Source organism: Saccoglossus kowalevskii, chromosome 14, assembly GCF_978046115.1.
Source record: "Saccoglossus kowalevskii chromosome 14, keSacKowa6.1, whole genome shotgun sequence".
Classification (NCBI taxonomy): Eukaryota; Metazoa; Hemichordata; class Enteropneusta; family Harrimaniidae; genus Saccoglossus; species Saccoglossus kowalevskii.
In genome coordinates, this window is record NC_140654.1 from 13,812,515 (window position 1) to 13,884,603 (window position 72,089).

General features: G+C 34.8%; 2 protein-coding genes across 2 annotated transcripts; one reads left to right on the plus strand and one right to left on the minus strand.

Moving 5' to 3' along the window:
• Window positions 1-2,990: 2,990 nt before the first annotated feature.
• LOC100376395 (uncharacterized) lies at window positions 2,991-36,995 on the minus strand. The gene is made up of 7 exons (XM_002742353.4): window positions 36,714-36,995; window positions 36,069-36,124; window positions 18,368-18,480; window positions 12,109-12,263; window positions 5,430-5,607; window positions 4,318-4,589; window positions 2,991-3,406 (listed from the first exon to the last, which is right to left on the minus strand). The coding sequence occupies exons 1-7, from the start codon at window positions 36,787-36,789 to the stop codon at window positions 3,129-3,131; spliced, it is 1,128 nt and encodes a 375-aa protein (XP_002742399.2). The 5' UTR covers window positions 36,790-36,995; the 3' UTR covers window positions 2,991-3,128.
• A 309-nt stretch (window positions 36,996-37,304) lies between these two features.
• Window positions 37,305-56,874, plus strand: LOC100376548 (enoyl-CoA hydratase domain-containing protein 3, mitochondrial-like). The gene is made up of 9 exons (XM_006825962.3): window positions 37,305-37,384; window positions 39,296-39,447; window positions 40,754-40,889; window positions 41,973-42,078; window positions 50,541-50,625; window positions 52,431-52,540; window positions 53,417-53,475; window positions 54,651-54,757; window positions 55,507-56,874. The coding sequence occupies exons 1-9, from the start codon at window positions 37,334-37,336 to the stop codon at window positions 55,631-55,633; spliced, it is 933 nt and encodes a 310-aa protein (XP_006826025.1). The 5' UTR covers window positions 37,305-37,333; the 3' UTR covers window positions 55,634-56,874.
• The last annotated feature ends 15,215 nt before the right edge of the window (window positions 56,875-72,089 follow it).

A 72,089-nucleotide genomic window follows, 5' to 3' on the forward strand; every position in this document is an offset into this window, starting at 1 on the left:
AATTATAATCCAATTATAATTATCATTATTTAAAAAACAAAATTTATTTAAAATTTTTAAAGATTTTATGGAAAATAACAAATTTACAGAAATGGTCAATGAAATATGAATGTCATGTATTTTATTTAAATCTATGTGCAGTATTTATATTATATTTAATAAAATTATGAAAATAATTTTCTTTTCATGTGCCATCAACACAGAAATTTTATGATCTGGGTAAAGGGCGGATGACGACAAGGGGTTAACGAGTTAGGTGACATATTAGGATTTCATTGAAATCATTTGTTATTAAAATAACAGCTTCTATAAGCTGGAAATAGACCATTTTCCGTACACTGCGAGAATCATGCGTTATGCGTGAAATCGAATGTAAAAACAGGACAAACAAAGGTCATAGCGTCGTAGTGGCATCAAACATCGCGTGGGATTCGATAAACGCGAAAATATTTTGGGGACATTTCCATGCTTAATAATGTGCTGTATACATTTGATGATAGGCAATTTCGGTTAAGTAAGGGTATTCGGAATCAATATTCCTCTGTCGAAGATCGGCCTGTCGATGTGAGCTACGAAATAAAGAAATTCGAGATGAAAATCAAATCGTTCGATTTTTGCGGCAGACGTTTGACGCGCGTCTTTCATGCATCTCGCGAGATCTCGCAATTGAATGGAAAATAACAATTATTTTTAGTTTTATGCAAATAACAATACAATCTATGTCACTATGACTACCACCATTACATAAAGTAACTATATAGTCACTTTAAATTTTCCCCGCCAAAATTTGAATGGAACATTCTACAAAATTTAATATATTTTCTATAATTTATTTCCTAATTTTGGGCCAAACCACATAATTTTCTATTTACCAGACGCCTTGATAACATTTTTTGAGAAAAAAAAAATTGAGACTTTATTTTTGTAAAAAGTAAATGAAGTGAACCTTGGTGTTTATACCTGTACCATTTCAACCATGTGTCATCCATGGTGGTAAATAGTTTAAAATTGTAATGTTTATGCAAATGAAATTGCTATATATTTTAGTGACCATTTGATGAACAAGGATGTAAAGTAAAATACAAATAAAAACATTCTTCTAAATTTAACAAATTAGCTATAAAAGGTTACAATTATTCGTTTTTTTCAACACATTTTTAATATATACAAAAAACCATATTACAAAACGTACCCTGTTAGTAAAATGAGTTTCCATTTTGAATAATCTACTACTTATTTGGCACAAATAAAATAATTAACTGAATTTACATAATCACAGCAGAATATGTACTTTTTACATTTGTTTGCGAAATGTCAATAAAAATTAAAACATGCTAAAATAATATTTTTAGACTTTTTTTTCTGATAATATATTAAATTACACTGTTGAATAAGTAAAGTGATCACTGTGTAAACATTTCTTAAAATTGGTATAAAATATCTCTGGAAAGTACGTGTTCAGGCATTTCTTTTCAGATATTAACCCTTTCACCCCCAGTTCCCTCTTTTCATCACAAATTCACAAAATATTCCTGTTTTTAGTCTGCAGTTTCTTTCAGAAGATTTTAACAAAAGTAGCCAAATTTTTTGAGTAAAAACCAAAAATTTACTCAAATTTTGTCTGTTGGCTTCAAAATTAGGGTTTATTTCCAGAAATATTAAAGAATATAAGTAAAACGTTTTTTTTTGGTGTTGAAAAAATTAAAATGTGAAATAATGATCTTCCTTTCACTGTAGTGTAAACCTATTACAAAAAACTGTAAACTAATTTAAATTTTCTCTGGAATTTTGCGAAAATCGCAAGTAGTGAAAATGTTTCTGAAATCATATTGTTTGGTAGTTTGTTAGGGCCCCTAACCAATAACTCCCCTCGTTTTAATAAATTGTATATGTCCCTCTTCAGAACATGTATAGTTAACTGGAGGGGCATATACAATTACATTGGGGGGAAGTTTTAGGTATGGGGAGGGGGGGGGGAGGGGTGTTCTTAAGTAACTTTTTAAGTGATTTAGAGTATATCATATTAAATAGCTTTAACAAAGTTAAAATGAGTTTATTCACAAGAGAATATCTTGGCTTGTTAAAACCCAGTAAATAAATATCAATTATTTCACAATATCAGCATTAGAGATAATGTGACGCTGTTTACTGATTTAGATCAGAATGCCATGTATTTTACAGAATAATTTATATTAAAAAGAATCAATGCAATGTTAAATTTGTTAAACTCGTACCAACCCTGGAAGTAGTGATATTATTGTTAAACATTAAGAAGTGACTTTTCCTACTCATCTCTAAGTGTACATATACCAACAAATTGCATTACTGTAAAATGACTAATTTTCACTGGGTTTAAATTTTGCTGATTTACCAATACAGGCATATTCAGTGGGTTTTAAATTCACGATTTTATCATTTAGATAATGTGTTCTATGCTAAATTTTACATATTCACTGGGTTTTAATTTAGCGCATTTTCTAGTCAGCGAAATAAGCAAAATTAAAACCCAGTGAATAATTAATCCTTTTACAGTAGTTATACACTGAATTATGCATGTGCATTATACGTCTAATTTACTAATAAAACAAATACAGTATGCATATTCTATTCTATTCTATTTCTGAACTTAAACTTCATGTTAAATTATAAATAAATTTCAGCCATGGTGGTCCCTTGTTTAAAATATTTGTCAAATTCACAAACATTCACACCCCTCCTCCATATATTCGTTATCTGCGTATTTACAAATTATTACAAAATAATTACAATGAATTAATTACTTCCTAGTATTGCAATATAATTTATGTCTAAAACATCTTTATGTGTTACTATGGCAATGCATTCACATTATTTGTGGTTGAAATACTATAAAGGATTATAACTATTTACAATTTCAGTAAAAAATGTTATTACTGTTAAATTTTTCTGTATTTTTGATCATCTGTCTGTCTGTCCGTCCGCCCGTCCGTCCGTCTGTCTGTCTGTCTGTCTGTTTGTTTGTCTAATCGTGATTTAACTCCTAATTACACCCTAGACAAAAGTAGTCCCTCATAGTTGTGCAACACTTGGTCCTTGTAATTATTTCACAGTCATAGAAATTAAAGGTATTTTATCACATTTGAAGAAATTTAAATTTCCGTTGTATGGCGCTTGATTGGTTCATCCATAGGAGGTAAGTGACTGGGTGGTTTAAAATCTGTGTCATTTTCTGAACTCCCGTCTCTGTGTCTTCGATGCTTCCTTTTCTTCTTATGGTGTCTCCTACTACGACCGGTATCTTCCATGCTGTCATAAGCATCATCATATTTTTGGCTTGATCGTTTTGACTCGGATCTATCCCACTTGTCCTCCTCGTCGTACCGTTTACTACCATGGTAGCCATCGAGATTCTCATCATAGTTTTTATCTAGAAAATAACATTTGAGATGATTCTTTTAATTTCACCATCATTGACGGCAATTTTTTTTTAGTTTATTGATATTCATATAGACTGTAGGAGACTGTAAACCAATTTTCGCGAATTCAGCTAGTCGTAAAAATCACAAATTTTGTAGTAGTGAAAATTCCTCTGACATAGAGCGTCAGTGATTTTTTGTGAAATTTCGCGATCACGAAAATCACCAGAAAATCTTGAAGTTGCGAAAATTTATAGCAGCGAAAATTAAACAGTTAACAATATACTGTTCCAGATTTAAATAAACCCAATATTAATTTATTGCAGTCTACAAGTTTTGGCAATAGAGTGACAAATAATCAGTGAATGAAGACCAAAATGGATGGAAAAAGATGACATGTTTAGTGTTTTACAAGAGTCTTTACCCGAAACAAATTCGAAACAAATAAGCAGATTGTTCTTTATGACAAATCTTTAAATATCTCTTAATCTGGGAGAATTCATCTTGTACTTTAATTTACAAACTAATTACTCAACCTCTGTAGAAAGACAACCTGTCTAGAAATGACAATTTTTTTTAGTACCTTTTATGGTCACTTTACATTGTTTATATACTTACACTATTGGTAGGTATGCTAAATAAGTACACACCTTTACAGATGTGTGATTCAAATGTGAATCCCATTAGTGACCCCTCCCCCTCCCATCAATTTTATCACTATTCGAAATGAAGTCGAATTCGCCAAACGTTGGATTGTACATCAACCAACAGGTAATGTGAGCTGCGATTAGATCATCATATTGAGAGAACATGCTGAAAATCTGTTTACAAATAGTCATCATATATTATCCAATCAAATGACCATTTGGTTTTATGGTTTTAATTAATTAATTAATTAACCAACAGGATTAATTATTCTTACCACTCTTCATGGTCGACTGGTCATTGGGTTTAATGTTGTAGTCGTTTGGTGTCGCCGCATATCCCTTGTTGTCATCACCGCTTCTCTCATCATTTCTCTTCTTTTTCTTTTTCTTCTCGCTTTTCGTTTTCTCATGATATGCTGACTGTTCACCGTTGGTTGCCGCGGCAACTGTTTTCATTGGGTAACCATCTTCAGTATTCTCAGGGGTTGGACTGATCTTGCTTCGCCTAGCTTTTCTGGCTTTATGTAATTCTTTATCTCTACGCTTTCTATTGGAAGAAAAACAAGTTTAAAAATTCAAATAATAACATTATTCATTTCAAAGTGAATTACCACAGTATTTCTTTTCAATAAATCATTGATATGCATTTGATTTCATTCTAAACTGCCCTGATTTCACATGAAACAAATATTCATGAATTTCAGCAGCTACGAAAATTAAATTAACTTTGTAGGAGCTAGTTTCTGTAATCATTATATAATTTTTAAGATGGTGAATCACAGCGTCTTTTCACAAAATAAAATTGAGAAAAACCATTTACTGTAATTATTTCAGACCCAGATCTGTATTATTTCTAGCTTTCCACACTTTTTTACCAATTGTGTAGGTCTAACAAGATCCAAGTTTATTGTGACCTTCCCCCATACATTTAAATACAGTGCTCATACTCTTTTTCTGAGTGCGCCCTCAATGGCAAACCTATAAAATGGCTTTGTTATCTTTCTCCTTAAGGACTTTCTTCTGTTCATAGAAGCACATCTTAAACAAAGCAGAGAAACCAAAAATGTTTGTTTCTGTGGGAATGACACTTTCCCAAACAAAGTTTTGGCTTTTTTTCAAAATAATAAAACAGCAATAAATGATTTTTTTTCAGTTTCAAAAAAAGTTACATTTGCAGTAAACATCAGAAATATAAACTGACATAGTTTTCAAGTCCATCTTCACTAATAAAATTTGTATTTTGTCTGAAAAAGCAAAATATCATCAAAGTTTTTTTTAAACAGCTTTCTTCAGAATGACTTAGAGGGCATGCTAGCTTACCCTTTGACCCTTGTTGCTCAGTTTAAATACAGCCCCTCAAAGGCAAACAAAAATAGAGTGAACTTACTCATGCAGCTGTAGACCGATAGCGACAACAATGACGATAACCAGGAGTGCAAATGATATGGGTATCATTATAACATTCATGGTATGGTCTATGGGTGGTAGTACTAATGTGTCTCCAATATACATAACTGTATAACCTATTTGCTGTTCAATCATTTCCTCGTTTGACATTATTATACCTGCAAAACATAACATTTTTTAAAACTAGCGCCGAAGGCGCATATTAGTTTTTATGTTTATATAAGAGATTGCATACTTACCTTTGGTTAATGAAATTTTAATTTCATAAACAAATGGGATAATTGCCAATTATCATATAATACTGGTTAAATAAAATCGAAATAACAGTGGATAGCTCCCGTAGGGGGCGTCCTTCCCCTGTCATCTGATTTGCATACTTCCAGATCTTTTTGACCACGATATTGATTCGTAGCTATTTATCTGGGGTGGTTTTGGGTGGGAAGGTAAGTATGCAATCTCTTATATAAACATAAAAACTAATATGCGCCTTCGGCGCTAGTTTTAAAAGTTTATTACAGAGTATTGCATACTAACCCCTTTGGTTAATGAAATTTTAATTTCATAAACAAATGGGACAGATTACCAGAGAATATCTCTTGGCAGATAAATACTACCCCACCTGATTATGGAATTGAAAAAATTCCATCCCCCCAACTGTATAACTCCCGCTAACTGAATAATTCTTGCAGTTGCGGAAAGTTACATGCCCTATTGTTTCGTTACAACTTGGCCTGTCACTAGGTAGCCTAACGAGTGTAGGCCCTGTGACTCGGCCGCTAGGTCTTTCAGGTAATAAGAGAGAAAAGTGTTGCTAGTTTTCCAGGACCCGGCTGCTAGCACCTGGGCTAAAGAAGCTCCGCTAGCAAATGCCAGTGTATTACCTATGCCTCTTAAGTCATGCATCTTGGCAGTGACTTTGCCTGCCTCTGTGCTCAAATACTTATCACTATAAGCGTGGTAAACTGTCTCTTTTACCCATCTCGCTAACGTGAATTTCGACGCCGCTGAGCTTTGTTTACCTTTTTGGTAACAAACGAACATCGACCTTTGACCCCTTCTGACCCCGGAAGTACGTTTCTTATAATAAGCTAGCGCACGTACCGGACAAAGAATTCTGTCTTGTTTTTCATTGGAAATATTGCTCAGTGCCGGGATAACGATCGGAGTCGCCGTCTCGTGCAGTTTCTGATTTTTTCCTCTGAATTTTACTGATGTCATTAAAATCGCTTTATCGGGATAAAACACCGTAAAATTGTCTTCAAATGACAGAGCGTGTATTTCGCTAACTCGCCTCCCTGAAGCGAGTGCTAGTAGAAAAACAGTCTTTTTCGTCCAGTCCTGTAGTGACGCCAATTCCTTCGGTTCGTATGGGAATTGTCGTAGCGCTTCAAGGACTACTGACAAGCTCCATGCAGGTGCTTTGTACCTCTCAATGGGGCCCGCCTGTGTAATAAAGCCCTTGAACAGATCGGAGATTGTCGGGTCATCCGAAATGTTTTTGTCTAGGCTTAGTTTGAGTACAGAGTTGATCGCCGATTTATAGTTTTCTACTGTCCCCGGTTTCAACTTTTTTTCGTTGATCAAATAAGAAAAAAACTCCGCTACTTGGGGCAAAGAGGGATAGAGTGGATGTATATCCCCTGCAAGACACCAATTACGAAATTTTTCCCAGTGGTATTGATACAATCCATTTGAGGAATCCCTAAGCCCGGCCGTCGTTGTTTGCGACACTTGGCTTGAAAACCCTTGCGCAATTCTAAATTGCTGGATAGTTTCCACACGTGAAGTTGGTACAGCTCCGGGTTGGTTGGTGTATAACCGCCGGGTTGTGTCAACGTGATTTCTTGTGGCAGGCTTCTCGGATGGTCCGTTAGCAGAGACAGCAGTAACGGAAACCAAGTCTGAGACGGCCAGTTCAGTGCCACTAGAATCAAGTGCGAGTTCTCCGATTGTTCCAGTTTTTGTAACGTTCGGTGGATCAATGGAAATGGTGGGAATGCGTAACTGAACATTCCGCCCCACTCCATCTGAAGTGCGTCCCACGTCAGTGACTGTTTGTCCGGATAACGCGTCACAAAAACGGGACGTTTTTTGTTTTCCGGTGTTGCAAACAGATCTACCTGGGGTTCCCCCCACATGTCGAACACTAGGTTTACTGCCGTCTGTGACAGCTCCCATTCTGTGTCGTCGTAGGGTTTCCCCCGGGATAGCGAGTCCGCTACACCGTTTTGGACTCCCGGTATATGTTTGCACATCAGCTCGACTTTGTTTTGTGCACACCACTTTAGCACTGCTACAGCATGGTCGTTTAACGACTGTGATTTCGTTCCCCCTTCCTTGTTGAGGTAAGCTACTACAGTCTGATTGTCGGATCTTATTAACACGGCCCGGTTTGTTACCGCTTTTTTGAAGGATTGCAGGGAGAACTGCACCGCTAGCATTTCCAGTCGGTTTATGTGAAATTTCCTTTGTTTTTCGTTCCACTGACCGTGTGCAATCCCGTCCATGCAGTGCCCTCCCCAGCCCGTCATGGATGCGTCCGTCACCAACGTTACTGTCGGTTTCGCCTTGTCCATGGGAATCCCCGCCGTGAGGTTCTTGAGGTTGCCCCACCACGGAAGTGATTCCAGAAAGGCCGGTGTGAACAGTACCGGTTTTTCGTATTTTATCCCGTCCTTTGATAGTCGCATTTTTAACTGTGCGTCTAACACTAGGCGTTGGATCGGTCTGGACTGTAGCGCCGCTCTCGGTACTAAGCCCCTCATCGAAGTTAACATCCCCACTAGTCGCATTACCTGGCGTAGTGTGGCTTGTTTTTGTTTTAGAAATGATTGTATCATTTTTTGTACATTGTCGATTCTGTGCTGGGCTGGTCGGATCATGCCTTTCTCCGCATCCAGTTCCATGCCCAGAAAGACTATTTTCTGCGTCGGTATTAATTCTGATTTTTCCATATTTATCAGAAAACCTAGCTTTAACAGTAGACTGACAGTCCGCTCGGTTGATTGACAAATCAGGTTCCGATTTTGACTTTTTATCAGCCAGTCGTCTAAGTAGGGGTTGACGTCTGCTGCGTTCTTGTGCAGTAACGCCACCACTGTGCGTAGAACTTTTGTAAACAGAAGTGGGGCTGACGTCAGGCCGAAAGGTAGGACGGTGTACTGATACGTTACACCGTTCACCACGAATCGTAACAAGCGCCTGCTTTCTGTGTGTATTGGTATGTGCAGGTAAGCGTCGGTCAAGTCGAGGGACGTCATCCAGTCCCCTTTTTGAATTGACGCTCTCACTAGTGCCGGAGTTAACATTTTGAACGTTTCTTTCTTCACAAATTTGTTCAACTCCTTTAAATCCAGCACCAGCCTGTACCCACCGTTGGATTTCTTGACGGGAAATAACCTCGAGATGAAAGAATTTTTCGGGTTTTGTACCCGCTGAATTACCTTTTTTTCGAGTAGTATTTCCACGCTTTCTTTCAGTATTGTTGACCGAGTAGAGCCCGGTTTCCCCGAAATACATGTTCTTTTTTTTTTTTTGCATTTCGGTTCTTTTATCAACGGTATTCGATACCCGTGTGTTATTATCGATATCACATACGGATCGTTTATAGTTTCTTTCCACCGGGGAATACATTTCTGCAGACGCAGTGCCACCGGCGTCGAGGGACTCACCAACCCTCGGTCGCTTGTGGCGGTATACATTGACATCGCCGATTTCTCCATTTCCCCCTGGAGTGAATGCGGCGTTATATCCCCGTTTAACGTCCTTCCCCCCTTTTTTTCCAACCTGGAGGGGAGTAGGGACTCTGCCTTACGGGTTTCTGTTTTTTCACCGGTCGATGCGTCATTCTCCCTAGGTCCACGCATTCGGCCGGTTGTTTGTTTATACGATCGCCCACCGACCTGAGGTGCGGCCGACCGTGTTTTTGTTGTGCACGATTGAGTTCCCGCCATCCTGGGCACTGAACAAAATCGCTTAATGCACGATGTTTTGCACGACTTGGTTCCCGCCGACCTGGGCACTGAACCGAATCGTTTAATGCAAGTGGTATATGTGTAAGGGGATCTGTGGTTTGATTTGTTTGACAAAAATACTCCGAGACTTGAGTAATATTTGACATGTTTAATCGCACCTTGTTTTGATACATTACCATATTTGCTGACGTATAGTCAGGAAGACTTTTTAGTGTTACCCAGTCTGTTTCGAGAATTGTTTATTCTGTCGCTGCTGGTTTTCACTTTTTCCTTTTGCCTGATTCGGGTTTGCCTTTGCGTTTGCGTTTCCCTTGGGCTGACCCGTAGTAGCTTGGTTAACTGGCTTCGCCTTGGTCGCGATGCTCTGTTTGTTATTAGCGGCTTGCTTGGCTTTAAAGGCGCCTTCGATCATCACACGGTTAACTTTTGCCGCTGCTTTCTCATTCAACTTAGAATTCACAGCGCTGAGTTTTCCGTCGAATAATTTGGTCCCTCTGAAATCGATCGTCGCCAATTCGTTCTTGATTTCAGCGTTGGCGGCTGTCTTTAGCATAGCGGACCAAACTGCTGCACGGCGAGAGTGTTGAATAGTCGCTCGTAACTGGAGGTGACTCTGTATTATGTCAGCGTCGACGACGTTAGTCGCGACCAACAGCGGCTCTAATGTGCTAAACAGTTCATCCTTGGTGATGTTGCCTGTTTTGAATTTCGCTAAGTGAATTTGTGTAGTAGTAGTGAAAAATTCTCTATGGCTTAATGCAAGAGAAGTGTCCCAAACGTTGTTTTCCAATCTACATAGCGTTGACTGGGACAGGCAATACGGGATGTAAACTTGTGGTTTGCCGAGTGGATGTTTCGTTATACTTCCTTCGGCGACCATTTCCCGGACGCATGGCTCCAGTTCTGGTGGTTGTACGCCGAGAGGTCGTTCGTGCAGGCTGGCGTCGGTACCGACCGGTGTTTTCCACTCATCAGCGGGCGGTATGACTTTTTGGTAGCGTCTGCTCCAATCGTCCCGGTTAGTCCCCAAGAAGTCGTCCTTGGTGGCTGTAGCGGTTTTCTCGGTAACTTCACGATCCCATTTGCCTCCTCCGATCACGCGTTGTGTTATAGCAGCGCCCTGTGTCAGTCGGGGAGACCATGGTAGCATTGCTGAAGTCGTAAAAGTGTCCTTTTTCGGCAGTGTAGACAAACCGATCGAGAAACGTGGGGCGTCCGCCATCGGTGGAATCGGTAGAGGTAAGATTTTCTTGACCATAACCGCACCTTTCGTGATAGCATCGGAGCGGATTTTGAATTCGGGGTCCTCCTTGTCGGTACCACTCGCTGTTGTGGTTTTCGACGAGCCGGCCTCCCCCGCGTTGCTTGTAGCATCTTCAGTAGAAAAAATCACGCCTGCCTCAGCCAGTGCGTCTTCAACATTTTCTCGCACCACTGTTGTGTAGGATTTTTTCTTTTCCGCCTGGAGAGCGCTGACACTCCATGCTTTTGGTGGTACCTCTTCGTCTACTGGGTTTTCCAAAACTTTAATTTTTCTGGTCAGTAGATCCACCTTGTTCTGTAAATGAGCTATAACACTTTGCTCATTGTCAGTCTCCTTTGGACGTTTTTGGCTGGGTTCGTCTGCCAATAGTTCGTCCTCAGCGTTGGTAGGTACCGATGAAACCGAAGACTCCTTCAAATGACGTTTTTTGGATTTCTTCTTTCCTGATTTTCCCGTTGACTTGCGTAGGCGGGAATCCCAGTTCCAAGTTTCTATCGGCCAGGCGAGGCAAACACCGCAGTTGATGTGCCCATTACATTTTCTGCCACATGGAATGCAAATACGGTGATCATCGTAAGTGAGCATCGATATATGGCACTCTTCACACTTTCGTCCGAAAGTGTTTGAATCCGAAGTGCTGGGATGAACGGTGTTCAACTCTCCGGTATCCATATTTTCCGCCATCTTGAAACTGAAGGCGGGCTTTTGAGTTTCGTTACTAAAACTACAATTTTTTACTCAAGGTGACTAAGTACGAAGTTCTTGATGTCCACAAGAGCTTCCTGACACACTAATAGTTCGGTGGCTGTGTTGATGGGTGGTAACAATGTATTTCCACCGCAAAAACAATGATATTTTGGCAAGCCCAAATTTCAACCGTGAATCAATCTCGTGGTTAAAAATGGAAGTATGCAAATCAGATGACAGGGGAAGGACGCCCCCTACGGGAGCTATCCACTGTTATTTCGATTTTATTTAACCAGTATTATATGATAATTGGCAATTATCCCATTTGTTTATGAAATTAAAATTTCATTAACCAAAGGGGTTAGTATGCAATACTCTGTAATAAACTAAGGTCAAATACAACATCATCAGTAGGCAATGTACCAAGTGCAAATTTTAAAGAACTACTGAACTAATATTTCACCACCAGATTTTCTTGCCCAAATTATTCTACATTTTTTTTCTTGTATTTTTCAATATTTCAGGAAATGAATCCTAATTATAAAGCCAACAGACAATATTCGAATCAATTTGTGCCTCATTTTTCCCAATCTCCTGAAGGAAAATGCAGACTATAAACATGACTATTTTGTGAATTTGTGATGAAAACAGGGAACTTGAAAATCAAATACACATGTGTTTAATTACATTTTTGGAAATAAATTAGAGTTGACAAAATAGATTGAAAAACTTACTTTTTAATGTATCATATGCAATAACATTGTCTGTACTGGCCACTGTGATGTCAGAGCCACTTGGAATTATCACATAAAACTTGACTTCAAGGTCATTCCCTTTGATATCTCTGGGAAATCCAGCAGTAATCATCACATCATGAACTGTAAATGAACTGAAAGATGAAAATCATTTTAACAATTTAGTTTTTTTGACAAGATACAGCCACTGCAATGTAAGATAATGTTCATGTACAATGGGTGGGCTATTTAAAGTGCCTCTGAAATGGCTGTTATTTTCACACCTAAAATTATCCATTAATACATAAATATTATTATTTTTTCATGTTTCTAAGCATGGATTATTTTTTTAAGTGAAAAAATGTGTTTTAAACTCAATCTACGGCAACTTTATTTTTGTGTATTTTAAAACGAGGCTCCTCATTAGCTTCTTATTTGCATACAGAAATTCCCCTTGTGACATCAGAAGGGGAAGTCGCATGGCAGCTTGCATTGCCGATACGTATAAATAAGGCAAATTTCTTCTGCAGTTTTCTCGTCTTTGACTAAATTTTCACTTATGTACTTGTTCGTCGAGGAGGAATGGACCATAATGAACACATAGTATCAATTATTGTTGCATGGGGTTGAGTTAGGTGCGAAATATGTTCGTTCTGGTATAGCTGGTCACCGTGATCGTCAGCGGCGCACGTTTGTACACTGTCGCTGGACAAAATAGAATTTGACGTCGGAATTATCTCGTTATTTAGCAGGTTACTAGGCACGTCACTACACTGTTTTATTTCATCGATGGTCTGAGTAAAACTTTCAAAATTAAAATAAAAGAGAACATATTTTAACATTCTAAACATTAGACTACAGTGATCACTATAAAATAATTAAAAAAACGACAAATCACAGTTACTTAATAAATGACAGCCGCATGGAAATAAATTGACATTTTGTTGAAATAGGTGAACGCGTCGGGTCACGGCGAGGGCAAGTGCGTTAAAAGCAGCGTTTAATTGGATAACAAAAATAATCGAATTCGACACACATACAGATAAATTCAGAGTGGATTCGAGTTAGCGTGATCCATGGCGTGATTGTCATAATTATAACATCGTATTAAAACTTTATTTGGTGGAAACACATTGACCAAGCCTGGATTCTTATTTCATAAATTATTACGCAGATCAAGCTGCAAGCATGGAGGTAAAAAAGGACAGAGGTGTGAATTCGACATTCAACACCAATCACCAAACAATTCAGAAACTTTTAGCCTTCGAAAATGAAAACAGTTAGCAGTGTGTAAGGACTGTGTAATTTCCTGTTTGTTCGACGCTTCGTTTTCGTGTCACTGTCAAAATTATTGCTACCTTTTACTTAAAAGGGCCTAAATGGCCTCTATAAAAAGGTAATCAGGATCGCAAAAAAAAGTCAACTGATTTGAAACACTTGCCGGACGTCCTTCTCTCTTCTGAAATCCGTCTCGGTGATCATGGGCTGGTCCGAAATCTATTTCTTTCAAAAGTGTTGCGCCAGGTTTACGTTGTCAGCGTTTCTCTTTAAACCTAGTCGTTTTTTTTTTCATGGACGAGGACAGTTCCCCCCCAAAAAGAATCTAAGGTTAAGTGATGTCGCACCTTCGGATCGATTAGAAACGTGTAAATACATACACTATGACTATACATTTCACTGCAACTGCCCACAACACAACATCTAATCAAAGAAAGCTTAGAAAGAACTCCCATGTGCTGAGAGTATTGGAGACACATTAAATATAATTCGAAATTACTTAGCTGAAAACTAATTATGCAAATCAGAAAATTAATATGACCAGATTTGAGTGTAAAACTAATGAGGTCTGCGCAATGTAACAGAAAATCTATGTCTCCAAGTTTAATTGAAATGTGATTAGAACCAAAAAATTATGAATTATTATGCTTATTAGGGAATTAATATGAACAGATTTTTACCCCAAACTAATTAGGTTTGTACATTGTCCTAGAGCATCTTTATACTAAGTTTCATTGAAATGGAATAATTAGTACCGTGAAAACTCCAAAATTTCGACCCCTCTAAAAATTCGTTCGCCTATTTATTTGCCGGGTTTCGGTGTTTTATTTACCTCCAAATTTTCGATTACACTAAAAATTGCCGACTCATTCTTATTCGAAAATTGCGACCAGTTTTAGTTTTCCCACAAACGAAAAAAAACACGATGTGAGCGTTCAAACGGGACCTTCCTCGAAGGCATGAATCCGGGTTTCTGATTGACTGAGAGATTTTATTTTATTGGTAACGAAAATATATTCTAAATAAACGAAGTTTGAAATAAAAACGAACACAAAAATCTCGGCATGCTGCGTTTCTGAATTGTTGATTATTACTGTACTCAGTAGTGATTATAATAATGTACACAAAATAAATTTGTTGAATGGTTATGAAATACAAATAAAAGTCAACTTAGTTTCATCGTAAGCGAATGATTCCGGTCTCGTATAAACGTTTGATGCTGTAGGATATCCGCCATGTTCTCTTAGGTCAAATAGGTCAAATCGCTAATTAACCAATCAAAAAGCTGGATGATGCCAACGTGTTCAAATTACCATAGCTTATTTAAATATGTTAATGTTATTGAACGCAATGCGGAAGAGATTGGTGTTGTAGTACGATGTTTTGGCTTGGATTTTGATGCGAAAACGGCATGATTTTTTTTAAATAAAAAAATTAGTTGTTTTTAAAAAATAAAATGGTCATCTGAAGAATAATTTAACATTGTTCACAGTGATAACAGCTCATTCTCGAAAGGAAGCTTACCTGCTCACGCTAGTCACGATAAAAATCATACACGTGTACTCTTGAATAGACAAACGTCAATGACTACGGTAAAACTTAGACTCTATTTTAGCCGGCAGGATTGATTGAAATGTCCGAAAAATGACGCCAAAATACACCTTAAAAGTCCCATTTTATTTTCTTAAATCCCATTTTATTTTTTAATCCAAGGGCGAATTTACGGCAGAATTTGGTCCCTCAAATAAGGGACACGTGAGCTTTGATTCTAATCGGATACATTGCACTGGGTCGGGGAGATAGTTTGCTAAACTTCCATGCATCTTTTGTCCAATGGGTACCTGTACTTCGAACATTCGCAAGTTTTTCTAGGTAGTGCGAGACAGCTTTGTCTTTTGACCTATTAGTTTTGTGCTGACCTCTTCTCCGCGTCTTGATGTTTTGTTTTGCTTGTCATAATACTCACTGATTGATGACTTTGTTTAGATTTTGAGTTACAACTCGTCCACGACCTTTGCTTTTACCGTGAAACATGAGGAAGTTTACGTCAATTGACGGACATTGCATTTTTTAAAAACTAATGAAGCACACTGTCTATCATCCCCATTTTTTCATTTGCTGATTTCTATTCTGAAAAATTCGACCGTCCGAAAATGCACCTTAATTTTGACTCTAAAAACACGTCACATATCTAACACCAATTATTTAAAACCGGTCGAAATTTTGAAGTTTTTACGGTACTTTAGATATCAGTGTGAAAGCTTAAAATTGGTTAATTATGCAAATTAGGTAATTAATATGTACAGATTTTAACCCACGATTATTCAGGTCTGTCTATTGTCCTACAGCATCCATGTACATTCATTGATATGTGATGTATAGTACCTGAGATATCAGTGTGAAAGTTGGTTAATTATGCAAATTAGGTGATTAATATGCACAAATATTTACCGGAAACTAATTGGGTCTGCATAATTCTAGATTCATTGAAATGTGATGATTAGTACTTTAGATATCAGTAGAAAAGCTGAAAATTAATTACGCAAATTAGGTAATTAATATGCACAATTATTTACCCTAAAACTAATCAGGTCTCTGCATAGTCCTAAAGGATCTATGTACCAAGTTTCATTGAAATGCGATGATTAGTACTTGAGATACCCGTGGAAAAGCTGAAAATTAACTAATTATGCAAATTAGGTGATTAATATGCACAAATATTTATCGAAAACAATCAATCTCTGCATAGTCCTTGAGTATGTAAGTACCAAGTTTCATTGAAATGTAATGCTAACTACTTATATCAAATGCTGAAAATTAATTAATTATGCAAATTAGGTAATTAATATGTACTGATATTACCATAAAAACTATCAGGTCTGTGCAGTGTCGTATGACATCTATGTACCAAGTTTCATTGAAATGTGATGATTAGTACTTGAGATATCAGTGGAAAAACCGAAAATTGACTAATCATTATGCAAATTAGGTAATTAGTGTCCACAAATTATTACCAAAAACTAATCAAAACCTAGCATTAGTTCAGAGCATCTATGTACCAAGTTTCATCAAAATCCAATGAGTGGTTGTTTAGATATCAGTGGAACAGTCATGGAACCACTAAAAAATAGCTAATTATCATGCAAATTAGGTAATTAATATGCACGGATTTTTACCAAAAATTAATCAAATCTGCGCATATGTTCAGAGCATCTATGTACCAAGTTTCATCAAAATCCAATGAGTGGTTCTTTAGATATCAGTGGAACAGTCATAGAACAGCTAAAAATTAGCTAATTATCATGCAAATTAGGTAATTAACGAGCATGGATTTTTACCAAAACCTAATCAAATCTGCGCATTGGCCCAGAGCATCTATGCACCAAGTTTCATCAAAAACTGATGTATGGTTCTTGAGATAGCAGTGGAACAGTCGGACACACATACACACACACACACATACACACATACACACATACACACATACACACATACACACATACACACACACATACAGACACACTAACTGCAAAGACTCCCATTTTGTGCTTCGCACATGGGAGTCAAAAACTCTCTCTCTCTCAATAAAAAGAAAAAAAAAATAGACAAAAAAAAAAGAAAAAACGCTGACCAAAAAATGTATATCGTTTAAAAGTATACTGAACGACTAGTGTTATTACGACTCAGGGGTATGACTTCCTCTCACATTTTGTCATTTGGTGGCGTACTTTCGGAGAGAGTCGGAAATCCGGAAACAGTCGACCGTTTCACGATTGGTGGGCGTGGCTACAACACGAGAAATATCCCAAATTTACTTGGATACGAGTAATTATTTTCAGCAAAAAAATCAATAACTGCCCATTTCAGTGGGACACAGATCTAAAATGGGAAACGTGAGGGTGGGCATTGCACAGGCACTTTAAATATTATATGTATTGGTGCAATCTCTGGGATTACAAAGCTGCATTTTAAGTTACCGGTAAGTGCCACTATGAAAATAATATTTCTCTATAAGCAGCTTATCTTCTTACGTAAAAAACATAAGATTCACATTTTATAAATAAAATAAGTTTAAAAACAAAGAAAATCAGAGACTATAACATTTACAGTTGTGTCAAATAAGCCTATATTGTTGTATACAATTTTACTTTTTTTTGCTCAAAAAATTGTCTCCTCAGCAATCAATAAACTGACTCAACTCTAGGGAAGCATTTTGACTTACAATCTCTATTAAATCAGGCCTGTTTAGAGGACACACTGAGCAGCAGCATAACATATAAGCAGAGTGGGACATACAAAACTGTAAGGATTAAACCCCCTAAGGGACGACGTCAAAAGATCGATGTCGGATAAAGAACTTAATTCCTTTAGTTTTTTTCCAAACCCCCCTACCCCCCACTGAAACTTAATTGATAAATATTGGTCATGGCGTCAGACTACATTCACCATTAAATACAAATTGATAATCGGACAGTAGTATTGCGTAGCAGTTGGTTGCTGGGTGGGTGTAAAAAGATTTTACAAATGCACCTCATTTGATGCACAGATTCACACTCGAACCAAACCATTTTCTCGTCTTCGATGTTTTGTTTTTTTTCCTTTTCTGTTATTTCTGTCCATGATTGGATAGAAAAAAAAAGAACTACAAATATTCCAAGACTTTTTTGACTTCATTAAAAAATAAAATCGTTTTTGCAGGATGGAAAGTTTTTGAGGTCAAAACCCCCCACCCCCAAACTAAAGGAAATAAGTTTTTTATCCGACATCGATCTTTTGACGTCGTCCCTAATTCTAATCATTGAAGTCAACTTTTTTTCAACATTTTTTTTTCCATTTGTATTTTTTTCCATTTTTGATCAAGATCTGGAGACAATTATGCCTATTTTGGTCAAAATTAACCAAAAAATCTAGATAAATGCATAAAAATATTCAAAATTTTACATCAAAATTGTGGTTGGAAAAAAAATTTGCATTTACGTACTTGTTTGGATGGTAACTCTGTAGCGAGCAATCTGCTAAACGTAATTTGCAGTAAGTGTTGGTAATGTTGGCTACAACGGTACGGAACAAAGAACTGGAACCGTCTTCAGTCCACTGTAAGAAAAAAAAAAATTACATTTAGAAAAATCTAGTTAATGCGGTACTGTAAAACTATTTTCACTGACATTTAATTTCACTATTTTGATGTTTTGAGTAATTTCACTGGGTTTGAAGTTCACCAACTTGGCAAGGAAACAATGAGTTTTGTTGTTCTACATATAATAAGTGAATTTAATTTACTGTACTTTATTTTCGCTTGAAATTAATTTTCGCTATTTTCGCTGAAGGAATAATTCAGTGAAAATAAAATCCAGCAAATATACCTTTTTTCCTATATTTTACATTGAACTTGTCAAAAATCAGTGAAAATAGATTCCATACAAAATACCCAAAAAGTCTTCTCAGTGAAAATTAATTCCAGCTAAAATAAAGTATTCTACAGTAGCTTATCAATGAAAAACCAGGGAATAATTAGTGCATTCATAGTATGCACTATAAAATTCAATAACACTGGAAGTCAACAAATGTTACACAATATGGACAGCGTATAAACATATAGTGCTATGGTTGTCAATGTGTAAACGACGATGACAACAAACACAGTGACATTACTGTAAAAGGGTTAATTATTCACTGGGTTTTAATTTTGCTGACTGGAAAATGCACTAAATTAAAACCCAGTGAATATGTAAAATTGAGCATAGAACACATTATCTAAATGATAAAACCATGAATTTAAAACCCAGTGAATATCCCTGAAATGGTAAATCAGTGAAATTTAAACCCAGTGAATATGTAAAATTTAGCATAGAACACATTATCTAAATGATAAAACCGTGAATGTAAAACCCCCTGAATATGCCAGAAATGGTAAATCAGTGAAACTAAAACCCAGTGAATATGTAAAATTTAGCATAGAACACATTATCTAAATGATAAAACCGTGAATGTAAAACCCCCTGAATATGCCAGAAATGGTAAATCAGTGAAATTAAAACCCAGTGAATATGTAAAATTTAGCATAGAACACATTATCTAAATGATAAAACCGTGAATGTAAAACCCCCTGAATATGCCAGAAATGGTAAATCAGTGAAATTAAAACCCAGTGAATATGTAAAATTTAGCATAGAACACATTATCTAAATGATAAAACCGTGAATGTAAAACCCCCTGAATATGCCAGAAATGGTAAATCAGTGAAATTTAAACCCTGTGAAAATTAGTAATTTTACAGTACTTTCCATTAACATCAGTCAATTAAAATTGACAGGGTTTATCATACATACTATTATATTGTACCAATAGCATTATGTTTTTTCTACATTTTTAAATCTGATCTCACCCTACTTTCAACACAATTTCGAACCAATAACAAAAAAACATTTCATTACACATAGCTATTTTTATGTAAATAGTTCAGTTCGTGCATGTATATAATTTTTGAAACATTTTTATTCTAATAATGGTACGGTAATACAATTAATTTATCCCGAAATAAGTCGTTTTGTATTTAGAAGCAATGTCATATAACAATAGGGATTGTTTTTACAAACTCCATGTCACTGAATGAATATAAAATTCAAATAACATTTTCACAGTGAGCTGCAAAGTTTCTTTCATTCATGTAGCACAATTAGGTGTAAATTTATCAATTTCACCGTGATCCATTCAATATTTGAGGGCAGATTAATATATTCCGAGCACACTGAATAAAACAGAGTACAATATAGAAAATGCTGATAAAGTCCAAGTATATATATTACATCAGTGCTCAACAAGTGTTACCATGGCAATGCCAAAAGTATATATGTTACATCAGTGCTTATCAAGTGTTACCATGGCAACATCAAAATATTGTACACTGTGAAGAATATTATTTTATTAATCAAAATGTTTGTAATTTGATCACCTGAAAGAAAGGGGGGGGGAGTGAGTGGGTTTCAGAAAAGTTATGTAAGACGTTGAAAAAAACCCAAGTAATGTTCATCATTTCCTCTTCTGACACGCAGAATTAGCGAAACATTTTTTTTTTCTTTTGTAAAATTAAAAGGATGTACAAAACACAGTACAATAACATGTAATTGGGCAGGCATAATATATTGTAATTTTATAAACTGACACAAAAGGGTAGTTTGCTGTATTTGAGTTGGAATGATAAGGGTTTTTGTACTACACTAACAATTTTTTTATTTATTCTGAGCCATATACATGCAGGTTGGTAATATCTCAAATTACATAACAATAAACAAATACAGCTTGTTTCCATGGTGTCAGCAAATCCCTCATAGCACTCTGGCGGCCATTTTGATTTAGAAAAAAAAATGAAATCTCGACTGACTACTAAAAATAACTCTAGGAGTAAAAATATTTTTCTTCAGATTTTCTGAAGAAACAAAAATATGAAATAAATCAAATATACAAATAGTGTTCATTTTTCAAAATCTTATATTTATAGAAATATATCCTAAAATGAACAAAAACAAATTTGTAGAGTGTCTTTTATTGAAAAGGTTGAGGTTTCCATGGCAATTAACTAGTATCCATAGTGATGGAACAATATGACAATCTAACTGATGGTATATGATTATTGCTGAAAAAATCCAATGAATGCATAAATTAGACAACTCATTTTATAAATTCTTACTGATTTTTTTTTATTTTACAAAGAATAATGCCACCTAGTACAGTTGTACTTGTATCTATATTTTCACTATTGGTATAAAAAGAATAGAATCAACTTCAAGCAATTGACACTGAATTTGCTAAAAAGCTGGCATGTTAGTCTTGTGTGCATATTTATTAAATTTGCATTAACGCAGTGCTAGTAATATACAAAAATGCAAAAGTTTATTTACATGCACTTTTATTGGCGATGCACTTCTAATAGAGAAAATATGGTATTTGTTTTTAAGGAACAATCTTGCAAAAAATATGTTTTCAATAATTATATTATATCGCAGGTAGATGCATTATGAGGTAAACTATTTCATGATTTTATATTATTAATAATATCTTAGGCAATTGTTTGTTTTAATGAACATCTATTGGAGATGCACTTTTAATTGAGAAAATATGGTATTTGTTTTTTATTATTTCATACTATATTACTGTAAAATACATTATTTTTGCTTGGAATTAATTTTCGCTGAAGGAATGATTTTTCCTATATTTTTTATTCAACTCGTTAAAAAATCAGTGAAAATAAATTCCATTACAAAACACCCAAAAAGTCTTTTCAGCGAAAATTAATTCCAGCTTAAATAAAGTATTTTACAGTATGTAAATTAATTTCAGTGTGAGAATCTATGACTCATGTATGTCTTTAATGGTTGCTATGTAGTTGTGCAAATTAAATTTGCCTTCTTTATAGACGCTGAATGAAGGCATTGAGAATTCCTTTTAATGTAATATGATTTAGAAGGTATGTTGTACTTTTTTCATTAGCATATATGTATACATGATTACAGTATTCATCACAAAAATTCATAAACGTTGTTTGAAAAAACTGTAATTCTGAGGTTATCAAACAGCAACATCACAACCTGAAAAGAAAGACTGCTAAACCATAGACCTTGTTTTCTAAGGTCTATGGCTAAACACAACTGGTACTGTAAAAGGATTATTCACTTATATATTATTATATTATTCACTGGGTTTTATTTTGCTTATTTCGCTGACTAGAAAATGCGCTAAATTAAAATTTAGCATAGAACACATTATCTAAATGATAAAACCGTGAATATAAAACCCTATGAATATGCCTGAAATGGTAAATCTGCGAAATTTAAACCCAGTGAAAATTAGTCATTTTACAGTATTTAGTAATGGTCTGAGGAGTTGAGCAAGGGTTATCACCTGAGTTTCTTAATGCCCTCTTCCCCTTCACCCCCCCCCCCCAATTATTAATTAAAATGGTGGAAGGCACTGGAAATGGAAGGTTAATACCAGTATTAAAGTTATGGTGTGGGCCTTAAGGAACTCTTACCTACATTGTGAACCTGATTTTTTTTCAGCTGCACATTACTGTAGTGTCCCTTTCAAGGTATTTTTTTTTTGTAGAACCCAATTTTTTTTATTACATCACATTAAGTTGCTGTGGAAAAACTCACAATTAATTATTGATTTCCTATTGATCATAAGAAAGCTGTCCAATTTTATAAGTACTCAAATTGATTGATTCATTATGTACAAGTTTACATACCGTGTCAAACGTACACATAGACAATGAAAAATAAATCAACATCTCACTATTGATTTTTAGATAATGGAAGCAGATTACTGAGATATTGATTTATGTAGAAATACATGTACAAGATTTGTGGTCAATGGATTTACGATAATAAATTTCACTGTTCAAGCAGGATTATCAGGCTTACCTATAAAATATTTATTGTTATATCTGGGATTATTATTATGAAGCAGGTAATAACCATGTGTGTTAATAGTAGTGTTCACGCTACACGATTCAAGCTAATCTCATATGTTTGCATATTTGGATATGCATTGACGCACAGGAGGAAACAGTGGTAATTAAACTTATTAAAAATACAAATGTATACAAAATCGTTAGTTATTCTAACTATGATTGCTCAGTAAAGTAGCTAGGAAGGTATACATGTTAGTTCTAATAGTAAATCTTCCAAATGAGCATTGAATACATTGGCGTTTTGGGAGCTTAGCTTAGGTTCATGCATGCTTCTACAAGTATATTATTAAAACAGTTTGCGATAAAATCATGCATGCAAATTAATTTTCACTGCTAGAAGATTTTACGATTTCAGGAATTCACAAAGACAATAATGACACTTACTAAATTGAAGCAGTTTACAGTGTACTAAACTGTATTTGCATTTTATTGGCAGCACAACCCCAATACGTGTGCATGCTGAATTCCAGCATATTTTTACTATTTAGACACACCTCTGTCATTTATGTAAGCACATGCATTCCTAATATGGTATGTGCATAAGGCACTGTAAACCACTTTGATTTCGAGAGAGATAATTTTGTTGGGGAATTTCCGAGTAAGTGAAAATCGTACAATTTTCTTGCACTAGAAATTTATCTGGGATCTCACAATACAAAGTATCAGTGACTTTCACAAAACCTTCCCTTCACTATAAAATTTGGAAATCACAAAAATTTCTACCAGTGAAAATTACAGTTTACAGTTAGTTGCATGCTGGTTATTCACAGACATGAACTACCTTGTTATTTAATATAATGTGTGTGATTGGACACCCCCAGCTATATGTAGTACCAACTATATGTGAACGCATACTATATTATGCATTTTTCACTTTGTAGTACAACGATCAAATGATCAGATTCTTCAATTCATGAATACACTGTGATACATTGTATACTAATAAAGCACCTTTAATTTTGCATGAAAAATTTTTGTCAATTTCAGTGAAAATCGCAAAATTTAGTTGGAGGGATAATTTTTCAGGGGTCTAACAAAATGGAGTCTCAGTGACTTTTTGTGAAATTTTGTCTTCACAATTGCCATACAATCCGAAATTGCAAAAGTTTCTAGCAGTGAAATGTTCATATATATTATATATATCTATACATAACATAAGCTACTACAGTTTAACTGTAAATATACCCCAGTACATGAAATATACCAGGGTATGTGGAATATACCCAGTACATGGAATATACCCCAGTACATGGAATATACCCCAGTACATGGAATATACACCAGTACATGGAATAATACAACAGTACATAGAATATACACCAGCACATGGAATAATACACCAGTACATGGAATAATACACCAGCACATGGAATAATACACCAGTACATGGAATATACACCAGTGCATGGAATAATACACCAGTACATAGAATATACACCAGTACATGGAATAATACACCAGTACATATAATATACACCAGTACATGGAATAATACACCAGTACATGGAATAATACCCAGTACATAGAATATACCCAGTACATGGAATATACCCCAGTACATAGAATATACCCCAGTACATAGAATATACCCCAGTACATGAAATATACCCCAGTACATAGAATATACCCCAGTACATAGAATATACCCCAGTACATAGAATATACCCCAGTACATGAAATATACCCCAGTACATGAAATATACCCCAGTACATAGAATATACCAAGTACATGGAATATACCCCAGTACATGAGATATACCCCAGTATATAGAATATACCCCAGTACATAGAATATACCCCAGTACATAGAATATACCCCAGTACATAGAATATACCCCAGTACATGAAATATACCCCAGTACATGAAATATACCCCAGCACATGGAATAATACACCAGTACATGGAATATACACCAGTGCATGGAATAATACACCAGTACATAGAATATACACCAGTACATGGAATAATACACCAGTACATATAATATACACCAGTACATGGAATAATACACCAGTACATGGAATAATACCCAGTACATAGAATATACCCAGTACATGGAATATACCCCAGTACATAGAATATACCCCAGTACATGAAATATACCCCAGTACATAGAATATACCCCAGTACATAGAATATACCCCAGTACATAGAATATACCCCAGTACATGAAATATACCCCAGTACATGAAATATACCCCAGTACATAGAATATACCAAGTACATGGAATATACCCCAGTACATGAGATATACCCCAGTATATAGAATATACCCCAGTACATAGAATATACCCCAGTACATAGAATATACCCCAGTACATAGAATATACCCCAGTACATGAAATATACCCCAGTACATGAAATATACCCCAGTACATGAAATATACCCCAGTACATAGAATATACCAAGTACATGGAATATACCCCAGTACATGAGATATACCCCAGTATATAGAATATACCCCAGTACATGAAACATACCCCAGTACATGAAATATACCCCAATACATGAAATATACCCCAATACATGAAATATACCCCAGTACATAGAATATACCCCAGTACATGGAATACACCCCAGTACATGAAATATACCCCAATTCATGAAATATACCCCAATACATGAAATATACCCCAGTACATAGAATACACCCCAGTACATAGAATATACCCCAGTACATAGAATATACCAAGTACATGGAATATATCCCAGTTCATGAAATATACCCCAGTACATAGAATATACCAAGTACATGGAATATACCCTGGTACTAGGAATATACCCCAAATACATGGAATATTTAAAACTAAAGGAACAATTACCGGTGTGGGAGAAACTAGAAAAAATTAAAAGCACTACAACAACAAATTGAAAAATGATGCAAACAAATTGTGGCAAGAATTTCTATAAACAAAAATTGAACAGTGGGTGAATGTGAAGTGAATTTAAATGTAGATAGGGGCTGGAAAATGATACCCAGTTTAGACAGGTCTTGTACATTATTTATTAATTCTAGGTGTTTTAAAATATACATATTTTAAAGCATTTATTTATAGCCACACATAGAAATTCAGTTATTTAGCCAAATCTGTTACCATGGATACAAGTATCTTAATTGTCAACACGTATAGACACTCACCTACGTAGGGTACAAAATATTTCTACAATTTATAAATAAAATTCTGATATTAGAATATTTTAAATTAGTCTGTATAGAGAATTGCATGCAAGACACAACCAAATCGAACTTGACCGAGATTTTTATGGTTATATTTATGATACACATGCATTTGATTAAGTTGTTTTAAAAAATACTCAAGTTACTGCATCCACAACAAGTTATCAAAAGAAAGTAGACAAAGACAGCAATGACAACCATTATGCTTCGTCTTTACTTCCAATGCCGGAACGGTAAAAAAGGATGTAAATCTTAGAATCTAATTATTTTGCTAAAATACATTGCTAAAGTAGCACTTAACTTTCAGTATTATGTCACAACTAGAAATGTATTGTTGTCATGACAACACCCACGGGACAGAATTGACAAATTAGAATATACATTGTTAGGATATGCCGCGGTTTAATTCATGTGACTTTACAATACTACAACAAATTTGTTTCCTTTAAAACATTTGTTATTTTATTTTAACCTAAAGTATAAGTGTATGAACAGCTGTGACTAAATTTTGATTGCTGTAGATTGGAAAATGGATTTGTGACAGGCCAATATTAGCAATATAATGAAAAAATAATATTAAAAAAAACAAGAACCAAGGATATTATAGTGCAACATTTCGCCGATTTTTTTTGTAATTTCTTATTTTCTACAGGTCTTCATCAAAATATTTAAAAACAAGCAGCCTGTCAACTGAGATAGCTCCGCTGTTAGCAATGCACATTTCAATTATATATATATATATTTATTCAGTATCATTGGCCATAGACCATAATGTACACACTTAAATGTAACACAAATAAATAAATAGATCGTTTGACAAGAATAATCACTGCTACTGCTTGTCTGAATATTACAAACTTGTACTTCACCTATGAATACCAAATTAAATTTATATTTCAGTTAAATTTCCCTCCAACAAACTATGATGTTTTTGTAAAGAGTAGAATACATATTTTGCAAGATTTTGTATTGTATGTGTATTTTCAGATTGCTGTAGCAAAATAAATTTCCATTCAAGCGCTGGGCAATAGTAAAACTTGTCTATAAAACGAGTTCTAATTTCCTCAAATTTGGGACATTGTAATAGAAAGTGGAACTCGTTTTCAATGTGATTACAACCAAGAGGACACAATCTTTGGTCAAGTGGTATTCCCAATGCCCTACCCTTTTCAATCATGAGATCATGACAGATATCCTAAAACAAGTGAGAGATTTTCTAAAAACACTTATGGTGATAGAATCCAGATATTTTTCCCCGGCTAATAATTTTTTAAATTTAGAATAAGTGCATAATTTTGAACTATTACCAATCTGATCATGCCACTGATGCTGGGAAATATATAGACACCGTTGGTTAAACTGTAGCAGAAAACAATTTGGGTTATTCACATACTGGCTTTCCCATACATGTGCAAAACCAAAATTACATAACAAATCCTTAACATATGTTGCCCAACAATTAAATCCCCTTTCTACCCTGTCATATTGATAGCCATAACATTCTTTTACTAAAACATTTTAACCAATACTGAATTATTTCTTCGTTCACATGTGTTCTAATTAGATGTCTTCCCAACTCCCCCCTCACAGCAGAGTTTGTGGTCTTTGGGTGTACCCCTAAAACAAATTTACAAAATTTATGATGAACTGTTTCTATATCGTAAGATTTATGTGTTCCCCATATTGCACTGCCATAAAGCAGGATTGGGAGAATTTTGCAGTCAAAAACACAAAACGCAATAGCTGGTTTGAACCCATCATATTTGTAAAGAATACTTTTAATACTGTGCATGGCTTTCGTTGCTTGTTCAGCAATGTGTTTTTGGGCCTGATACCAGATACCTGAACTAGAAAAAAGAACCCCTAAATAGTTATATTTTGAGACTATTTTAATTTCATTCCCATTCCAAAACCACTTTTCAGATTTCCTCAGTCTACCCGATTTGCGAAAAACAACAATTTTTGATTTATTCAAATTTACTGTTAACCTCCATCTTTTACAGTAATTTGCTAATCTATTTAGAAGACGCTGTAGACCAATGGGAGATTTACTAAATAATGCGAGGTCATCAGCATATAATAAATACATTAATTTTAAAGTGTTTACATAGATTACAGTTTCAACACCTTGTGTAGGAGCTTCTTCTATATCATTTATATAAAAACAAAAAAGTAATGGGGAAATAACTGAACCTTGTTGCAGGCCTGTTCCAATTTTAAACAGATCAGTCACACCATGTGGGGTTTTAACTACTGCCTTAACATGTGTATACATTTAGAACAAAGTTGTTAATCGTCTGCCTCTCATTCCTGCCTTTGTTAATTCATAAAATAGTGAAATATGGTGGACCCTATCGAATGCTTTTTCATAATCTATAAAAGCACAATATAATCGACTATTGAGATGAAATACATATTTATCAATAATTGTGCTCAGAATAAACATATTATCTAATGTGCTTCGTTTCTTTCTAAAACCACTCTGATTTTCAACAATTCTACTATATTTATCAAATCATACTGTCAATCTTTCTGTCAGGATATTCATATATATTTTACTAATAACATTTAAAAGCATAATGCTCCGATAATTTTCAGGGTTATCCTTATGCCCTTTTTTATACACTGGTGTTATTAATCCAATTGCCCACTTTTCAGGAAAATAACCTTGTTCAAGTAATACATTAAATAAAATAAATAACATTTCAACAATTTTCTGTGGTGCATCTTTCCAAAATTCCGAAGAAATTCCATCTTGCCCAGGGGCTTTATTATTTTTTAGTTTCTTTATGCTCTTTTTAATTTCATCTTCTGTGATAGGGCATTCAAGGTCAGTATTATCAACCTCTGCGTTCTCAATGTCATCAAAATTTAACCTTGTTCCTTGTTACATAATCATTTACTGAATCAAAAAAATCCGCCATATCCTCATCCCCTATAAAATTGTTATTAAACAGATGTTTAAAATAATCATGCCACTCTTTCTGGGTAATTATTTTAGACACATTTTTGTTTCGTTGCCGAAATTTCTGCCAAAATTGCCGCGAGTTTGAATTAGCAGCTAAGTTTACAAGTTCATTTTGTCTCATTTCCAAATAATTTAACTTTTTCTCTTTAATCAATTTTCTATATTTCTTTTTTAATTTTAAGTAATATTCCAAACTTTTCCCATTTTGAGAATTTCTAAACTGATTTAGTGCATGTAATACTTCTTTTTTAGTTGCTGAACACTCTTTATCGAACCATAAATTTTCTTTCTTTTTAATATTATTTTTGGTCTCAGTTTTCATGTCAGTGGCACACAAAGAGACAATGTTCACCAAACCCGCTGCTGCTTCCTCGAGGTTTCCCATAATAATACTATCATTAAAAGTAAGAGTTAATTGTTCAATTGGTTCAGTTTGAAAGTTATCAAGATACTGCTGTTTTTTCTGTTGCTCCCACCTTAACCTAGATGTGTCATTCTTGTTAACAATACAATTGTTCGAACTATCCCTAGTTGGATTTACCCCCACCTCATTTTGGTAAGTTAAAACAAATTCTAAAGACATGTGGTCAGATTCAACTCTATTGCCCACTGTAAAATCAGTAAATTTAACTAGAACCTCCTCTGTTGTCAACACATAGTCAATTACACTCGTACCAAGTTCTGATATGAAAGTGAAATTGCCACTCCCTCTTTCCTGAAATAATCTCCCATTCACAATTTTTAATCCAGTCACTGAACAAAATTCAAGTAATTCCATCCCATAATTATTTACTACCACATCTTTTGAAATTCGTTTATCAGCCCCTTGTTCCATATTTTCAAACCCCTCCATTGGCAAGTATGTGCAATCCAGATCAATACCATCAGATTTGCAACCTGTTCTACCATTAAAATCTCCTGCAATTATAATATTACACTCGTATTTACTGGTATAAATTAACATTTCAGATTCTAAAGTATTGAAAAAATCTTTGTCAGCAAATTGTGAGCTTTCTGGTGCTCTATATACATTACCAAGTAACAAAATCGGGTGGTTTCTCTGTGTTATCAAAGCCCAATTTATATTTTGTGAGTTACTAGAAATAAACTTTATATCAAAATTATCTTCATTATTTTCTTGAAATAAAATTGAAATCCCACCTGATGCTCTACCATAATTCCGTTCCCTCCTACCAAGCATATGAAAATGTTTAAATCCCTCAAAATGCATATCAAAAGGCTTATAAAGCCATGTTTCAGTGAGACAGGCAAAATCAAAAGATTTTAAGTAATCACAAAAATCTGCATTTTCTATTTTTCCCAATAAACCGTTCACATTCCATAAAAGGAATCTCAAACTCTTATCTGTTTTAGAACATCCTGTGTCCAAGCATTCAAAACTTTGCCCATGGCCCAGGCAATGTCTCATCAGGTATTGTTTTGTTGTACTTCGCGGCTGTCACTCAGTGGTCTTATATCTTGGAGTTGGTCATCATACACATACAATATACCATCGATTTTGATTTTATTGTACATAAATTTTACATGTTTGCCCGCAGCTCTTGCCTCATCTGCAAACTTTCCCAGTTTCTTTCGAGTTTCTCTTACTTTCCAGGTATAGTCTTCTCCAATCCGATAGTCAGTACCTTTCAGTTTATTTGCTGCGCGGAGAATTTGCATATGTTGCTTGTACCTCAAAAAATTAGCTATAATTGGTTGTGGGTGACTATGAGCACCAGTCAGACGATGAACTCGCTGAAATTCCAGTTCACCAGCGTTTATATCCAAGTTGTCAGTAATAAACTTTGAAATCTCTCACAATTTTCTCGGTTGCATCCCAAGTTTCCATACCAGGCTGTTCAATATCATAAAATATCAGATTATTACGTTTCAACTGTGCATTTGTTTTATCTAATTCTACTTCCATCCTATTTGAACGTTCACGTAATTGTTTATTTTCTTCAACTAGTTTTGCCATTTTGCCTCGGTTTTCATCCACACTACTTTTTAGTACTTTTACCTCCTCTGCTAAAATCCTCACTCTGTTATCCACCACTTCGATACGATCCATAATATCTTTGCGCAAACCCCGCATTTCCATCATGACATCAGCCAACGTAAACTCATCAACACGTTGGACCAGTCTCTTGTAATCCAATGTGGCGACCCTCTTTGTCTACCCCGTCTTCTATTTGCGTTATTACTGGGTTTTTGTTAATGGCGAAACATGCTGACCACTGCTACTACGCAAAGTCATCAACTCAGATATTGTTCGCTGACCATCAAGCATCTTGCGTGGTGGCCCAGGGTTTACTTCAATATCGCCCGATAAAAGTAGCAAGATACTAATGATGAATAAACTCACGTGTATTCGGCTATGTTGATCGCACATGTGCTTTCGCTGAACCGGAACTTCGGGAATATTCTCTTGTTGAAAAAAACATTTTCGAGCAATACGATAGCGCAATAAACACCTGATGATAAGATATTTCTTCACTGAGCAGTCTATGTCACTTTTAAATGTTATTTCGGGTAAAATTCGTATAACTTTACAGAATTTATGAAGAGCACTGAAAACACCCTGTTGCTTGGACAAACGCCCTCAAACGACTTCAATTAAAGAACACAAGATATCTTACCAAAAATGACAAAAATATTCACCAAAATTAGAGAATTAAAGATATCATTACAAAATGAACAAATCTGAGAGCAGTCAACATGTAGTACCTATATATATGTAATATCAAAGCAATGGGACTTGCTGTTTTTAACAAGAAGTCGAAAATGTCACTTTTTACCAAAAATGACAAAAATATTCACCAAAATTAGAGAATTGAAGATATCAAGATGAAATGAACAAACCTAAGAGAGGTCTACCCAAAGTACATATACACCAAGTATCAAAGCATTCAGGCTCGTAGTTTTCAAGAAGAAGTCGAAAAAGTAAAACATTGACACGAACGACGACGGACAATCACTCATATGATAAGCTCCGCTCAACAAAGTCGACAGCGGAGCTAAAAATTTGAAAAAAATTATGTGGGTTTGATTTTTTGAAAGATGACAAAAGTTGTTAGGATTCAAAAGGTTGAAAGGTCGTGCTGTCATGTGACAGTGATAGATAAGAGTTTGTTCACTGACCTTTACTAGTATTGTCTGTCTTTAATATGACAAGATTTTCAAGGAAATCTTTACACATGAAAGTAAACATTATAAATTTGGTATATAATCAGGGCTTTGATATTCACAGTTGTTAATTCCTGAAAAACACTGGGTTTTCGATCATTATTTGGGACTCTTGTCACAGGCACTGACTGTTTTAAGATTTGGAAAGCGTTCTGATCACATTTGTTTTAGATTCATTATATACTGTGGAATACTTTATTTTAGCTGGAATTAATTTTCGCTGAAAAGGCATTTTGGGTGTTTTGTATGGAATTTATTTTCACTGATTTTTGATGAGTTGAATGTGAAATATAGGAAAAAAAGTATATTCGCTGGATTTTATTTTCACAGAATCATCCCTTCAGCGAAAATAAAGTATTCTACAGTAGTTAGAATACAGGTGTAAAGACAATCTTACGCTCATAAAAATCAAACAGCAATTGTCACAGGCACTGACTATTTTAAAATTTGGAGAGCGTTATGATCACATTTGTTTTAGATTCATTATATACTGTGGAATACTTTATTTTAGCTGGAATTAATTTTCGCTGAAAAGGCATTTTGGGTGTTTTGTATGGAATTTATTTTCACTGATTTTTGATGAGTTGAATGTGAAATATAGGAAAAAAAGTATATTCGCTGGATTTTATTTTCACAGAATCATCCCTTCAGCGAAAATAAAGTATTCTACAGTAGTTAGAATACAGGTGTAAAGACAATCTTACGCTCATAAAAATCAAACAGCAATTGTCACAGGCACTGACTATTTTAAAATTTGGAGAGCGTTATGATCACATTTGTTCTAGATTCATTATATACAATGTAGTTAGAATACAGGTGTAAAGACCATCTTATGCTCATACAAACATTTTTTTCAAAGCAGTTTCAAAGTTTGTTGTCTCTCCAAATACTTTATTTACTCTATCTACCTATCTACTTATTAGTAGCACATGTGCTGAAGTTACCAGTACTAACAGAGATGTGTATGCTCAAAATAAAACAACTTTTGGTTACTGTACATTACCCGTAGTCATTCTAATAGTGTGTTTTCAAGAGAGAATATCCGGGTATTTTTACCACCTGACAACCAGGACCAGTGAAAACAACAGTTGAAAACTCTCAAGAAACTGTACTTTGGGCTAGTTGTTGAGATTCTCCTGAACAGTGTAACAAGGTTACCCCTACATGCACTACATACATAAATTTGGTTGTTCAGGATTGTCTCATAGTGGATTTTGTGCTGTTTCCTCGCCTTTAGCAGTTTTCCTCAGCTCTTTACCCAGCATTCCACAGCAGCTCATACAGCATAGGAATATACAAACACATGGTACAATGGTTCAGGTCTTAGCAACATAGAACGTCCTGTGATGTAGCTTCGTCCCCTAGAATACTGATTTGTAAACAATCGTGAAACTAAAATTCATTGAAAGGAAAAACCAGTGAGGAAGTCAGATCATGTTAACATCATCACAATTTGCATAAACTTAATCGCATACTTTTAATACCAATCAGTTTTGAAAAATTGTTAACCAAAAACTAATACCAAGATCACTTCTTGCAATATTGTGGTGATGTTTGCATATCAGAAATCATTAATAAAACATATATAATAATAATATAGAAAGCACCTGCTATGCAGGGTATATGTACTTCCTAGATTTGTGATTGAGCTTCAGTGTGGGTACAATAAGTTAAAATTTATGATTGTATCTTAAAATTTAATAATTCACAACATAAATTTAATAATTTATGAGGAAACTCAATGCAATATCTGGGTCACTGAAAAAGATGTACATTTTGAAAAAAAATATATGAAAATAAAATTCAATTTCACATTTCGGTTTTATATGTCTTTGGAGACTTTCAACAGGTATTGTCATAAAAATAAAATGAATCTAAGAGAAGAGAATATGTTCTGATATTTACTGGCAATTGATATTAAATGAAACAGGATTTAATTGGATTATTCTATTTCTTCATGTTTTGAATATTTAATGACATACGAAAATTAAAAAAATAAATTAATATAATGTATGTGAATTAAATTGTTCATAAACTAGGTTGAACTACTACTATGTTTAGAAGATATATATTCAGGATTTTCAGTTCATATTTGAAATGATCTTGAAATGTCCAAGATAAAACTCTAATTACTATTGTTTTCTTTGACACCTCGATAATTGATGTATGTAATATAATTTAATAATAACAAAAAAAGGGTTGTTTTAACTATTTGAATGTCATAATTTATTCATAAAATAAAGCCACATTATCCAGTATACAATAAATACAATGCAATTTTGGTTAATGTGCGCATCTAATGGGGATGCACTTCAAATATAATAGTACGTCTAAGCCCACCCCCATAATTTTCCCGATTTTACATGTTCAGGCCCCTGGGCTTATACTCGGGGAAGTACAGTATAAATTACAGTAGCCTAGCAGTTGTCACCGTGCCACGTCCTGTGTGATATGGAACCCATAGCGACATTACAAATAAACCGTCTGTAGAATACATTGTTTGTTTTAAATGTAAAATTTGAATATGCGCTCTGGGATGAGCGCCACCTTTTAAATCCTGGTGTGCCTTGGTTTCTATAGAATTATATGGTGACTTTTGAATAATTTGTAGCTCGTTTATTTAATCTAGTGTTTTATATAGAACATTTGACATATATCGTAAACAGTGTTCTGGGTCCCAAACGCATTATTTTCACAAAATTGTTCTTGATCAGGTTTCTCAATCTGAGAATTATTCTTTTTAATTTCCAGAAATTTGTATTCAAATACACCCGATTCAAAGTGAATTTTTTTGTTTGGATGAAAAATCACAATTAATTATTCACTGGGTTTTAATTTTGCTATTTTCACCAACAAGTAAAATCCACTAAATAAAATGAACATGCAAAATTAACTCATTGTTTCACTGGCAAATTTATGAATCCAGTGAATATGCTGAAAATATCAAAAAAGCGAAATTAAATGTCAGTTTCACAGTACATTTTGATTAACAGTATGTTTTTATAATGACCTACATCCACTAACAACAAATTAATAACACCACTCATTCAGGGAAACACAAAGTGTTCTCAAGGCAATCACGGAATTACAGAAGATGAGAAATAACATAATTCTAAACACATTCGTAGAATTTCAGTAAAGAAGTATGAAGTATTCTAAATAGATTAAGTTGGATTTGAAGCTGAATTTTGCGTTTTACAGTATAGAAATATTTAATGCCTAACCGTCAAAATTCTTTTATCTGAATTATGAGTAATAATAATATTTGTGATTAATAATTTAGAATCCATTCAATAAATTATTGAATGTAAAATATTGAGAATTATGTGTTCTATACATGTATATGCATAGTGGTACACAACTGATTATTATACGTGCATATCCAAAACAGTGCAGATCTGTTGATGTATATTTGACAACATATTTTCCATAACTATTATAAAATGTCTAGCAACAACAAATAACTCCGATACAGGATTTTATTTTCTTGATATATGTAAATAAGTAGCAACTTGGTAAACAATTTGAGAATTAAAACGACAGTCATCAAATCACATTATGAATAAAACATTGAATTCATTGCATGGAATTGATATCTCGACGACAGTGATGCTTGCCTTTGTAGCAGGTGCAAACAAGATTCATACAGGTTACTTGCAACTTGCCAGGAAAAGTCCTTCTCAATATTCCAATAATCCCATCAAATTCCCAAGATAAAATGCCATGATTGGACAACAGTGGGAATATTTGTTTTGTTACTCAAAGCATAAACTAAAAAATACATGCACATTTACGGCCTATGCTCAAAGAGTAACAATTATCTCCAATTAATTTTTACTTCATGTAAAAGTAGTTAAAATGTTACAAAGTATCACTTACTTGTTCAAGGTCAACTTCCTTAAATGTAACAATCAAAGAGTTACTTGGTATTTCTTCTGAAATTTAAAAAGCAAAATAATAAAAATTAATGATCTTTTTCGAGGACACAATCTGTAAAATGGCTTTAGTGAACTATTAAGCACACTCTTAAATAACTCAGTGAAGTTCAACTCCTGTTTATTTACAGTGAGGAGAACAGAATGGAGAGTGTACTAAACTTAATTATTTAATTTGGCTACAGTTAAGTACAAATGTATCGTGCGTAACTACAAGAAATACTTAATTAATTTTTAAACACGCAAACAAAATTAAGGCCAGTGGAGCGTGAAAATAATTTTATTTCTGACAATTTTGAGTCTTCAGTTAAGGCTCGAAATTGTTAAGGAGACAGATATTTAAATGTTTAGACACGGAGCTCCATGGTTTAACAGTTGTACGATAATTTATCACCAGGAGACAAGACGTGTTACAATATTGTTTACAAAACAGGATTTAGGTTGTAAGACTATCCCTATGTAACGGAATCCAACAACGGTTTTAAAACACAAAGAATGTGTCATCAACTCAATTCAAATAATCTGATTGTTGAGCTGATGTTAAAAACTCGAATTGCGAGAGCAAAAAACGATTCATTAAAATACTCACCTTCCAGCGTCAAACATATGACACATGGCAGTACAAGAAAACTGACCAGTACGACCACCGCCGACGACGTTTTCATTTTTGTTGAAAGTGCTGGCGAAACAAGCACAGTGCAAGTAATTTTTGAAACTCTTACTCCTTTTGGATGAGCTTGAAATACTCCTTACCCGTTTAACATAAATATGCACTTTTAAAAATCACGCTGTTATGTTCAGAACTCGCCGATTCTTTGCTGTTTTTTCACTTTCTATCCGCCTTGCCAACAAACATCGGTTGCTGTTTTGGTGGGCAATGAATGTAACTATTAGCATAATAATGGTTTCACTTTATGTTAATGAAGTGGGCGTTCACCACGCGATGACCCCGGGAGAACAGGGAGTCTGTGCTTTTAGATTGATCCATTCTGTTGGTAGGTAATTCGATTTCGTAAAGCGTACAATAATTATATATAATTTGTGCGTAAAATATTAACGCCAATATAACAATAAGTTATGAAAGTTTAAAACTACTGTTTTTAATAATACAACGCATGAATCTTACTCGTTATTCATAAAAATTAATAAATTTTCACCTATCAAAAAATAGTTTCGTCTAACCCACAATTCCAAGCGGGAAACTCCAACATGGCGCTGTCAACATTAGTTCTTCGCACGTTTTGCAGGGGAATTTCCACGGTAAACTTCTTTTTATGCATATTTGAGATTCAGACCGGGTCACAAGTTTCACAAAATATTTAGTTTGCAGCAAAAGTAATATGGTATCGCAGTAAACTTCGAGCTATTTCGGCATCGTATCTAAATATATGCACGAAGCCTCGATCGGAGGAAAATATATATACATTTATACAACTGTGTACTAGTATATACATCAACTGTGTGGGTATACCCACTAGTAAAAGAAACCATATCGCTAGCTAGCCACGATATGTCTCGCTGCGTTTTTTGCATATTCCTTGTTTAGATAATTTCGTATTCTGAGTATGATAGAGGGTTTAAAAAATATTTACGAAAGACTTTAATGTTTAACTAATATAACATTGGGCCCGCCCATTTCTCAACAACAACGCAAATGATTTATACTGAAATGTCGTAATCGCATGCAATTTCACAGACGTGCATTTGCGCTCATGAAAGTAATATAATTGAAAACGCTTCAAAGCACACAAATGAAAGCAAATTTTGACTGCGGTATTGACACAGGAAGTTCCACACTACACAATACTATATGCTCACTTTCACTGCAAAAAGTATTTCATGTTTGATAAAAGAAATGAAAAAATGTCACACAAACAAAGACATCAATCCTCCATACAAAAGTTTTAAAATCACTCTCAAATCTTGATAAATTTTTTCTTTACTTTACTTTATTAGTTACCACGGAGCTAAAACCATGCCGTAACTATATGCAGAGTTAGAGTACAAGCATTCTAAGCGATGTAACTCATTCAAATCATAGATTCCTCAAATGCAGTTTTGTTCGAGTTTGGTGATTTGTAATAACTAGAAATTGCGCATGCAATTTTACAGCCATGCATTTGTGCTCATAAAAGTAAATATAATTGACAACGGGGCAAAGCACACAAATGAAAGCAAATTTTGACAGAAATATTTACACAGGAAGTTCCACACTGCACAATACTATAATATGCACACTTTCCCTGCAAAAAGTATTTCATGTTTGAAAAAAAAAAAAAAGGAAAAATGTCACACAAAAAAAGACAGACACCAATCCTACATACAAAAGTTTTATAATCACTCTCAAAATCTTGATAAGCTTTTTTCTTTACTTTACTTTATTAGTTACCATGGAGCTAAATCTATTTTCCATGCCGTACCTAAATAGTCATACATGCAGAGTAAAAGCATTGACAGCATTTTAAGCGACGTAACTCATGCAAATCACGGCAGATTCCTGAATTGCATTTTGTTGGAGTTTGGTGATTTGTAATAACAGGTTTGACATGTGGTCACAATTTGTAAAAGTACACTAAGTATTCCTCATCAGCCAATTTAGTGTGATGATTAGTATCAGTCTATTATCTTCGGTTTTGCCAAAGGTCAATCTCCTGTCCTTTGAAGTAACAGGGGGAATATAATGTGCAACTTGAGCATTTCTATGCTGTGTAACCCTCATTTATGGGAACCAGAACTAGAAATTGGTGGAGTTAACGGAAGTAGACATGGATTATTTAATATCTATTGATGGTTTTTAAAGAAAGATTTCAAAACTAAACAGCGCCACCAGTGGCTGTTTCTGACTATATGCGTCAAGCAGGTGTTTATTGGCTGGTGAGGAAGTGTGTCATTTATGTAACTTTCAGGATTCACCAAGTACTTTAGTTTGCCACTAATTACTTATTGGTGAAAATACACCAAAACATGCACAGGTCTATTTAAATTCCTCTAGAGTTTTGATCAGAAGAATACTTCTTAATGTGTAATCATGATTTTCTGTTGCAAGAATAATGGGTTTTCAGTCATCAGTTTCTCAAATTTGTTTTTTTTGCTGATTCAAAATTCAAACAAATATGTCAGATGTGAATGAATTTTCTCAACAGTCATAAATACGTATCTCTGGTTTTACAGAATATCCAAGAATTCATCCCAGTTTCTAGTTACTATGGAAAACACATTAGGCTGTATTCCGATGCTGCCACAAAGCAACGTGATGAGCCGTATACAATTAGAACACAAAAAGACGGAATAAGAACAATTTTTCTCAATGACATCAAAAAAAGGCAAGTGTTTTCATACCGTATTTACTCCATTAGGAGCAAATCTCTATTAGAAGTATACATAAACCAATTTACTAGATGCTGGATCATTAAAACATGAGATATTTTAACCACAGACACACCTCTGTCATTTACGTAAACGCATACATGTACCTTACTAATAGAACAAATACAATACTGTTACTTGTTTAACAATATTCCAGCTAAAACAAAGTATTTTACAGTACCAGTTACACATTATTGAACTAATGCATTATGGGATACCACGGCCTGAAAAATGTTTTTAAAAGCGCACTGGTTCTGGAACTCATATAATTCATAATATGAGTGGGAATGTTTCTCGAAAAAATCTACTATTCAATTTTCTTTTTTACTGAAAGTTTAGTTTCGGAGAGATCTATGAGAGCCTCTGAATCTTGTGTTTAAACAAATTTACTTTCTGTATTTCTTACATTTTGCATGATATATGTTAATTTAAAACTGACCTCTTGAAATTTGATGTGGTGGCTATCTCTGATCAACATTGAACTGACCTGAAACTGATGTTTATGAGCTCAAATCGAAGAATTAATCCAGCGGATTAATATTTTGAGTTTACTCAGCAGTGAAATCCTAGCATTGTATAATAACGCAGATGATTCTTAACAATGTTTTTAAAAAAATAGATATGTCTTTAGTCTGAGACCTGGAATCACAGTTATCGACAATGGTACTTAAATTTGCTTCTAAAATAAGATGTAAATTTTTAAACCATTGATCTTAATTAAATTGGAAGAAAGATCTATCGATCATACTCTGGTCACAAGTTGAACTGAAGTCTATGCAATATGGAACTTCTTTCATTCAGTCGTTTTCTTTTTGTATTTCCTTTTAGTAGTATGCGAGTGAATTTCTATTACCTCTCTAAAACTTGCTTTTGATTGTATTATGTCATATTTGGTTTCAGACATCAAAACAAAGTTATTGTCAGCTATTAAGTTACTGACTTGTTTGCTATGCAGGTTAAGAACTGATTAGAACTTATTAGATCAAACAATTTTGTTTTAGATGGTACGTCATCATAAAACACACACATTATAGTTATACAACCAGGCTTGGCTTCAAATGTATAAATTTCAGGAAAAGGGAATTGCATCTGCTACTGATATTCAAAGTGTTCCTCATTATTTAACTCCTGTTGTTGTTGCTTTGATCTAACCTATTCCCACACATAACAATATTATGACTTGCACAGCAAACCAGTCAGCAACTTAGCCAGCTATCAATGTTGCTGTTTTGGTGACAATTTTTTTTTTTTTTTTCTCCGTAGAAATGCTTTGTCACTTGCAATGTTAGAATCATTGAAGTCTGACTTACTCCATGAAATAGAAAGCGATGACTTGAGAGTTATTATTATCTCATCGTCAGGACCAGCTTTTAGTTCTGGACACGATTTAAAGGAGTTGGTATGTGATTTAATTTTATTTTCAACTTTGATATAAGGGATCGGTGTAACCTGGTAGTTGTACCTCATAGCGTCATGGGCTATTGTAATCGGCTTTAAATAGTTGCCTGTTGGTGAAAATCATGAAATATTGTCATCACTATTGCCATAAAATCAGGAGTTCTTAGCAGTGAAAATTAAGCAGTTTACAGAATCTTATCTTCACACCTTTGATTTGTTAGTCTCTATTTGGACACATTTCTGCCATTCTGGGAGTGGATATTGGTCATACACAGACAGATTTCTTTTAAACCTGGTACACCTTGATGCAGGTCATTTTGTTTTTCAGATCTTATTCAGAATGGCAGACTGGCAGTCATTTTGTTTTTAATGAATACTGTACTGTTATGTCTTATGTAATTTTTGATAACTCACATGGACTATGTCATACAATTACCCCGGTAATTGTTATAATGTGTACTTTAATAGAATACAATACAATCACTATTACCGGTACTAGTATTATCCATCTTCAAACTCAGTCAAAAGAAAATGTTTCACCCATTTTGCCCCTGTCATTGTTTCCGGCACACATTAATATAGGTCTCACATAGACAATCATTGCCTGAAAATTGTCAAATATGACCTTCATATTTTCAATATGTTCAAGTACATTGACCTTGAAATGATCTATTATTGTGGACCTTATTTTGTTAGCTCCACTGTCGACTTTGTGTCAAGTGATTGTCTGTCTTTTTACTTTTCCGACTTCTTCTTGAAAACTACAAGCCTGATTGCTTTGATATTATACATATAGCTACTACAGGTAGACCTCTCTCAGATTTGTTCATTTTGTGATGATATCTTCAATTCTCTAATTTTGATGAATATTTTTCTCAGTTTTTGTAAAAAGTGATACTTTCGACTTCTCGTTGAAAACCGCAAGTCCTATTGCTTTGATATTACATATATAGGTACTACAGGTGGACCACTCTCAGATTTGTTTATTTTCTAATAATATCTTTAATTGAAATGTTCACTACTAACAGCAGAGCTATCTTAGCCGAGATGCTTTTAGAAATGTAACATTCCTACATTTTTTCAGACGATGAGAGAAGGTAGAGACTACCACACAAAAGTTTTCAATACATGTTCTGACACAATGAAGATGATAAAAGAACTACCAGTACCAGTCATTGCACAAGTTCAAGGTAGGAAATTACTGTATTTACAATGCATGTACAGTAATAATCAAATTCTGTATATGCACCAATCAATCGCATTCCGAACCTGTGACATCACAGAACACAGTGGAAGCTTGGAAATGTGTGATTGTGTGAACCAATTATCTTACTTATAGCTCAATATCGAAATGCTGATTTTTCAGAGAGAAATAATTTGTTGAATTACTCATCAACTTAAAGGGCTGTGGTCGTCATGCTGCGCTTGTGCGACATTTGATTTGATAAACATTGATTTTCCCACAAATCAAGTACGCTCTTCTAATGAAAATCACGAGTACGAGTTTTGATCTGCGTGCGACATGCAGTAATTACCATTGATGACTACTTCAATGCCTTCCAATCACCAAAGAAATTACGTAGTTAAAGCTTGGTAATGTCTAAGTCTGTATTCGTTGGTCTGCGCAACAGTCAAATTCGCCATGCGGGGGGACGACCATAGCCCTTTAACTTCATCAAATATAATACTACTGGGGTAGTACAATGTAAAGGGTGGAAATACCCTCAAATTACTTACACATCTGTTGAATCCCACAAGATGTTTTGACATCATAACATTTTATGACCTTTAATTTTCCCGTTTTTAGAGGGTACATTCAATTTTACACATAACACAGGAGCAGAAAATAATCTATTTGTTTGATCCTACTTCAATTCATGTGAGATCTTTATCACATATTGCATATGCTCAAATTATAAATCTCTGTTAGTAATAATTCATAATAGCATCTTGATAACTGCATATTCTATCTTCACAAATACCGGATATTGAATCATGCTAAGGAAATAAAAATGCAAGACAAAACAGAAATCATAGATTGGCTCAGCCGTGGCAATTTTATTTTACCTTTCTTAAAGCGGGGGAGTCGTCACCTGCGCATGCGTCAGATAGTCATAGGGTGTTATTGTTTACAAACAAGCGTCTACCCATGAGCCTTTGCATTTTTAGTGTGTGTTGTTATCGTCACTTGAAACTTAATTCCCATGCGTACGCAGGTGACGTCCCTCTCGCTTTAAAACGTGGTCCAACGCGAAATTATTACAACTGGTCTTTTCTAAAGAGTATTTATTACTATTAATTATTCATTCTATGCAGTGACATTTTGGAACACTTCCAAAGTAGGCAAGTAAACATGCGCAAAGGATGCGCCAGTCAGATGTGCATTATAGTTGCGTAGCATTGCATCAGATCACAAATTTCTTATTGGTTGGCAGCTTCCAAGTAATGCTACTCATTAGAATAATTATCACCTCAAAAATGTGGTGACAACTATAGAGGGCGCGGTAGAACAGACCAGTCGTGGAAATTTCACATCAACACGAGAGATTCTACAAACTCTTTCTGTTAAGGCATATCATATTCAAACAATAAAATTTCCACAAATGTGCTAGTCTACAGAAATCAGTAAAAAACAATTTATGATAAACCCTTGGATTTTGGATGGTGGTGACCCTTCTGATTGCTGACCTTTGTCCCACTAATATTTTTGTGCAACATTTTGCCCATTTTAGGTATTTTTCTATAACTGTTTTGATAATTTTGGACCAAAATGATCAAAATTTCAGAAAAATATGAAAAAAATGATGCAAGTTTTATTTTGTGAATGTTTTTTTTTTCAAATGTTTTTTGTGCCAGGCGACAGTTCCTGATTTGTAATAGTACTAAAATTTCCATCCCCAAGTAGTAATTGATGTTTATCTGGAAGACTGTCTAGATTTAAAAATTTGCCCCAGTTATGAAATACTTTACCCCAAACACTGGGCAAAATCGTTGGTATACGGCGGGTACATTAGCGTATTCGCACGCGTATATTCCCGATATTCGAAGATATACGTTGGTCGGCGCACACGTACATTCAACGTATGTACGGGGAATACGCAACGTATATTCACACATTCGGAACATACTGATACGTAAATATACACAGCAGTATATTTACGCAGACCGGAAGTATACAGTGCGCACATTAACGTACACCTAATGCAGAACAATGCTGTCTAACGTATTCCTACGTATACTTAGTATATACGGACACGTGATAAACCACTGCACAGAGATAATACTGACGCAGATCGACGTATACGTAGCGTACACGGTCACGCAATAAACCAGTGCACACAATTAACATCGGCGTAGATCTACGTATATTTTGCGTATACTCGGCATATTTAAAGCGCATGCTATTGGCTGATTTTTCAGGAACATTTGCATACAGGTCACATATTTTAGGTCATGCTTCATTTCCGGTTAATCATTCACGTAGTAATTTGGTTCTTGGACGCCACACCTGCTTGTAATTTTTCTAGGTACTAGTATTTTGTTTATAAATAAAGTATCGATAGTATTACTCGTGTTTGCTACCGCAACACATTTATTTATAAACACAATACAACAACCTAGCAATATCACGAGCTCCTGTTACAGTCATATACATGTAAAGATAAAGAAATGGTTATTGGCACACCCATGGCCATCCCAGTGATCAGACGTTTTTTTTTATGAACACAGGACCAGCAACGAGGCATTAACCCTTTCTTTATCTGTAAGTTACAAGTGACTGTTCTCCCGTGACTTGCATCAGACTAGATCGCATACCACAGGAAATTAAACGTGGAAGGTGATTCACAATGAAATATTTGGCCACTCGATGTTCAACACAAGTAGGATCAGGGCAACGTGAACAGTTCATAATCGGAAATAACATTTACAGAAGATCTACGGTAAACGATAACACATTGCAACTAATGCAATTTCGTGTTAATTAATATTGAGGAGTTGTTTTTGGGTAATTGCAAAGGTGGGAATAAAAGACATACATTTGTGATTCAAGTGATTTAGTATTTATTTGTAATAACAATACACACACTTACAAGTACACAAATCTTCCTCGACATACATAAATAAATCATATGGGGTTTTAATTCCAATTTAATTGAAGGTGAAAAATAAGTTCATTTCAAGTGGTTTAAATTTAGTGGACTTCTTTAACAGAAATAACAAAATTCAACAATTAATGCATTTAATGTCAAGTAATTTATAAATTCAATGAAACAAAAGAAATAAAATTCCAGTTATAAGCTAAAAATATTGAAAGGGTTTGGGTTTGGGTAGGAATCAGAAAAAAATCACGCTGGTCATCAAAACTTAGGGCAATCACGTGGGGTTTGACAGGTACATGGTGGTCCTACTTATTTCTGGAGCATGCGGATCGGTTGCCTCCTTGCCACTCAGTTGTCTTAATCCAAAATCAAGTCGTTCAGTGCCATGACCTGAATGTCGGAGACCTCACAATGAACATTCCTTTCCGATCTTCTTCGCCGTCTTCCTCATCTGACATCATAATGTCCACAACTTTCGTCACCATCTCCCACATCTCTTGTTCTTCCTCTTTAACTTCTTTTCTCGACATTCCGCCAGCTGCAATGATAGAAATGTCATTTATAACTAACACTATATTTATTATTACTGCTATTTTAACAAGCTTGAATAAAACGAATTCAAAATTATAAAAACTATAAATTAACACTTACTCATCTCCTCCTTGGTTCTTTATTTGTTTTTTCCAAGCTGTCTAAAAACACTCTCGTCTCTCTCTGTCATTTTCTGGTAACAGTACCTAAAATAGAATATGTAACAGTTTAATTGAGATTTGTCAAGCAAATTAGAATAGAAAAAGGTGTTGTATTATAATGTTTGGTGACCTGGACAGTTTTTACTCAATATATCACCGACTCAACAGTGGGCAATGAGATTCAAACCTACCTCCCGCTCGAAATCAAAACGTGCTAATCATTGTAAATATGTATTTTATCTTTAAAATTATAGGGGAGGAAAATTTGTTAAGAACACGCAAGCCAATCACTAAGAATAACAAATGCACGCGAGCTGTAGCTGGAACAAACGTTGACACATTCAAGAAAAAAATAAAAAAATATAAATAAGACAGCGTGAAAAAAAATTAATTGCAATGGTCATATCCCGTGATTTCAAATGTTTGCCTTAAATATTATGCCACATAAAACTGTTGTTAAAATGCAAGTTGGTATGAAGTATTAGTGCTATATGACTACATCCACCCACACTTGCTTACAGGAAGTCAGTAGAAGACAAAAGATTTCTTCGTTAGTGTGGGGATACGTTGGTCAGCGTGGGGGGAAACAGAGGTGTTAATCCGAAAATTCATTGTCTGTTCTTGTTTGTGATTGGTTCAGGCAACGTTTCGAGGATCGCGTCGTAGCTCCTTCGTTGGTAGTGGGAGCGTGTAAATGGCGAGAGCCGGGTTACCACGAAAGTTGGGTTACCGCTATCGCCATTTATACACTACCATATTTTATTTAATAAAAAAATAAAACAAAAGACTGTATGCAAGTCTAACGCCCACTTTACACTAGCCCGTATCGGTTAATTGCTGAACAGCCTGAGCCCTTTGTTAATTTGAGTAGAGCTCTTTGAAAACAATGAAGGATCAGACAAAAGCATGGAACAACGGACATCACATGGTATAACCAGGCAAACATGAATTACTAGTAATTTGGGTGAAGAGGTCAATTAATTAGATCGGACATCAATTTTCGACTTTCGCATACTTACTTTTTTTCTGACACTTAAAATAAAATTGCGTATATAGCGATTTACAGGCTGTAATCAAAATCGATCCACTGAATACAAGTTATAATAGTTACAATGAAATGGTATGAACTAAATGTGAAAAATTTAACAGTGACTTTTCTATGCGTGTTTGAAATAACACAGCTAGACACGCTACATCGACTGAAAGTTAAACACAACTTACATAAATACTGCAGGGTCAATCCGGACACGCTGATTTTCAGAACTTCTAAAAGGGTTGATATTATTCTCTTGTGGTGACTTGGTTTCGGTTTTTAAAATAGCATGCTTTTTTCTGTCTGTTTTGATGTAGCCATGACTTCCTTGCGCAAACGATTTACTTTTGTAACTAAAGATCGCATAATGTTGGTGATCCGAGATGCTTGAAGACTGTGGGCGAGATCTATCAAAACTTCCGAATAAACTTTGACTTGGTGAAGATGAGATCAGCCTGAACGCTGAACGTCAGACAATCGACAACTACGATGGAAATGGGACATCTTGTTCCTGGATTAATGCAACAATTACGTAACTGATTTCAAAAGGGCTCATCACTTCAGTCACGTTAGCGTATAGCATTTTGTTAGTAGGGGTGTGCGATTGCGAAATTCGACATTTCACAGTTTCATCATGTTCGATTATTAATTTATTTCCACCAGTAATATAGATATTTGTTATTTTACTATTTTGTACGTACTAAAAACGTAGTGTTTGATTTGTTAGTGACGACGGTTCCAACTCAGCCCATAATGATAACGTCCAACCAGTGTATTGCGCTCTCATTATTTTGGACAGTGTTATACGGACGCCTGTTCACGCAAAGAATTGTGGGACACTCTACCACAAATAAAGATGAAATGAATATATATACCCGAACGAGAGACTGCACCATTGGAGTATCTCTCACGTACACCATAGACTATGGAAAACGGAAAATTTCTAGTAAAATGTATTTAGGAATTCAAATGATAGTAAGAGACAAACATTTATTTAAATTTATAAATGAAACCTGATAACAAAATACAAGTTTACAGACAGATTCGGAAAAGGATCGTCGTGACCCAAGTATAAATAGGCTTCTAAACAATATGAATTATTTCTTTGCAATTCTCGCTGCAGTAAACAGTAGATGTATGTGGCTATGAATATCACTGCAGTTATTCAATGTTATATTCATGACAATAATTAAAGTTAAAATTAAGATTTTGTTGAATAAAGGTACAAAAAAAACATGAACCGGTAAACCGTTGCGCTGCTAAGCATGAATAGTTAACTGATGTCAATCGATGTCACGTGATGTGAATGCACTAAAACATGAATCGTCAGTCTAGTTTTCACAAACATTTACACAGTTCCTAATATGTTGCCAAGTACCACATAGCAGGTTCAACCATAGACTGTCTATGGTTCAACGAAGACAATGAGAATTGTGTTCGCAAATCTGGAACGTCACTGCAAAGAGTACTAGCCAGAAATATCCATAGTTGTTTGAAATGAAAATGCGATGTTTAGCGTTGTTCACTGTATGTGTTCCGAGTGTATGTGGTGATATCACAGTCAATAGTAGAGTGACTGTGGTGATATAGATCGGATTCTGAAAATAACGCAGCGTACGATGGTAAATGGATTAGAAATGAAACTCCGTAATCAAACGATCCCTAGAAATAGCGATGACGGCAAATTCGACCAATTTTGTTACATGTGTCTCAGTGAGAATTCATTTCACTTTCTTGGTATGGACTTTGTGGCTATTCTTACCAAAATGCCGATCGGCCAACATTCACGTGTATGAGACCACAAGCCGGCCCCGAGAAACACGCACACGACCCGAATGGAAAGTATTTTAACACTCGCCAAAATATTCACACCTGTATTGTTCGCATTCATTCAGGCTTGCGAATGATATTGCAATTAATCAACGTATACTCTATTGTGCAATTTCCTGTCTTGTGTTCGAATTCACCAGTGTATAGTGAGACAAATGAAGACGTCACGTTAATATCAAAGCGATGGTACACTTCAGTCAGGAAATGTTTTTTTTTTATTTAGAAATCAGTAACAACCGTTTCTAAATTGTACCTGTACATAGCCATTTCTCAATTACATGTACTCGGCAAAACAGGAGACGTTTTTAGATCGATTCAAGACGCCATGCGAGTCGACAGTTCCGGTAATTATTTATTATAAGTACTGGCGGCCGCGATCCCAAATAAAACCGGACAATTCCACGCGCACAGTATTCTCCACGTATGCGTAAATATACAGACTTCGTAAAACAACGTTAATTGTACTACGAGAATGCATGTAAAATACGTACGTATACGCTGCGTGCCACCCAAGGCGGGCATGTGTGAAAGAAACCATAAAAATACGTAGCGCATATGTACGTATATTCCACGATTTGTATACGTACTCATATCTGCGTATACTAAACGTATACCGTGAATATACACAAAATGTTTATCTCCGTATACAATCGTATATCAACGATTTTGCCCAGTGAAAGCTCCTTTGAATATTGGCAGTCTACAAATAAATGTAGTAAAGTTTCATCTGTTTTTTTACAAAAAGTACACAGGGGAGATGATGCATAAGCTGGGGACATTTTAAATAAAATAAATATATAGAATATTTCTCAAAATTTTACAATAAAACGCACGTGACTTGGATTCTATTGTAACCTTGTACGGAAATGCATACAATTTTTTTCCAGTCTAAAGTTATAGTAGGAAACAAATTTTAGTAGTATATTTCGCTTTTCGGGGGGGGGGGATTTCCTTGTAACTAGTATTTGGGTAAATATTCTCGTAGACATTTTGCTAATAACTATAATTTTACCATCACTAGGAACACTTACTGGGAGAGTGGGTCTAACAACATGAGAACATTTAATATGCCAAGTTTTCGGAATTGCATCCACAAGACCAAACCATTTTAAAAAAATTGCCGTGCCTTCCAAACGATTAACCAATAGATCCCAAGACAGAATTTTACCATTCTTATCATATAAATCCGTAATATAAACTATACCTATGTTATACAATTCTTTATAAAAGAGAGATTTTCCTTGAATAATAATATTTTGATTGTTCCAAATAATCTCACTTGCGATTTCTTGAAGATTTCCCGGGGGTTTATGTAAATTTACTGACGACCATGCATGAAGAACAGACTCGTAAAAGGGTGGCAAGTTTATCGGTAACATTTCCCTATTATAATTACACTGGAACAACAAATTTGCTCCACCTACCGAATTAAGATACCAATCAAAAACTTGTTTCCATGGATGGTAATTTTTATCAAAAAACTTTTCAACCCAATTTGCTTTTGCTCCAACATACATGCTCAATAAATCCGGCATAGCCAAACCCCCCCTTTAACATATTACCAATCACAGTGTTTCTGGCGATCTGGTGACAAAAGTTACGTCTTTAGCACTCTGATGCTTATTAATAATGACAATAGTAAGGCCAAAAGATAAAAAAAATTGTGTTGTGTATACCTCAACCTATCTTATTTTTTACTGGCCGATCCTAAATTTTGGCCATATTTGAGAAAATATCACAAATTTGTGCTTTCAATGAAATTTTACAGAAATTCAAAACTTTAAACTTTGACTTTAAACTTGATTTACGACACTCATATCTGCAAAACAGTCCTTTATACGCAAAAATAATAAACACTGTAAAAAAATCTCTACCTACCTACCGGTAATCTATTTTTGAAAAGCATTTTATATGAACCAGAATTTTTTGTTATTAAGCCTGAACCAGTTTTATTTTCATTGTTTTCAACAATTCCGTCCTGTCCTTCTGTATTGCAGGTTTGGCCACTGCTGCTGGTTGTCAGTTGGTAGCTAGCTGTGATATTGCTATTGCTGCTGAAAACTCCACATTTGCAACTCCAGGGTAAGTGGACAAACAAGAAAAATGCCCATATATGGAGTTTGTATGCAAATGATTTCTTAGTATATAAATAAAAATTATATGGCTTTCTGGAAACTTAAAATGTTTCTGTTATTAATCTTGTCACCACCAGCCATATTTTTTATCAATTCTGATCATGATGTCAATGAAATGTTTTTTGTTTTGTATTTTTGCTCAAGTTTCTTTCTTAAAAACAATATGACATATACTGCACCTTCAGCTTTACATGCTCTAAATGTCTAAGTAGGTCCCGTCTGAGCAATCATAAAACGGGGAGGTACACCAAACCCAAAACCGAAATAGGAATTATTAAATGCCCCTTTTACGAAAAATTGCGAAAAGCAAGAGACTACTAAACACATTATAAACTTCATGAATATGAGTGACTACAACAAATTTTTAAAATTAATGGGTGATAAAAACCTGAATGTACAAATACTAGTTGCCCAATTTATCAAAAATAACATGTACCTCAGACAGCAACATCCTCTGGCAAATTAGCATAAATACTTTTCTCCTTTAATACGTTTTTTTTTTTCATTTAGTCTTGTTCGTTCCATGTTTCATTGATTTACTCTATATTGCTTATTTTTTTTTATTTTATCTATTTTTTTTATTATTATTACATTATCACCAGTTTTTTAACTGTAGTTTTTTTTTTTTTTTTTTGTATTTTTAAAAATCATTTTCGTGCTTTAGATACTAATTTTTGTAAAATATGTGTTCTAGTAGTTAGTGTAACCATTTTAATTCCTTCTGAGGAATTTGAAGTGTTTCAATAAAACTAAAACTAAATTAAACAAAAATAAACTAAAAGCTGTATCATATTTTTTTTCTTTTTTAATAGTCAGGCCAGGTGACGGGTATTGTCTCTGTTGTCTCTCCTTACTCTATTTGTGTGCAAATTGTAAGAGCAAGTGCTGATTCCATGTTTAGGAATATATGTCCACCATATCATAAAGGCATTATTGCAATTTCATTCACTATTCTGGTGTCAAACAAACTCAAAGACATACTTATTGGTGAATTTTGGACAGTGGGTGTCGTGTAACAGATTTAGTGCATATATAATGCAAGTTTAGCTGTAGAATGCCCTGCTTCAGTTGTAGTGTATTCAGCTTCAGTTGTAGTGTATTCAGCTTCAGTTGTAGTGTATTCAGCTTCAGTTGTAGTGTATTCAGCTTCAGTTGTAGTGTATTCAGCTTCAGTTGTAGTGTATTCAGCTTCAGTTGTAGTGTATTCAGCTTCAGTTATAGTGTATTCAGCTTCAGTTGTAGTGTATTCAGCTTCAGTTGTAGTGTATTCAGCTTCAGTTGTAGTGTATTCAGCTTCAGTTGTAGTGTATTCAGCTTCAGTTGTAGTGTATTCAGCTTCAGTTATAGTGTATTCAGCTTCAGTTGTAGTGTATTCAGCTTCAGTTGTAGTGTATTCAGCTTCAGTTGTAGTGTATTCAGCATCAGTTGTAGTGTATTCAGCTTCAGTTGTAGTGTATTCAGCTTCAGTTGTAGTATATTCATCTTCAGTTGCACATATAGTTTCAGTTGTAGTATATCCTGTTTCAGTTATAGTATATCTTCCTCAGTTGTAGTATATTCAGCTTCAGTTGGAGTATATGGAGTATATGCTGTTTCAGTTGAAGTAATTGGGGTATATATAGCTTCTACTGTAGTATAGGGTGCTTCAGCTAATGAAGTAGGAACTCAACGATAGCTTCTGCTGAGGTATATGCTTCTGTTACAATGTGTTTTAAAATTATAGCATTGACTGTTATTCTGTGTTTACCATAGAGTGAACATTGGCTTGTTCTGTTCTACACCGGCCGTTGCTATCGGCAGAGCTATACCTCAGAAAGTTGCCATGGAGATGTTATTTACAGGGAAACCAATAGATGCCCAAGGTAATTCCATGTTAAGAGCTGCAAATTCAATTTTTCACTATTAAAGGCTATGCCTGAACTTGAATGCCTTTAAATTGATACCCTTTATTTACCTCACTATTTAAATAAATCAAGACATGTTTAAGAAGTTTGGTCTTGACACTGGGTGCCTAAATTCAGAATACTAGTTGAGTCTAAGCATCTATGAAAGGTAGAATTTGATTCGCCGCAAAAAATCTGTCAACAAACAAGCTGCTCTCTGATTGGTCTGATTATTGGGTATCAGGGTTGGGTAGCCAATCAGGTACAATCTTGTAAGTATAGCTTCACATTGACTTCAGAATACTGATAATAGTTTCTTTAGGCCAGACTTTTATTATCCCTTGTTTCGCGAACCCGCCGAAAAAACAGGAGCCGAAAATGAAATAAAAATAAAATTTTATTTCAGCGTAATTTCTTGCACCCACTGACTTGTAAGTGCCAAAAAATTGCTAAAAAAACTTATTTTTATCTTCATTTTTTTCCGCCCGCCGCATAACAAACCTAAGTTGCATTTTCGTAGGAGTATTATGATTAAAGTACCGAAGTCTCGCACAGATGAGAAACAAGGTTATACATGGAATAAAATTTTATTTCATTTCTTCTCTCCGATCAATGATCTCACTTACAATTCCTTGAGAATCACACAAATCTAATGAAAAAAAAAAATAATTTTATTTTTTTTTCGCCCTCCTCAAAAAAATTGCCTTATAAATAAATAAATAAATAAATAAATAAAAAAAGTCTGGCCTTACCTGAATGGAAATCCTACATGTCTGAATCTTGCCACAGAGGGCAGTATTATACTTTGTTGTAGTACTTCCACTTTCCTCATGTGAGTTCCTCTCTTTTTTCCAGCTGCCTTAAAGCATGGACTTGTCAGTAAGATTGTACCAAAAGAAAAGCTAGAAGAAGAGGTATGTACAAGACATCACCATGCACATTGTTTGACGACATCATAAGCCAATCACTGAAGGCATTCAAAAACACACACATCTTATCATCACCTGCATCAGTTTGAAACCTGTATACATACCTGTACAATAAAATGCAGGAAATGTTTGAATTTCAGAGAATTAAATGTTTTGTTGATCTGTTGATCAACATTAAATGTATGTATTCAAAAACATTTTATATTAAAAGTTAAACATTATATATATTTCTGTTGTATTAGATATTCTTAATCTGCAGAAAAAAAATTATAAAACCATATTGTTTTTAATTTTTTCCTGAGACGAGAAGCAAAGCTGCTCTTTTGGCCTTGCACACAATTCCTATAAGATGCACATATGACTTATCTACATCATTTTGACATCCTCGCGGGATAAGAAGACTTATTTGAAATGTGTATTTCATATTTGTCACAAATTGCAGAAAAGTGGTCGTGATGGTCACCACCTCATGTCAAAACCGACAACAAAAATGCAACTGAGTTTTAAGGCAAACTGCTCAGACTATATTTGTCTTCAAGCGTTATCAATAACATTCTGAGTAGTACAAAATATAAATATATCACCAAGCAATGGTTTACAACCTTGGCATTCTCATTAATTTTTACAATGGTTTACGTAAACACGGATATATCGATTAATTAAAGCGAGAGGGTCGTCACCTGCGCACACGTGTGAATTGGGTACCAAGCGATGAATACAACACACGCTAAAAACATAAAGGCTCATGGGTAAATGCTTGTTTGTAAACAATGACACGCTATGACCATCTGACGCATGCGCAGGTGACGACTCCCTCGCTTTAAAGTGATACACTTATCTTAGAGTTCTTGGCATTGTGCGTCTTATATTAAAGACCCACAGTTGCCGTGTTCGATATTGATTTCATCTGACGTGTGCAGCATGTGTGAAATACATAGTTAGTCAAGACAAAATTTGAACTTGTCTGATTTTTTTAATTTCATGATTATATGATAATGGAACGCCACTCGACCAATCATCATGCTTTTAGACAATGAATTAAGGTTTATTCTGGAATTCGATTGGAAGTTTGTTCTGATCTGATTTGAAGTGAATGTCATGTGATGTTAATTTACATAAAAGCTTGTTATTTTTACCATTGTCGTTTATTACTTCCACAGACAATGGCAGTTGCCAGACAAATTTGCAAGTCTAGCAGGGCTGTGATAGCATTGGGAAAGTCATGCTTCTATCACCAGATTACTAAAGATTTGTCAGATGCTTATAGGTAAGTGTTGTCATGGTAACACTAATGGTTAATGTGTTTGCCTCACCTTCAGCTCTGGTGTCATCAATTGAATGGTCATGACCTTGATGACTTGCCGGCTACAAATCATGATATTTCATGTGTTATGTTTTCAGTAGTTGGTTATGTTTTCAGTAGTTGGTTTGTCTGTCTGTTAGTAAAATTATAAAAAAAGTCATGGACTGATTGCTCTGAAATTTTTACCAGAGATGTGTCTGCCCAAGAAAGAACCCATTCAATTTTGATTGTTATCCAGATTACCATCTGGATACAGGAATTTTTGGAAATGTAGGAATATAGAACTCCCAATTACTACTATTAGTTCTATTGGATACTATGATCCAGAATAAAACAAAAAAATAAGTGAGATGGGTTCTGTGGATTGCAGGTGGCAATTAACACTAAAGCAATTAAATTATCCATACCTATGCTGAATCAGTAGTGTGCCAAAGAATTTGATGCATTGTCAATAGTTACAAAGTTAGATCCGGATGAAAACTGACATTACGAAAATATTGATTTTTGGGAATGACTATTGAGGTAATAAGTGATATAAAATAATTCCAAGTTCTAAGAATATGTTTTCATAATTGAGGAGTTCAATAATGTAGACAAAATGAATGCTGGGAAATTAATTTTAGGTACAAGTCACAATATGTGTGTGCTGGGGCTGCTTGCCGGAGGTCTTTTTTTCAGCTTTTGTTAATAAAATTTTCAACTCTTTATTTCAGACAAGCTTCAGAAATAATGGTGTTCAACTTAGATTTGAAGGATGGCCAGGAAGGCATTAATGCATTCATAGAAAAAAGAGAACCATCGTGGAGCCATGAATTTACACATGTTAACGAGAACGAATAACAAACCAATAAACATCCACAAGAATGATTATCAATACAGGGTGTGCTTTATATTCAAAGTCTATTACCCATCAGTGTTTATATGGTTTGTAATATATTCACTATAATCATAGACAGTTTAGTAGTTCTACTGTACTGTCTATGCTTTAACCAAATTGTAGAATTCTATCAGAAGAAATTTTTATCCACTGATTACAACTCTTTCAACATGACTGGTAGAATACATAAAACATGTAAGCACCAATGTGTTCTCAAAAGTGACTTGGCTGAGAAGGGATCACATACAACATAAGCTTGTACACAACCATCAAACACTGACACTGGTCACTGGTAGCATATGCTACGTTTACACGACAGCATTTTATCGGAGCCCTGCGGCTCGAACCAGCAAAAATGGCCGTGTATACTCCAATAAACCATCAGGGTTGAACTCTGATAGGGTTGAACCCCAACATGGCTCCTACCGTGTATACGCATAGAGGCAATCGGAGCCGAAATCATGCCGTCAATCGCCTTCTCCAAGTAATTTCTGATTTCAATTATGGCGGGGACAACATCGTTTGTAATTTCACGCAATTTCAGGTTTGACGAAGAGGTCTTGGTTCTCATTTGACCCCGACTGTGTAAACGCATTGAAGATAATCTTCTGTTAATCAGTGGGGAGAACAGTAGTTCCGCTCCGGTAGAATGCTGCCTTGTAAATGTATAGCAATAGTGGTTGTTGCATCAGACTCGTGAACTGTGGACCCAAGCTCAAATCCTACCTTAGGCTGAACATCAAAAAAGGGTTGTTTCTTTACCCTGGGTTAGTGTGCCACATACTCAATGTGAAGGTCAATTCTACTGGCTGACCTTCATTTACTAACAAATATGACTTTGGGTAACCTTGGTTAATGTCTTGTGCTTGCAACGCCATGGTTGACGCCATGATATGTAACTTTAGTGATATTACAGCTGTTGTGTCTATTAAATATCACTCATACGCATTCAGCCATGACAAAAAAAACAGTAACTGCAGATTTTATTTCTTGTTTATGCTGCGAAAGATGGTATAACAAATTTAAATTTAAAGTACTTTCAATATGTTAGATATGTATTAGAAATGAGTTTTTATATATTGGTAAATTGCTCTACTTTATACAGCTAACTAGAATGGGTGCATCGAAACTTTATATGCATCCATGAAAACAAGTTCTTGTAATCATGTATCTGATTTCAATAAATTTACATACTAACATATAATGAATGCATTTGTATATACTAATTATGTCCAAACCTGGGACTTGTGTTTTGGATTTCAACCATTCAATGCATCTGTACTCTTGATTTCTAAGACTTACCTGGACTGATTTGGTTCAAAGTTGGTACCAAGTCGTATGCATGTCAATTTGTTTTTCAATTCATTAGACCTTAGCTTGCTATTTTTGACGGTTTCATAGCCCAATACTCAACACTCGTTGAGACTTTTGTTCACCTTTTGTGGTCAGATGATACACCAGGCTTCTCTAAGATAATACAATAATATGATGATATTTGACCTGTCACTGTCTGTGACTTCAGTGTATTCCAACGATATTAATTAACATCACGACTTTGCTGTGGCTCTGAACTAAAATGTACTACAACTCTTTTAGTCTGACACGGACTCAACTTTGACATCTGGTACTGACTGGCTGTGACGGACTCAACATGTTCTAGAATATTCTGAATAACGACATGAACAGTATTTCTAGCAGTTTGGAATTATTATGTTCATAAATAATTCATTTCAACAGCTAAACGTGCAAAAATAATTAAAACAGCTGAATTAGACAAAAAATTAACAAAATATTGAAAATGATTACATATCTGCATGTGTATGTTGCATGTGTTTGGGACCAGTCAAAGAGAATATGATCTGCTTATTCCTGGAGCCTTTCAGAAATAATATCTCCATTGTTAGGGATAATATTATCCCCCTTGCTTTGCGAGCACTCTCGAATGATAATATCTTTCCTTTCTTTGGAACCACTCGGGGGGGGGGGGGGGGGGTAATATTGCTACCTGATTTTGGACCACTCTGGGATAATATCACCACCTGATTTTGGACCACTCCGAGATATTATCTTCTTTGCTTTGGGACCACTCAAGGATAATATTATTATCTTCTTTCTTGATTATATCTTCATAAGGAACATTCTCTCTTGCTGGTACCACACAGACAATATTGGGACTGCTTAGGTATAATATTAATTTTTTATTTCTTGGAACCAATGAGAGATAATACCTGCCCGTATTGGAGCCAATAAGAAAAATATTTTCAGTTGAAGAATATTTTTGCCACTTATTACTGGGACAGGTCAGAAATTTATATATCATTTAGTTATTCAATAGTATGCATCTACTTATCCTATCGGTGGAGAAACTACACTGAAACAATAAGTTAATTTAATATTTAATTTTTCTTAGACATCAATATTCACGGTGAAATCACACAGAGGAAGCATAATTTATTCAACTTTAATGAAATAGTAAAAATAAAATTAAGAAATGAAAAAAAAAGTCATGGACGGATTGTCATTGCCACTACAGTAAAGTTGAGAAATACAGAAATAAACTGAGAAAGTACAAACTTATAAAATCAAAATTAATAAACTGAAAGCTATTTAATATTGGAAAATTATAGCTACTTATTGGAAAATATTAAATAGTAAGATCTAACAAGTTCCAACAAAGTCACTGGCGATATATTTTGATGTCTAAAACCATATAATTCTGGCTGTATAATTCACCTGTTATTCATCTAATTGAATGCATTTGTAATGCAAATGATGTATATCATTATATGTAGCTGGGAATACAATTTATTGTGAAAATAATTAATATGAGTATAATACGGGTAAAAGGTAAGGGGTATCCGAATAACACAGCTATTATCTGTGTGTCTAAACATTCAAACAGAAAATGTTTTTCCACAAAATCTGTAACATTTACTAATCAAAAATGTTCACCACATAATTGCAGTTGAATCAAAACAAATATACAAGACCGAATTCGATTCGTTGAAAAAAATTGTCAACCAATAAGCTGCTTTCTGATTGGTGTTTAATATTTAATTGCAAGAGTGGGTGAAATGACGTGAGGTATTTCTTCTCTCGTTCTTTTCCGTCGTCACGTCTCCTGTTCAAAATACCATGGTTACATAGGTGCATGGTACATGGTTTTAGGATCAAAAACAAGTCTCGCAGTTCTCTCTCTTTCTATGAGATTTCAGTGGACTATTTGCGTCCGAGTACTATTGACTATATGCTTTCAAAGGATTTGTGGGCATAGGCGAAATTTATGTGGCTGTGGTGTAAAAAAAAAAACCAATGTTTTCATGTGAAATTGTTGTGGGGAGTACGTATGTACCTTTAGACCCCCACCCCTTTCAAAATAAAATGCGATACTTATTGTTAAACAATTTTGCGAAAGATATTGACATGTTTTAACAATTACAGAATAGCTTATAATAAATGTATAACTTTCGCACATTCTCTTCCCATTAAATCCGGTACACATAAAGGTATTTTGTAGGCTATGTAATCTCCATGAATGCAGAGCTGTAGGGAATGAGACGCATTACAATTTATATTGTAATAATTGTCATAGATCTAGATTCCTTGCAGCCATGTACGAGTACTACATCTATGTCCCAAAGTTGAAAGATTTTAACTAGATTAATTAATATTGTTTCAATGATTATTCTTTCATTCTTATCATTTTTGAAAAAAAAAATCTCTATATTATGATATGTTTTAGTACTGTAAGTTTTGTTGTTCTGAATGTTGTTTTGTTTGTTGTTGTTGTTATTATTCGACATTACTCAAGGTTTCGTTGGTATATGCCAAATAAAATTCTATACGGGGGTGACACTGGTCTTACATGTTAATAACAAATTGATACGTATTGAAGGCTTTGATCAGTGTATTGTTTTACTTATCGAAATGTCACATTATGTTTAGCAACTTCAAATATATGCGACGTCCCACTCGTTCTACGCGACTCCATTGCATAACGGCGTATAATCTGATTTTGCGCCCTCTACAGTCGGAAAACTTCAGTGAATTCACCTCATGTTGTTTCATCAATTGCGTTAATCTAGGTTCATTGAGATAGTAATTACTATTCAGATGAGAATTTGTGTCAGAAGTTTGGCTTCTTGCGTTGGAATACAAATACCCGCCACTCATCAGTACGAACATTTCCCGGAAACAAACAACTATTAACACTTTAGTGCTGAAGAGCGCCACCTGCGGCGATCCGATGCAATCAACCAGTAACGCAATTCAACAGCAAGTTATTATCAAGCGCAAGATGGTGCCGTTGAACTTCAAATAAATGTATAACAAATATTACAATTTGTTCAATGCTCGAGCAAACGAAAAGGAATAGCAAATAATGAAAATTAGTATCATGTGACTTTAAGCTTATTTACATATGTATCTTTTTTGTCTTCCACTCAATAGTATTCAAGTTCGTAAGACGTTTGATATCTACCGGTACATAGAATTAATTGATTTCCCAGTAAATATGTACTGAAAAAAGGTCCCTTCCCATCAGTATGATCACGTTTATTGATTTGTTTATAACTAGTTTTCAGAGAACTCTGTCAATGTTGTTGTATGGTGGAGTGTGCCACAATGTACATGTACATATTTTCACTTCTGGTATTATGTACCATATAACAAGAATCATATTTTGCACAGCATAAACAACATGTTCACACAATGGTTCGTTAGATGGTCTCATTCTTCGTGTATCATTACTTTTGATGTCATTATCCCGTGTGTTTATGTCACCATACTCATAGTTTCAGTCAATTCTTCATCTATCAGTTCTTTTGAATTCGTAATTGTTTCAGCCGAATTGACGTCATCATTCTTCGTGTATCAGCCCAGTTGACGTCATCATTCTTCGTGTTATTATTAACTGTGACGTGATTATTCAAGCTCCCTCTTTAAACTAACTACTACAAAGTATGTTATCTTCAGTTATTACATTGTCGTATAAGTACTATTACTGCTGTTTGTCACGTTTAGGGAATATTTACCTGGAAAGATGACCCATATCTAGGAAACATTCGGGAAAAAATAATTATTTGAGCAGTACTTTCCTATGCGAATACTTTCCGGCGTGGGGTTCATTGACGGGATTATATTTCCATTCCTTCTCCGTTCAATGCAACAAAAACTAGTGTTCGAATACGATGTCAATTACTTGGAACGCGTTCGACGCTGGTTGCGCAGTTTAACCCAGCACATTAAGGGAAATGTGAACGTTGGAATGCGATACGTTTTGCAATGAATGTAGATTGCGGCACTGGTAAACAAATCCACTGTTTCCGGTTCTATAATAAAAAGTGCAGTTAAATTATCTGTAATGTATTCACAGTAAATTCAATGCAAGCTACAATCTGACAAACGACGACCGACTTCACAATCAATATGAATGTGAAAATACATTCGCGTTACAGTACATGTTCGTCGCGTCATTTTAGTGTAAAAGAATTGCACCCTCTAGCGGCAACTCTACGAGTGAAAGTAATGATCACAACATTCACAATAGACTTGATTAAACGATTGTTAAAAGCAGAACGACAGTAGCTTCTAAATATATCGAAAAAGACTTCTTAATTCTCTATATATTCTTCCGCGGAGTCGCAAAGTGTATAGGCCATGTTCCCCTGAGATAATCTACAAGTAATTGCGTGCGATTATCTGCCACTATGTAGACCGTCCAATTACATAACATTGCTTCCCTGGAGCAGCTGCGATACGACAATTCGAATAAAAAAAAACACGTTATGGCGAGAGTGCAACCTTACTGTAAAGTTGACAAGGAGGATTTGTTTATTATTGATCGCTGCGTGAGGCTATGATCTTAGCTGTTTTTTAAATAACCAAGAATTCAGATGTAGTATCCGCCTGTAGCGTGAATACAAACTATTCAGATACTTATTATTTTGAATAAAATTGTGACGTATGTGCACTACACAGTTATTAACCTCTGCGCTAATGCCCGATTCCACATTTACTATTGCACAACAACGCAATGTTATTTGAATACAGCTGTTTTTCCCTCGGGAGATCTACCAGACTTTGGTTAACATTACCTTAAGCAAATACCCGATTTAAAAATTTGCATATGTTATATTTATGATAACATAGTGGGCATTGTATTGGAGTGACAATATAACCAGAATCGCTAAAACACAATATTCACTCAGTATTTTTGAAGGGCGAAGACCCCCCCCCACCACCACCACCAAAGTGTTTCACACGTCAGAGTTTTACTAATTTGTTTTCACAATCATCGTTTTAAGTTTTATAATATATAACAATGTAATTGCCATGGAAACGAATTTTGCGGCCCAATATTGTTTCGCTTATTCCTAAACCTACTTCACTCAAAGTACGCGTGAGAGCACAATTAATACAATTTACTGTGAAGAAATGTTCTCATAAATTTGTGTATTAGAATAACACTTTCTGCATAAATTATTCAAATCAAGTGTTTGCATGGTTTGATTAGTGATACTTGATCTTTTAAAAAATATAATAGCATTATTATTCAGCTATTTCCGTTAAGCATAGATATTAGCACAACTAAAGAAAACACTTGACACGACGCGACGGATCGTTGGTGTATCGGTGATGAGTGATGTAACCTCTACATTCAACGATTTGCCACGGTAGCGTAACTAGTTGTCGGAGATTAGTAACTACAGCTAAATGTTGCTAGCATCTGAGTCATCACTTCCCGTCTATATACACACGGCAACTGATGGACTGTGAAACAAATTTGCTCGTCAGACCGGAGAATTCTAGTTATTAAATCAACGCTTTCTTCATATATGATGTATAATTTATATTCCGCACATCCTGAATGCCGGTATATCAAACGACACTGCCGTCACTTTTACATTCAAATCCCTAGTCACGTAGGAAACATCGAGATGTTGTATTCCGGTTCACTTTGTACCTATTCGTATATTAATTGCTTCGTTTTCACGATTTAAAGTACGTTTAAATAAATCATCAATATTATAAACTCTGTCGACGATTTTTATTCTATCACCATATCTCGTTTTCAATTCCCAGTGTTCCGGACTAGAATTACTTCTATGATTTGATTAAAGTTTACGGATTTAGTTTAAATCTCGTAATTGGGTGCTTGCGTAATGGTTTATTAGTACTCACTTAAGTAGCTGTAATTCCTTTAATGCAATTGAATTCTCCTCAGTGTATCACGTGAACGTCTATTACACAAATGTAGTAGAATCGTCAAATTACGCATGAAGGAAAATATCACCAAAACAAAACAAACGTTTAATTTGTCGTTCATATATTTCCGTGCAAGTATGTGTGGTGACCAATATCACGTTATTTGATCTTCTTCAACCGTGTGGTGTGCAATACTATAAAACTTATTTGTTTGTTTGTTTTTTGTCCAAATGTGTTACTTTCGCTAATTCAAAGAAATTAAATGGAATAGGAACATCCGGGGCATGTTGCGGTCTTGTAAAGGGTGTATTTACCGTTGCTATGCAGATAGCGCATTTTCAAGATGGCGTCGCTCGCAAAAGTTCATCTAGATTGTATTAACTGGTGATGTATGTTATTGTTCCTGTAGAATAGGATAGAATAGAATAATGCTTTATTAATACCGTAAAGAAAGATTTAACATTTTTTTAGGTTTTCAGATTAATAACGTAAATAATAAAAGTACATGAAATGTAAAAATTAATTTAAAAATAAACTCAAAATTGATGAACGACAAAAATATTACAGACTATTATTAATAATATAAGAAATATTAAAATACTGTGATATGTAAGTATATCTGTATGCAGCACAGAATATGTATAACATATGAAAGAACATGACAAAATAAAATGTGTTATCCCGGGCAAATAATACAATATAACAGCTCGAATTCAGTCTGGTATCTATTTCTATTAATATTTTTAATTATTTCAGTTATGAATGGAGGTTTCCATTTCAAGTGAAAATGAGTCAAACCGTTCAAAACAAATCTTTCGACAAAAATAACACCCAAGATATACGTACCGTACCCAACAGTTATTAGCTGAGTTAAATTGTTTTGACAACGACTGGCAAACAAAAATAGTTAACTGCGAGGATTAGGTGCGACCTTAATCGAAATTGAATATCGTCTCATATAAATAGACACGCATGCGACGTTAAACCCTAAAAGCATTTTGTTATATCCCCTAAAATGCATCTCCATGGTGAAATAAGAATACATATTGGTGCATATGGGTTTTACTCAGTCCTTTGTATTAAACTACATACATGCTCAAATGTGTATGTTTTATTCTAACCCAAATAAAAAAAACATTCAATAACAATATTTAAATGTGAATATGTTAACATCGATCTTCGTAAAATGATTTCTGAATATCTCGAATAAAACTCAACATGCGAAACAATACATCATTGTAAACTAGTTCATTACTGGGTCGAGCTGATGTGATACTATGGTAATTAGCCCGGCGTTGACGCCTGGAGATGTTAACGGGGCAATTAACCGAAACGTGGTTAGTTTTCTTACAATATAAAAATCCGTAATTGAATACAGAGCACACTAATTAGAATTGTGTCGATATTTGATGAGCGTGGCGGTGTGGATTGATCAATCAGTTTGCACCACGAATAGCCGGAAAAATTCTTCTGTTTTATTGCTTTATACGAGAATATATTTTTAGATTATTAAGGTGTGTATGCATGTTTGGGGCACACTCAGCTATAATTAATTATTTTTCATATTCAGAATGTCTTGACTTCACACTGTTGAAATTGTTTGAGCGCTACTATAAGTGTGACATACTAAAGATACCTTTAAGAGAGCGAAGGATGCAATTTTACAAACGCTATGCATAATTTATATAAGTGTGTATATACATAATGAAACGAATAATTTAGTTGTGAATGGTGATCTCAATATAGTTTACAAAACAGAAATTGGTCTTTTTATGCGAGAGTTATAACGACTTTAGTGTCTGTGTAATTTGCATTGATTGAGGGATTATGCAAATTAGCCATGCTTCCAACAGTTGGTGACGGAAGTTCAAACCAAAATAGCTCAGAGAAAGTACTGCTTTGTTTCGTGTGTTGGTGTCATTTTTTTATTTAAGAGTCTGGGATTTTCGGTAGTGTGTTTGTTCTCTTGCAACAATGTGTTAAACAGGGTGTAATTGATCCTACTCAAATATTTAACAATTCAGAAAACATATTATAGAACAACCGAGACATTCTTTTCGTCAGAAACACATCAGCTACACATTGTTGTAAATGTCAAAGCCAATATTCAAGGAGCTATTCAAAACTCGCCAACCGAATAACCAAATTGTAGGTAATGCCCATTTAAAACATAAATAACCACGTGTGCCTTAGTGTTTTGATAGTTTTAATGTCCTGCTTGTGGCAGAGTTCCGAAATGTGAACAGTATGTAGCCAACTCTATTTAAACACACATTACTACGAGCTTGCACGAACAAATATATACATTACATTGACACTGTTAGAAGTTTAATATGCATCAACAGAAAACACCCCTCTGTCTGAAGGAGGAGAATTCATTTTGAAGATGAATACTATACTATTAGATTTGATGTACTGCTGTTCTAAAACGTAATTAATTACAATGTGCTTTGAGTGAAACTTAGTAAAATATGGTAAACGCCTGGTGGTAGCTCACACACGTTCTTCGTAAGTGATTCTGTTAGTTATGATGGATTGCATATGGTTATCCCCTTGACGTTCATCACTGTCATATGTACTTCGGCAATTGCACTGAATCATGGTATTTTCTTCATGATTGTTAACATTAATTTCAATTATAATTAAAGTGGAAATCGGCAATTATCTAGTCTGAAAGTACGTATATACTCTCTTTACACGATTTCCCGAGCGCTGAATCGTGTTATTTAATCAAGGATATATGCCGGATAATTGCTCCCAAATGTGAAACACATTTCATTTATCAGTCTCGTCTTTATTTTAAGTATCACTACCTAGTTCACGAATGCATGATAAACATTTTAAATGAGCAAGCACAGATTGCAGCGTAACATGGGCGTCAGAAAAAATGGCCGACGAGTTTAACGTAAGACTTAGTTGCAAGTTTTTATTTAACTAAATAGAATGTCACTGAACAATAACAATTGTGTCTTTTCCTACATATGTTACATTTCATACTATATGGATGAGGACAATTGGACAACAATATGGGATCATCGTACAGAAAAGACCATAGTATACTGAATGCAATTAGCCAGCTTTGTTATAGGGAGGGGCATTTATTTTTGTGTTCTACGAGACAACAATTTCTCAATACGTTCATCGGTGAAATAAAGTGAACAACCTCCTTGAGTTATTCCGACGCATTTAACTGTATAATGTTTTATGTGCTATAAAACGCACACGTTAATAGCGCATGAGTAGTATTCGATTTCACAAGGGAGGACGGAAAAGAGACATTATACCTTCTCAATCTAGTGTTTCCAGAATTAGGTTCAAGGTTTTTCACAACTGGGTCATACTTTGAAGTTTTAAGATGAAGGTGACCCTAATTATTTTGAGAGACACTCAAATAGACTGCTGTGAAAAGCCCACATGACAAATTACGTACAACAACACATTGGCCTACTTTGCTCTCACTGGCAATCTGAATCAAGGTCGAATAAATAAGGCACAATTATATGTGGTTTATACTGAAGCATATTTTAGTTAGTAAAAGTTTGGTAAATGTGACCTGTACATAGCCACCTGTGGATATGTTTCATGGATTCTGAAAACGTATATTTTCCCACAAATATTTGTCTTTGCCTGCCTCCTCCATATTGCTGAATAGCTCGATGTTTTGCTGGAGTATTAGTGTTTTTTAATTCTTAGGTAACTAAGAAAATCCCCAGCAGATGGTCGTGTCTTTGGATGAATGAGCCAAAGAAGTGTATATTAGCTGCCAGGTGATGTGGCCGTGTACTTATATTGGTGATTATTCTCCAGGGATGGACAGCGTTTTTAGCACCTCTATAAAAAATTTCTACCGCCAGACCGAGGTTAATATGACATTGGGATCACACATTATAACGTCAAATACTAGTAGTACAAATCATAGAAAATTCTGGGTAGTTTATATTGATGCTTGGAGGGATATTACCTAAGATACTGGACGTAGATCACGGAAATTGACGTAAAATAAATAATAGTTACCTGGCTGGGAAAAGTTCTGTAGGGAACAATACATATTTGTTGGATGTAGAATCGAAACTCCCATACATGCATCATAACAAGTGTCACTATATGATGTTAGTCTCTGGGTCTGAATACTAATGAATATTACAACTAATAACTGTATATCTTCAGTTGATGCTTCATTGCAGACAGTCTTAATTATTTTTTTTAATAATAAATCACCGAGTTGAAAATTAACGGTATATTAGAAAATTCGCTATATGTTTGTGAATGAAGTTATGTTTCGCGCATCGTCAAATCTCCTTCTCATAAGGAATCTTACGTATCAAAGCATCATTTTCAACATACAGTCTAATATATGACGTAAACAATACTGAGTGTATTTACTCCAAAAACGTATACTCTATAGGTCGCGGTGAAAAGCAAATATTTGTTTTTTTGAGAAAGAAAATATGAAAGCATAGAAATAGGAAATTCGTGGCGTTTCTCTCGATATCAGTTCAAAGCCCCAGTAAAACCGTTCTTGGTTACGTTTTATCGGCATTATCGGTATTTACACTGCACTATGGTGCTTTCGGTATACCTTTGTAGTAATGTTGTACCAGTTTTCTCTGAATTACTTCTTAGTTAAATTACTTTTTAAGGATGTGCCATCATCTCCCAGAGTATTACGAACAAAGACGATATACAACCCATCAACCGAAGTATGTAATTCCTTCTTTGTAGTGCCGCCATTCACGAGTTACATGAAACCTGGTTCCACGTGGAGAGTTCTGTTATATTCACGTCCATCTGACTATGAATACTACAGTAGAGACAAAACCGAGTATGCATGTATTATCTCCAATAATTCAAAAAAAGGAAGATATACCATTGTGACGTCATTTCAGCATTCGGCATTATTTCCAGTCTGATAGATCGAATTAAACGCGTTTTTAAACTCAGTCTCAAAACGGTGTCAACGCTTCGAGTGCATCCGGAGATTTGAAAATAGCACCGAGCGTCACGGTATGACTACGTTTCAGAGAGATGCACTGGTCTCACTTAATCGTTTAGATTTGTTACTTAAGAAGGTTATATTGATGGTGTATCATCATTGTTCACACACATTGCCTTTGTTAATGTGGTTTATATATTGTATCTAAGTATAAATAAATAAATAAATAAATAAATAAATAAATAAATAAATAAATAAATAAATAAATAAATAAATAAATAAATAAATAAATAAATAAATAAATAAATAAATAAATAAATAAATAAATAAATAAATAAATTAGTATTTTACTTCAAAGAAATAATTTCAACAAGTCAGCTGTGTGAACCCTGGTTATGTAATTGGCGAAGCAGTTTAAGGATAACACATGAAGGAAAACATATTGATGTGTGTAAAAGTCCATCGTCATCTAAACATAATACCTTTGTAGCACGCGCAGGGATATTCGTTAGACGAATAATGGACAATATTATAACGTATGCGGAATTTGTAGATGACCTTATTTGGGGAAAAATCTCCAAAACAACAGGATGCAGATCTGTTCTAAAGTTTATTCTCTTGTTTCATTATGTTTGAGATGCAACCCTATTTAAAAACTGAATCATATTACTCATTGGCTACAAAATGTCATTGGCAATGAGATCTCAATCCTAACCAACCAACCAACCAACCAACCAACCAACCTCGTATCGATTGGCATACCTTCTGAACATGTCATGAAAATCAATCTATAAGGTTTGAGTTGTGAATATTTGATCATTACTGAAATTGTCATTTCATTGCCAACCAGATCCACTCCTCCACCAAAATGTAATCCATTTGATTTCAAGAGACCCTGTGTGTTAAAAACTACTTTCTAAATTAAATTAATTTCCACGAATCCATCTCAGTCTGTACTAAAATTTAAATGGTTCGTCCTTGCATCAAAAAAACAACCTCATTTGAAAATTTCATGAAAATCTGCCAATGAATTTTTAAGTTAGAAATAAAAAATCATCACAGAAATTGCCGTATTCATGGTAACAGTACCAATATCTGTACCAAAATGCAACCGAATTGTTCTTGTGTCAAGGACAGTCCCTCCTGAAAAATTTCCGAAAGTCCATCAATAAACTTTTGAGTTCACGATATTCTGCTAACAAACAGACAAACCGACGCTCCCAAAAACATAAGCTTCACATATTTGTGTTCCTATTACATCTTTTAATGATTGGATGCAGTTTCTCTGTATCCTTATAAGGTAAGAAATTACGGCGCATAATATCATATCTATAAATATTAGTAATATTATTATTGCGCATTCAATTATTGAGAGATTGATCGGTGAGTATTTCATGGTAAACTATCAATCTTATTATTATTATTATTATTTCGGCAGTAATGATATTGGTTGTTTCTGCTAGTTATGTCGAACAATAACCTAAAGCATCCGGTGATTCTTTTCTCCTTGTTCATTAAAGCCATTTGTATTCGTTCAAAGTGTAAACAAGTCTCACCTCTGTAAACCCGTGTGCTCGCGCAACGCATACATGCAGAATATTTCTCAGAAATCGTTTAATTTATCAATTTGCTAATGCGTCGTCACGGGCAATGGAGCCGAGGTAGATTCAATTGTAAGTGGAAACATGCGGCGGTAATACAACGACGTTAATGCACGTGCACAATATTCCCGGGGAATTATAAATTATGACAGTCGATGTTTGCGTATGTTTTCGCAGCTAGGCTTGCATTCATATTGTGCTAGTATTTACGGGTTTTCGTTTTTGTTTTAGTTTTTATGATATCATCCAATCTATCCCAACCGAGTAACGACCCACCTCTTGGGAGAAATCAATTCTGTAATATACAGCAAAGATTCGTCTTGTTGTCTTATTCACATTCTACCCCATCAACTCAGTATTTTCCGGGTGTATTATTGCCTCGGTTCCTCCAGTAATGACAATTTGATTAGATTTGGCACTTTAATTTTGTGGAAAACACTTGAATCCGCAAATTCCTGGGAGAATTCCCCTCAAGTACATGAAGTGCACTATTTTGAGACGATTTCAAAGGCATATGAAGTGTTTTGAGCGGATATCAAAAGAACATATGCAAGCATGCGCAAATACGAATTTGGGAAATCTTATTACAGCATGTTGTGCAATTGAGTCACTTTCAAAAATTGAATTAAACTCGTTGAAAATACAGTCATGCTCCAGGAATTGCGTTTCCACTATATCAATATTAACGATATCCTGCGGTAGATATGGCTTCACTGTCTAGATATTGAGATAGTGTGTTTATTAAAAATACTCTACAGTCCGACCATAGTATGATGTCGACCCGAGGAAGATACCACGTAATGTTAGAGTAGTTATATATGGATAAATAACTTCATTGGTTATTTTATACTGTAACAGTTGTAATTGGTACTTAACCTAATGACAGTAACATTGTTAGCATGAAGAAATGGCTTCAGTGCATGTCCATTCCAGCATGTATACGCACTCGTGATCACAAATTAAATTAATGTTTCATCTAATTCATCAATGGAAGCCAATGAACGTCTCGCCATGGTATATAGTACATAGTGGTGCTTACTCTAGAGATCTCGGCACGTGCCGGGACTTGGGACCGAGTCAGCACGTGTCGAAAAAAAAAATCGATCTCGGTCCCGATAGATGCGCAGGATTGAAACTCGGCACGTGCCGAGATCGGCTGCCTCTGATTTTGTTGCCGTGCATTTTCACGATTACTCATAATGGATATAATTTCTCTCTGCAAACACAAAGAATATAAATTTCGGCATGTTCCGAGATCCCATAACGTGAACGTAGCACATATATATATACTTGCATGCAACTAGTAGACTTCGAGGTTACACCAATCTTGCTGCGGTGAAAGCTACAACCAGGTAGAATCTGTCTGAAAATAATAATAATTATTTTCTGACATTTATTCAGTGGATTCCTTTTTTTTTTGGTTTACCCTTTAATCTTTTTAACATGAAGAGCTCAGCCACCGGAGTTTTCACCTCAGTATTATCTTACCAACTTTTATATAGAAGGCTGGAGAGATGGTTGAAGTTATTGATCAATGTAAATAGCAGTGTTGACGATTTAGGGGATGCCCACTATACTGTGTGCAGCTCACGAAACCCATTAGGTATTGGCTTATAGTGCGATTAGCGTGCATTATATCGCAAATCGTTTACAATTTTGTTGAAATGAATTGGCGAGAAAGCTTGGCTTTCTTATGTTAAAAACTTCATCATAATGTACGGGTTTAGTATCGTATGGCCGAAGCAGTAGTTTAGGGATTCCAATAAAGTTTAGAAGTTTGTTATTCGTATGAATGGCACGATACATTAACATAACCCGATAGAATATCTGTACTTATAATACAACACTTTAACCTGAAAATATAGATCAGACATATGCTAGCAAGATACTCTTATTTGGGAACCCCGATAGCGAAATGATATTTTAATGAAAAACATGATATTACTTGAGTGGATAAACAGTTGAAACTGTGAAATGAAAACTATTGCCTTTGCGAAGATATCGAAATGTGTAAATAATGTTATCCTAGGACATATATGTGAAACAACAGTTGGCGTTATATTTGCATATAAATTCAATTAATGCAGCAGGTTTTGATATCGATTGGTCGATTGCGTGTGCTTCATTCTGTAATTCTATCCAGTCTATTCTAACAAATAACAAATAGCGAAAAATATACATAAAGGATACATAATAACATATGTACCGATTACATTACAAGGTACATGTCACTCGATCTCCACGATAAACAGACCGGAGTCGACATGGGACATTTGACAGTTCTCTAACCTTCAACTGTAAATCTGATGCTATGTCGTCATTGACGATTTTATAACAACATTTTTCACACAATATACGAACTTCACATTGTAATATGTACCACGCTATTTATTTCATATTTGGAGTGTGTAATTGAAGATAGACAACACTGATAAAACATTGTTTAAATATGTCATCATTTCAAACTTGGCAGCAGTATATAGGACACATAATGTTGTCCAGTCACTTCAACCCACATAAAAAGATTCGTCTTGTTGTCTTATTCACATTCTACCCTATTAACTCGGTATTTTCCGGGTGTATTATTGCTTCGGTTCCTCCAGTAATGACAATTTGATTACATTTGGCATTTTAATTTTATGAAAAACACTTGAATCCGCGAACCCCGGGTGAATTTCC

Coding starts and splice junctions, on each gene's coding strand:
- LOC100376395 (XM_002742353.4), bottom strand. CDS start 36,789: ATGAAAACGTCGTCGGCGGTGGTCGTACTGGTCAGTTTTCTTGTACTG. Junction 18,481..36,068: donor AGGAAGTTGACCTTGAACAA/GTAAGTGATACT, acceptor TTTTTCTTACAG/TGGACTGAAGACGGTTCCAG. Junction 4,590..5,429: donor ATCGGTCTACAGCTGCATGA/GTAAGTTCACTC, acceptor TTCTTCCAATAG/AAAGCGTAGAGATAAAGAAT.
- LOC100376548 (XM_006825962.3), top strand. CDS start 37,334: ATGGCGCTGTCAACATTAGTTCTTCGCACGTTTTGCAGGGGAATTTCC. Junction 39,448..40,753: donor CTCAATGACATCAAAAAAAG/GCAAGTGTTTTC, acceptor TTTTCTCCGTAG/AAATGCTTTGTCACTTGCAA. Junction 42,079..50,540: donor AGTCATTGCACAAGTTCAAG/GTAGGAAATTAC, acceptor TCTGTATTGCAG/GTTTGGCCACTGCTGCTGGT.